We start from the raw sequence: 72,089 nt of genomic DNA, 5'->3' as shown, positions 1-72,089 counted from the left end.
CAAGGTGACTCACTCTCATGCCTGGGAAACGGGTACCAGCTGTTTATGGGAGCCTCAGTTCCTCTCCACATAGGCCTCTCCACAAGGCTGCTTGAGTGTCCTCCTGACATGGCGGCTGGCTTCTCAGCGTGAATGATCCAAAAGGCCAAGGAGGAAGCTGCCGTGCCTTTTATGTCCTAGTCTTGGATGTCACACATTGTCACTTCTGCAGTGTTTTATTCCTCACTCAGACCAGCTGATTCAATTGAGAAGAGACTACAGAAGAGCTTGGCTATCAAGAGGTTAGGGTCTTTAGGGACTGTCTTGGAGCCTGGCTACCAGAATCAGTATAAAACGCAGACTCCCACTGAGAGTCATGGAAATGAGTGTTACCTCTAATGCACTCAGGTGATACCAGAATTTGGTTAACTGGGCCATGGTGTTGGTTATTTCCTGGTACTGTAAAGGTCGTGGGTTTTTTTTTTTTTTTTTGATATGTGGGCCTCTTACTGTTGTGGGCTCTCCCATTGCAGAGCACAGGCTCCGGACACGCAGGCTCAGCGGCCATGGCTCACGGGCCTAGCCGCTCCGCGGCATGTGGGATCTTCCTGGACCGGGGCACGAATCCGTGTCCCCTGCATTGGCGGGCGGACTCTCAACCACTGCGCCACCAGGGAAGCCCAAGGTCGTGTTTTAAATTTATAAATCAGGACTTTGTACCACCTTAGCCAGACTTTCTTTTGCTTCTCTGTGTTCATTCTGTAAAACAGTAAATCTCTCTCACCCTGGTTTTGTCTATGTTGAATGCTTTGTTGCCTGCAGGGGTTGCTTTGACAACTAGAGTATTTTGCTGGGGATCAGTCGAGGCACATCATCTGTTTAAGCTTCTCACTCTTCATCCAGTCCCAGGCTGTTGTCACCTCATTATAGTCTGAATGTCCTATTGCCTGTCAGTGAATTATAAAAAAAAGGCATTTCTCAGGAAGAAGAACATCATCTTTGGCTAGTCAACTTCTTAGTTGCAACAGTGGAAAGCCATTTTGCTCATTTAAACCAAAAAATAGGCTTATGAGCTTAGAATATAGGCCAGAACAGAGAAGATTAGCAGTGCTCAGGTTCACAGCCAAACTGCAGCCCAGAACCAGGCTGGGGAAGATGCTAGTGTCACATCTGAAGGGAAACACAAAGCTTCACCTGGCGTCCCTTTTACCCCACCACCATCACCACCCCAGGATGCTGAGCGCTCGAGCACTCATTACTGTTGGCTTTGCTTCTCCTGCTGCCCTCCCCCTCCCCCAACAGTGGCTATCATGACCACAGATTGTGCCATCACTGGAATGCTCTTTCTGTTGACCCTACTCTTTCATCTGGCTCATCTCTGGGGCAGTTGAATCTGATTGGCTGAGTCCAAACCATGTGCTCCTGTCCTTGCTACAAGGGAGGCTGGAAAAACACAAATCTAACCCTCTTGGCTCCACAGTGGGAGAGGGCTCTGCTTCTTATCATGACTCATAAGGTGGTAAATTCACAAGCATGGGGGAAGTGTTCCAGATGCTGGGTGTCGAAACAATGGCAATTACCAAACAAATATCTTCTATAATTAGTTCCTGCCTGGAGAATGATATTTTTAAAGAAAAATATCTGGGGCTTCCCTGGTGGCACAGTGGTTGAGAGTTTGCCTGCCGATGCAGGGGACATGGGTTCGTGCCCCGGTCCGGGAAGATCCCACATGCCATGGAGCAGCTAGGCCTGTGAGCCATGGCCGCTGAGCCTGCGTGTCCGGAGCCTGTGCTCCGCAACGGGAGAGGCCACAACAGTTAGAGGCCTGCGTACCACAAACAAACGAACAAACAAACAAAATATCTGGAAAGCATGTGAAAAGTTGACCTGGGATGACTGATTTGTCAAAAGATCAAAGGAATGTCTACAAAAAAATTGAGTGGAAAATAACAACATCAAAGCAAGAAGAAATATAACTCAATAATAAAAAGAAAATCCAAATCAAAAGTAGGCAAAGGACTTGAATAGACTTTTCCCCAAAAAAGATATACAAATGGCCAATAAGCACATGAGAAGATGGTCAATGTAATTAACCATTGGGAAAATGAAAATCTAAACCACAATGAGTTTGAGCCCACTAGGATGGCTGTAATCAAGAAGACAGATAATAACAAGCGTTGGGGAGAATGTGGAGAAATTGGAACTCTCATACATTACTGGTGGGAATGTAACATTGTGCAGTCACTTTGGAAAACAGTCTGACATTTCCTCAAGTGGTTAAGCATAGAGTTACCATATAACCAAGCAATTCTATTCCTAGGTGTATACCCAAGAGAAATGAAAACATATGTCCATGCGAAAACTTGTATATGCATGGTTATAGTATCATTATTCGTAATAGCCAAAAAGGTAGAAACAACCCAGATGTCTTTTAATTGATGAGTGGATAAGCAAAATAAGATGCATCTATACAATGGAATATTATTCAGCCATAAAAAGAAATGAAGTGCTGATTCATGCTACAACATGGTTGTACCTTAAAAACATTATGCTAAATGAAAGAAGCCAGTCACAAAAGGCCACACACTATCTGATTCTAGAATAGGCAGTCCAGAGCAAGCAGATCTATAGAGAGGTAGTAGATTTGTGGCTGCTTAGGACTGAAAGTGGGGATTGGCGAGCGACAGCTTAAGTGTATGACATTCTTTTTTTGGTATGATGAAAATGTGCTAAAATTGACTGTGGTGTTGGCTGCACATATCTGTGAATATACTAAAAACCATTGCGTTGTACACTTTTAGTGAGTGAATTGTCTGGTATGTGAGTTATATCTCAAAAAAGCTGTTATTAGAGAAAAAATTTGCTCATTATAGAAAAGTAGAAAGAAATGGAAAAATGGTACTTACCCTGTGTTAACATTTTGTGATATTTCTTTTCACTCCTTTTCTGGGCAAAGTTTAAAAAAGTTTTATTTTATATATTTTTGAGGCTAATACATATTTAATTTTATCTTGATTTTTTTGTTTAATGTAAAAATTTCCCATTATTTTATTACTTTAATGGTTGTATCATATATTTCACCAAGTGGATGTTTTGTGGGCTCCTAAACATTCCCCTACTGTGGGACATTTAAATTAGCTCCATTTTTTTTATGATCATAAGTATGGTTTGATGAACATCTTTGTTCATGAAGTTTAGTCAAGATTTTATTTTTTATTATCATTATTTTTTATTGAAGTATAGCTGCTGTACAATATTATATAAGTTACAGGTGTACAATATAGTGATTCACAAGTTTTAAAAGTTATACTCCATTTATAGTTATTATAAAAATATTGGCTCTATTGCCCGTGTGGTACAATATATCCTCGTAGCTTATTTTATACCTAATAGTTTGTACCTCTTAAGATTTTAAATTGTTCATTAGGATAGATTCACATGGAGGGTTTATTGGGTTAAAGAGTTTGAATACTTCCAAGACTTGTGATACTTAGCACTAATTTGCTACACAAAGCAGACAGACTAACCTACCTCTAAAAAAGATGTTTTAAGAGAAAGAAATCCCATGCCCCACTCCGCTATGCCCTAAATTTGGTGCTCTTCTCCTCTGATCCCCTGCTTTTTTCTTGGAAATGGATTTGCACTGTAACGTATGCAGTCAATACTAGGTTTTTTTTTTTTTTCCATCTGGGCTCTTGAGTTGATTGCTATCTGGTAACATTCGAAACGACATATTGGATTTTTTAAAGCACAAATAGCACAGGAGAGGAGGCACTAGCAACAAAATTTGGAAGCTGAGAAGCAGCTAGACAAGTGGTAACTGACTTGATGTATCTAAGTCAGGAACAGGGCACCTGGTCTGTAAGTGAGAGCAAAGTAGCATCAGAAGAGGAGGACAGGTTGCAAGTCGACTTAAAAAGCAGATAGATCCCAAGACCATCTCCCCCCACTCCACGCAGAGGCACATTCTGTGCCCCTCCTGAGGACTGCTGTTTTATCTCCAGAAAGGGTAACACAGAGGGTGCTGGACTGGGGCACCCCAGGCCCTGCTGACCGCAAGGGGGCTGAATTGAAAACAGGAGCATGTGAAAGTTTAAACGGTGACTGTTGAGACATGTAGCTCCCAGAACATGGGCAGCCAGGTGAATACACTCCAGGCTGGAGGTTGATGAATCTTCTCTAGGGCCCGGCCAACAGAAAATCCCTAAATATAACATTATCAGGAACTTTCCGTGAAATGGCCTAGCCAGATTAGCTTACAGTGACGCCCTCAGCCGATAAGCCACACATACACTCAGCACTTTGTGTCAGCATCTTTCTGCTTCACCCTTAGATATGATCAAAAGTCAAGGACTATTTGATCTTCCCATTGAGAAGCATGGTATGTCTCACTGTGTATCAAGTCATTTCGGCTTTTTGTGAGGTTTTATGTTTTACTGATGGCTTGCACATTCATTATTAAGTTAATTTCTACATATTTCTCTTATGTTTATTGTCATATGTGAAAGGAACTTTCCTCCAAGTAGTTCCTAACTGATTGTTGGCTGTGTATGTATGAAAGTTATTATTTTTCGTGTTTCCTTTGTATCCCACTACTTTGAGCTTTCTTATTAATGTTAAAGATTTTCAGCTGAATCTTGGATTTTCTGGGTCGACAATTACACCGTCTGCAAATGGTCCTAACTGTGTCTCCTCTTCATTTTCCCATAGCTACACTTATTATTTCTGGTTCATATGCCTTGGCCCCCAATTTTAAAAGTGTTAATTAATAGTGGCTATAGTTGACATTCTTGTCTGGCCTTGATTTAATAAGATTGCGTCTAAGGGTCTTGTCATAGGTATTATGCTTGAAGTTGGTTTAAAAAAGATATTGTTTAGCATAAAAGGGAATATATTTTTCTTTTTCAGGAGTTGATGTGAATTTTATCTTATGTCTTAACAGTACTCATTGATATGTGCATGTAATTTTTCCTTCGACTTACTGATATGTTCTGCTGAAAAATCAAACTAATGTCATTCCTTGAGTAACCATCTTCTGAGTTGATCAGACATAGCAGCAGAAGCATGAGAGGACACAGGCCTGCGGGGCATCCATCCTTAGCAGGCAGCGCCCCTGCAGGCCCTCCCTTTCTGGCTACTTCTGCTTCCTCCAGTACATCCCCAAAGACTCCCACAGGATGAGGCAGTCATTTTCATCTCTTGCCATTCAAAGTGTGGCCCATGGACCAGCAGCTTCAGCAACACCAGGGAGCTTATCCAAAACGCAGAATCTCAGAGCCCCCTGCTCCAGACCTATGGAATCAGAATCTGACATTTATTTAACAAGACCGCCCAGGAGTGTGTATGTGACCATGAAAGTCTTAGGAGCACGGCTCCAACACAGTGGTGCAATGGCTTTTCCTAGTTTCACTTCTGCCAACAGGGAAGCCCTCTCGTCCCACCTAAGAGTGGTTGAGAGAAGTTCTGGGGTATTCCTCTGTGTGTATATGAGAGAGAGACAAACAGAGACAGAGGTAGACAGAGAGCGGGCCTGGGATGAGCACACATGCGCACGATCCTTTTCAGCATCACTGAGAAATTATCACAAGCGATCTGGCCCTCCTCTGTGAGCCAAGCTCTCAGGTACATGGGTTGGGGAAGGGCGTGCCCCCTGAGGTAGTGCAGGGAGGAGAGGAGAGCAGGGGGCGTGTGGAGAGAGCTTTTTCTAGGAAGCGCCGCGTGATGGTTTGCTTTAAACAGCTGCATATGGTGATTCCTAAAGTGACTGAATCTTTGGGGAGGGGATGCTGGCTGGTTAATTACCTCCAGACTTGATGGCTAGCAGCAACTAGAGGAAACTAGGATTTCCTCTAGTTTTCTTGGGACACTGAATCTGGTTAAGAAGACGTAGGATCAAGACTGTGCGTGTGTGTGTGTGTGTGTGTGTGTGTGTGTGTGTGTGTGTGTGTGTGTGTGTGTGTGTGTGCGTTCGTTCTTTGGAAAGTGTCCCACCCTCTCTGCATTTGTTTCCTCATTTGTGGAGCAGAGACAGACATCTCTGCCTCTAACCTAGGCTTTGGGTGGTGATGGTGGGAGTTGGGTAGAGAGGACAAATTAGAAAGTCCTGTGGAGCATTTTGAGCTCCATAAAGTTGGTGGTGAATCAAAGGTGGCCTCAACATGAATCACAGCCACAGGATGGTGTCTTCGTCTCCTGACACAGAAGAGATTTCCCATGCTTCTCCAGAAAACTCCAAATGGAACCAGGGAAAATGGAACTAGCAGAGCAGAGAGCACAGCTCTTTTTTCAACTGACACTCCAGGTTCATATAAGAAAGAGTCACAATGCAGAACATCTTTTTAACTTGGGAATATAGATTGGGTCGACTTCAAAGAAGCTTGCATATCAAAAGCATTTTGCGTTAAATTTTACAAGGGAGACCAGAAGCCATCATTTAAGACAGTGCTAGAAAGAGTGACTTGATGGTTCAGCTCTGAGAGTACGAGAGAAGGGAAGGATCAAAGAGTGTGATTAATCAGATGCTTTACAGACAGGAGAGAAATGGAGGCACAGGAGAAACGTTCCTACCGAGGAACCTCAAACCTGGGAAGGAATATTCAAAGAAGTAGATGAGGAAGGGAAGGACATTTACTGAGCCTCTGCCAACAGCCAGGCACTGTGCTAAGTGCTCTACAGCCACATCGGTCTCCCTTTAATGTACTCATGAATTAGTTAAGTGACGGAGCTGTACTGCAAGTTCAGATCTGTTAGATTCTGGAAGTCACACCCAAACACACCACTCTGCCTTATGATCTCCCATAAAGTAGTGCTCCTCGAACTTTAATTATCAATCACTGCCGATCTTGTTTCAATGCAGATTCTGATTCAGAACACCTGGGGTGAGTCCCATGCTTCTGCAGTTCTAACAAGTTCCCAGGTGTTGCTGATACTGCTGGTTCATGGACCACAGTTACAAAAGTAAGACCTTAGAAATAGTCTATTCTAATTATTCACAACCTTACATGCACGCCAGCTTTACCTGGGGGTTCCCAGGCGTGGGTAGGTTTTAGAAGTTCTCTAGTTCATTCTAATGTTCCACTAGGATTGAGAATTGCTGATCTGGTCCACCAGTTCTCAGTCAAAGTGGGGGGATGGAAAGGGCATGTAGGTGGGGGTAGGATGTGACTTGTAACAGAACCACCTATGGAGTTTTTTAAACTGTGGGGTATGTTTATCTCTTTGTGAATATGTATAGTTTCCAAACTATACATGCCCCTCTGTTCTGAGATTCAAATGTGTTTCCTGAATGCACATCCTTCTGCCTACCTCCTCTTGACGTTTGAGGGATGCTAAAGTCATAAATAAGCACCAGCTAGCCTGGAAGAATCAGACATAATTCAATGAACCACTAATTTTTTTTTCTAAAAATTGTAATGGCATTCGGAAAGATCAAGAGGATATTGCATCCATAAAACTGAAGTAGACTTGTTTCTCAGATGTGAAAAGTCACCTGAGAACAAGAACAAAGACAGTGTAGAAATTCAAAGCATGACTGATGAAATTAAAAATTCAATGGGGGACTTCCCTGGTGGTGCAATGATTAAGAATCCGCCTGCCGATGCAGGGGACACGGGTTTGAGCCCTTGTCCAGGAAGATCCCAAGTGCCGCAGAGCAACAAAGTCCATGTGCCACAACTACTGAGCCTGCACTCCAGAGCCCGAGAGCCACAACTACTGAAGCCCGCGCGCCTAGAGCCCGTGCTCTGCAACAAGAGAAGCCAACGCAATGAGAAGCCTGCGCACCACAACGAAGAGTATCCCCCGCTCCCTGCAACTGGAGAAAGCCCGTGCACAGCAACAAAGACCAAACGCAGCCAAAAATAAACAAACAAATAAATAAATAAATATTCAATGGGATAAGCTGAATAATGTAATGGACAAGACTGAAAACCAAATTCGTAATTTGGAAAGGAAATCTCTAGAATATAGAGCAAAAGTACAAAGAGAGAAAATAGAGAAAAGCCAAGGGACATGGAAGATACATCAGAAGGTTCATAATCTGCCCAGTAGGAGTTTTAATAGAAAATAAACATCTAAAAAATAGAAGAAACATTTCATGCACTGAAGAAATCAGGAGTCTTCAGATTGAAACAGTTCACATAGTGTCAAGAAGGATTTATATATCAAAGACCAACATCAAGACGCATTCTGAAGGAATGACAGAACTCAAAGGATAAAAACAAAATGTATAAAAGCTTACAGAGCAAGGAAAAATTGGTACCCTGAAAAGTAAGATTCAGACTGACGTGAGATTTCTTCTCATTAGCTCTACTGAATGCTAGGAGCCTATGGTTCAAAGCCCATGGTTCAAAGTTCTGAGGAAAAATCATTTTTAGTATAGAATATAGAATTTTATGCCTAGCCAAACTGTCAACAAGAGAGTGTCACCCCAAACAGTCATTTTTATGTATAGAAATTATAATGTTGTATTAGTTTCCCATGGCTGCTGTAACAAAGAATTACAAGTCTAGTGGCCTAAAAAAGAAAGAAACTTATTTTCTTACCATTCTGGAGGACAGAAATCTGAAATCAGTATCGCTGAGCTGAAATCAAGACATTGACAGGGCTGCACTCCCTCTGGTTGTAGGAGAAAACCCTTCCTTGCCTCTTCCAGCTTCTGATGGTAGCTGACACACCTTGGTTTGTGGCTGCATCACTCTAGCCTTTAAGACTAGCATCTTCAAATCTCTCTGTGTTTCATCTTCATATCTCCTTCTACTCTATGTCTGTGTGAGAAATCTCCATCTGCCTCTCTCTTATAAGGACACCTATGATTTGCATTTAGGGCTCATTTGGATAATTTCAAAATCTTTAACTTAATTACATCTGCAGAGACCCCTATTTTGCCATGTAAGGACGTTTATAAGCTCCAAGAATTAGGATATGGATATCTTTTAAGAGGCCATCTCTCAGCCTACCACTGGTTGCCAATCATACACCCTAAATGAAAACAAATTTCGAGGAAATACTCTAGTAAAACTGAAAAAGAATTTTAAAAGAAGATAACATGAGAGCTAAGAAAAAGTACAGCTGAAACTGATCCAGAAGAAGCTAAGAAAAGCTGAAAGGGAGTGATGCATCTCCACTCGACTCTTTGCTTTATAGAAAAGCCTCCTTAGAGTGTCCAAGGTATCATGACAGTGAATACACTTTCTTCTCTGTAGATCCAGGCTTCGGTGAGTAGTGTTCATAGAAGCACAATGCTGTTTATTGGTTTTCAACCTTTGGAATTATCTTATGGACAAAATGTGGAACACTTACTTATAGCTAAAGCAGAGAGTACAAATGTTATAAACCTTGAAATTGTTAATATATATAGTAAATATATATATAATAAAATTGAAAATTAGACGTAGAAAAAAGAGGCTCACCGCTCTCCTCAACTTTCATAGTGGAAAATTAATGAATGTTGCATAAAGTGGATAAATCAATGCAGGTTTTTAAGTAGATTAGTGATAGTAATAAGAATAACCACTGGAAGAACTAAAAAGAGTTATATTACTAACCAAATTAGGAGGTAAAGTGGTGTGGAGATGGGAAGTGTTGTAAATGTGCTGAATTCCTCATCCTGCACAAAGGGCGATCAACAGATGCCATCTAGAGATAAGCCAGAGATCAAGGTACAGTTGTGTTTTTAAAAATTATAATAGAAATTATCACAAGAAATAAAAATAGAAAATTTTAAAAGAGGCTTCCTCTGGGGAGTGGCACTGGGCTTGGAAGAGAATGGGGGGAGAACTTTACTTTTTGCCTTAGATTCTCTTTTGCTATTTTGAACATTTTAAACAATGTCCATGGATTACATTTATAGTTTTTAAAAATCAAGTTTCATAATATGGATAAATGTAACACTTTAAAACATGAAACAAGTTCCTTGAGAGGTCGCCAAGTCTCCTGCTACAGGACATGTTCCAGGACCCTTTCTGAAGGACACAGGACAGTGATGTCCAGAGGCAAGAGATGAGGGCAGTGGGGAGGGGTGAGGATTTATGTCCTCTGGGGAATGGGAGGCATGTCAGCCTAGAGAAGAGGAGCCCTGTGGGGACTGAGAGCCTTCATCGAACATTTGGAGGCCGCCATGAGGCCAGAGGGCACAGATTTGTTTCTTGAGGCCCCAAGGGTTAGAATTAGGACTAGGCAGGGGGACCTTTAGAAAAACTTCAGCTCATGGTAAGGAGCAGAAAGATGGAATGGGCGTCCTCGGGATGCAGTGAGATCCCCTTCACTGGAGATGTTCTAGATCAATATTGGGGGGAACTGCATAGAGAGAGAGCACAAAAGGAGAGAAAGAACACGAAATTTGGAATCCGATAGCTACGGAGTCTAATACTTGTCAGTGCTTTTTAGTGACAGTGTGACATTGAGCAAGGCAAATACCTTAACCTCTCTGAGTCCCAGTTTCCCTCATCTGAAAACAGGATTAATAATTGCTAGCTTATCATGCTGTTACAAGTGAAACTCCATGGAAAAATCAGCCAGTACAGAAAAAAAACTGCCCCAGAACCAGTTGTGGGGGGCAGGCGGGCAGGGGAAGGAGAGTTGGGGGAAGTATCTGATTCTAGCACTGGGGCCGAAAACCAAGGGATTTGGCTACTTTGACCCATGGTGCCTCCCCAGCCCCACTGACAGCTCTGCTATCTCCTTATTTTAGGCTCTCACATTTTCTCCCCTGGATTGAAAGCCCCCTCCTGACCGGTCTCACCCCTCCGGCTCACTTTCCACTATCCACACCGATCTGAGCTGATCGCTCCCAGGCCTCCAGGCCTCCGATGTGCCCCATCTCCTTCAAGGAGACTCAGGACACGTTGACTGAATGAATGGATGAACTAGCTACTGAATAAGGAGGGAGTGCCATGCCCACTGAAACACACAATGTGTGCTTTGGGGGACTGTGACCTCAGGCCTTAGGGAGCCAGGAGATCCCGTAAGGCAGGGAAGGACACGTTCAAAGCTGTCTGAAGGCAGGGGTTGGAGAGAGTCTGGAGACCTGGGTTCTGACCCCTCTCCCTGTGATGAGGGTCCGAGGCCTGCCTCTGCTCACTTCCCCGTCTGGCATGGCGTAGCTCAGGTTCCTTCCTGTGCGGCTCTCTGGGCTGCCCTGAGAATCAGGGGAGACGGTTGTGAATGTTGTGAGAATCCAAGCCAAACAATCTGAGAGAGAGAAAGCGAGAGGCTAAAGAAAACCCACAACCACTGCAGGCTGCACACACCCACACAGGGGCACCGCAAACCCACCCTCGTGGGGCTTCTCTTCTGGTGCAGAGCAGAAAGGCTGTTCTCATGCACCTGAGCTCAGATGAGCTGGGGTTGCTCATAACGGGGTCAAGAGAGGGAGGAGCTGCTTCCTCCTTGTGGACAGATGCTCCAGGGAAACTTCTGAGAGCCCTCCTCTGTGCAGGCGCCGGCCTGGGGCTCTGCAACTAGACTTGCTCGAGCCCAGGTCAGGCCATTTTGTCAGGAGACATCAAGTAAGATCAGGACGAGGGGAGAGACTAGGCATCTCATCCATCAGGGATTTTTCTGGTCCCCCCCTAAATCTTCCTGGATTGAGGCCTGCTAGACTAATGAGGTTTATTCTAGCATCTCCAGAGGACAGGACCCAGTGACAGCCCGCTGGACCAAGACAGGGGGGAAAGGCTTTTCATCCAGCCTCTCCTTATATTTGCGGGGTACTTATTTCCATAGCATCATCATATTATATAAGCATGAGGGTTTGTTCTTCAAGATGTCTAAGGGCTAACAAACGTAGAGCAAATTAAAATCTCATAATCCAAAGTGCATTGGTTAATTATATATACAGTTTATATAAAATCAACAAGCATTACATATTGAAGTTAGGCAATGATCTAGAATAATAATTAGGCTAAGAATGCAAAATTGCATCACACACATACTAAATGTTTGTTAAATAAAATAACTCACAAATTTTTTTTTAACATCTCTATTGGAGTATAATTGCTTTACAATGGTGTGTTAGTTTCTGCTGTATCACAAAGTGAATCAGCTATACATATACATATATCCCCATATCCCCTCCCTCTTGCGTCTCCCTCCCACCCTTCTAGGTGGACACAAAGCACCCAGCTGATCTCCCTGTGCTATGTGGCTGCTTCCCACTAGCTATCTGTTTTACACTTGGTAGTGTATATATGTCCATGCCTCTGTCTTTGTCCCAGCTTACCCCTCCCCCTCCCCTTGTCCTCAAGTCCATTCACTACATCTGCGTCTTTATTCCTGTCCTGCCCCTAGGTTCTTCAGAACCACTTTTTTTTTTTTTTTTACATTCCATATATATGTGTTACCATACGGTGTTTGTTTTTCTCTTTCTGACTTCACTCTGTAGGACAGTCTCTAGGTCCATCCACTTCACGACAAATAACTCAATTTCGTTTCTAATATTCCACTGTATATATGTGCCACATCTTCTTTATCCATTCATCTGTCAGTGGACACTTAGATTGCTTCCATGTCCTGGCTATTGTAAATAGAGCTGCAATGAACATTGTGGTACATGACTCTTTTTGAGTTATGGTTTTCTGGGGGTATATGCCCAGTAGTGGCATTCCTGGGTTGTATGGTAGTTCTATTTTTAGTTTTTTGAGGAACCTCCATACTGTTCTCCATAGTGGCTGTATCAATTTACATTCCCACCAGCAGTGCAAGAGGGTTCCCTTTTCTCCACACCCTCTCCAGCATTTATTATTTCTAGATTTTTTGATGATGGCCATTCTGACCAGTGTGAGATGATACCTCACTGTAGTTTTGATTTGCATTTCTCTAATGATTAGTGATGTTGCGCATCCTTTCATGTGTTTGTTGGCAATCTGTACATCTTCTTTGGAGAAATGTCTATGTAGGTCTTCTGCCCATTTTTGGATTCGGTTGTTTGTTTTTTTGATATTGAGCTGCTTGAGCTGCTTGTAAATTTTGGAGATTAATCCTTTGTCTGTTGCTTCATTTGCAAATATTTTCTCCCATTCTGAGGGTTGTCTTTTCATCTTGTTTAGGTTTCCTTTGCTGTGCAAAAGCTTTGAAGTTTCATTAGGTCCCATTTGTTTATTTTTGTTTTTATTTTCATTTCTCTAGGAGGTGGGTCAAAAAGGATCTTGCTGTGATTTATGTCTTAGAGTGTTCTGCCTATGTTTTCCTCTAAGAGTTTGATAGTGTCTGGCCTTACGTTTAGGCCGTTAATCCATTTTGAGTTTATTTTTGTGTTTGGTGTTAGGGAGTGTTCTAATTTCATTCTTTTACATGTACCCGTCCAGTTTTCCCAGCACCACTTATTGAAGAGGCTGTCTTTTCTCCGTTGTATAGTCTTGCCTCCTTTGTCAAAGATAAGGTGACCATATGTGTGTGGGTTTATCTCTGAGCTTTCTATCCTGTTCCATTGATCTATGTTTCTGTTTTTGTGCCAGTACCATACTGTCTTGATTACTGTAGCTTTGTAGTATAGTCTGAAGTCCAGGAGCCTGATTCCTCCAGCTCTGTTTTTCTTTCTCAAGATTGCTTTGTCTATTCGGGTCTTTTATGTTTCCATACAAATTGTGAAATTTTTTGTTCTAGTTCTGTGAAAAATGCCAGTGGTAGTTTGTTAGGGATTGCATTGAATCTGTAGATTGCTTTGGGTAGTATAGTCAATTTCACAATGTTGATTCTTCCAATCCAAGAACATGGTATATCTCTCCATTTGTTTGTGTCATCTTTAATGTCTTTCATCAGTGTCTTATAGTTTTCTGCATACAGGTCTTTTGTCTCCTTAGGTAGGTTTATTCCTAGGTATTTTATCCTTTTTATTGCAATGATAAATGGGAGTTTTTCCTTAATTTCTCTTTCAGATTTTTCATCATTAGTGTATAGGAATGCAAGAGATTTTTGTGCATTAATTTTGTATCCTGCTACTTTACCAAATTCATTGATTAGCTCTCATAGTTTTCTGGTAGCATCTTGAGGATTCTCTATGTATAGTATCATGTCATCTGCAAACAGTGACAGTTTTACTTCTTTTCCGATTTGGATTCCTTTTATTTCTTTTTCTTCTCTGATTGCTGTGGCTAAAACTTCCAAAACTATGTTGAATAATAGTGGTGAGAGTGGGCAACCTTGTCTTTTTCCTGATCTTAGTGGAAATGGTTTCAGTTTTTCACCATTGAGAACCATGTTGGCTGTGAGTTTGTCATATATGACCTTTATTATGTTGAGGTAAGTTCCCTCTATGCCTACTTTCTGCAGGGTGTTTATCATAAATGGCTGGTGTTTTAAAATAAATTTATTTATTTATTTGATTTTGGCTGTGTTGGGTCTTCGTTGCTGCACACGGGCTTTCTCTAGTTGTGGCAAGCAGGGGCTACTCTTTGTTGCGGTGCACAGGCTTCTCATTATGGTGGCTTCTCTTGTTGCAGAGCACGGGCTCTAGATGCGTGAGCTTCACTAGTTGTGACTCGCAGACTCTAGAGTGCAGGCTCAGTAGTTGTGGCGCATTGGCTTAGTTGCTCCGCGGCGTGGGATCTTCCCGGGCCAGGGCTCGAACACATGTCCACTGCATTGCCAGGCGGATTCTCAACCACTGTGCCACCAGGGAAGCCCACACATGGGTGTTGAATTTTTTCAAAAGCTTTTTCTGCATCTATTGAGATGATCATATGGTTTTTCTCCTTCAATTTGTTAATATGGTTTATCACATTGATTGATTTGCATATATTGAAGAATCCTTGCATTCCTGGGATAAACCCACTTGATCATGGTGTATGAACCTTTTAATGTGCTGTTGGATTCTGATCGCTAGAATTTTGTTGAGGATTTTTGCATCTATGTTCATCAGTGATATTGGCCTTTAGTTTTCTTTTTTCTCACAAATGTTTTCAATGGGCAGAAAGGAAAGCTTCCCCTGCTCCCTCTGGGCATCAATGGGTGTACATGGTAAGTACTTCTATTAGTGTTCTTTTCTATTAATGTACTATTCTGTTGTTTCCTGCTGTGGTCCCAGCATCTGTCACAATCCCAGACACACAGTGTGTGCTCACTAAAATATATGTTTAAATGAACGTCTATCGAAATGTTTCTGTACAGTTGTCATTCTGCTTTGTTAGGCCATCTCCTCCTCGAGGACAAGGCCTATATGGTCATCTTCTTTGTGTCACCTGTTCCTAGCTAAGTGTCTGACACTTAATCATAACTCGAAAAAATTGTTTTAGTGAGTACATAGTGTGACTAATGGAAGAATGGAGGGAAAGCTCTTCCTAGACCTGAGGCCTGTCCAGAATGTTTATGTAGGAAAGACTCGGGGTGGAAAACCAGGGTCAATGTCCAGTGATTTGTCTCGAGCTGATATTTGCCAAATGGGTGTCCTTTTTACTTAGTGTATATTTATATATTTGAGGTAAACAATGGAGACTGTTAGAGCGTAAAGCCTGCTCAAGTCTCCTTGGGTTGTGCCATCTCCCAAGCTGAAGGGATTACCCTGGGTGCTGCAGGTTGGAAGCTTGTGGGAGTGGGAGTATGGGGGGAAGGAGGAGAGAGCAACCTCTCCACACCCATTTCCTGAGCACCTACAGGCCTGACAGCAGGGGCTGTGAGGAGACTGGGCTCCAGAGGCTGCGGGCCTGTTCCTTAGAATGCTTGCAAGAAAACTGAGGAAACAAGAAAAATTCATGCCGAAAAATTAACACCATTGGGGTGGTGAAATGAGGCGATACAAATAGTTAGCATATGGTCCCTGTTATAGGTCACCTCAGAGGCCAAGAAGAAACTCGGCAGAAGGCCTCTGCTCTGAATTGAGGACATTTGTTATCTGTTCAGTTTTCAGCACCATAGACCCATAAATAGAGATGGATGTCAAGAGAGAAAAGGGGATAAATAAAAGTTCTAGATGGAGTTGAAATACATAGAAGAGGTGATTGATGAGAGAGAGATTAGAAAATCAAAAGGCATGTGAGAAAACAGATGAATGAGAAATTATGGAACGTGAGGGAGGGAGGTGAGAAGAGGACAGAGTGAAAGAGACTTTTCGGCCGAAGCTCAGGCTGGGTCCCCTCCATCCTTTCAGACCAGCGCTGTTCCTCATATATCTTCTCCAGAAGATACATGTTGGGGTTCCAGAGGGTGAAAGCATGGACTCTGTGCCAGTCCTCTGGCCTCCTCCTCACAGCCCAGGCCTCCTGTCAGGGCTCAGGCCTCCTGAGAACCTGGCAGCGGCCGGCTTGCTGGTGTGAGAGCCTGGAATTGTGGAGCTGCTCTGATGCCCACCCTTCTCTGTTCTGCTTGACTCTTCCTCTTCCACCCCCCTTCCTCTAGCTCTTCTCCTACCCCCACCTGCAATCCCGAAATGCCCACTGGGGAATCAAGGAGCCAGGTCGTTCTCGCCCCTTCTGTAAATGGTGAAAATGGCACGTCCAAGATTGAAAGCAGGACCTGATGGGCCCAGGTCTTCTTCCAGGGGGGAAAGTTACATGGTGGGATGATGGGGAAAGTGTACAGGAAAGTGAGAAGGCTCTATAAATGTAAAGACAAAACAAGACATTAGTGGGGTCAGAATTTTCTTCCCCAGTTGCTCTCAGAACAGTAACATACTCAAATGAGAAGCATGACAGTAAATAGGTATTTATTTCTTCAGATGGAAACTAGCACAAAGTCCTAAAATAAATTGACCAGAGACCTTGAGTACTGTGGAAACTTAAATTCAGTGAGGGTTTGATAAGTGTCTTTTCTGGTAGAACGGGGAGAGGCCTGGAATGGAGTCAGGAGACCCTATTCTCTGGACTTGGAATAACCCAACAGCCCAAACCCCTCGCTAGCTACAATTATTCTGCCTTTCAAAGGAAGGGATTGATCAACAAATCATCTCCAGAGTCCTCCCTGTTTTACTGTTCTAGCACAGTACAAAGTAAGGGGGTAACAAAGTGATTCCAGCCCAAATCTACAAGGATGTTTGGCCTCAAGTGGGAATCAAATTGACAGTTTATACCAATGTTGCCCATTTAGTAGCAGAATGTTGATAACCCATTAGTGCAGTTCTGGTTGTCCCCAAACCCAAACTGGGGGAAAGAGAGTGCTGGGCAAATAGAAGTGAGGTGGAGAGATGGAAATACAGGTAGACCGGAGGAAAAGTGTAGTCAGGCAGAAAAAAGTCAATTTTCCCCTAAACTCTTTCCTCTGGACAGGACCACAGGCACATGGGTGGCATGTCCTAGTGCTAGGGTCTTCCACCATCTCCAGTTTGAGGAACTCCCCCTTGTGATTGTAGTTCTATTTTTAGTATCAATTTATTAAAATATACATATTTATAACAAAGCTACACAAAGCTCCAGCACTTTCAAATGAACTTGTATTACAACAGCATTTACATTAATTTGAAAAAATGGTAGTGCCTTTATATCTAAGAAATATTTATTTAGATATCAGGTGGAGTGACTGTCACTCAACATAAAATGTTGAAGGAAATGGACCTCCCAGCCTAGCTGGGAGACACACGTTAATAAAATAACCACAGAGAGAACTAAGATTTAGACAGTGTCTAGTGCCGCCAAGGAGCAGAACGTGGGCAATGCGAGTACAGGACTGGGGGATTTGCCTGAGTCATGGAAGGCAAGGAAAACTTCCCCAAGGAAATCCCAAAGAGTTGAAAGCTGAAGGAAGAGCAGGAAGAGATAATTAGGTGAAGAGGTGAGGGAATTCCAGAGAGAGGGGACAGCATGTGCAAAAGCCTCAGTCATCATCTTCTATGCCCCTGTCTTCCCTGAACTGTTATCTGTGACCTTGTGGGTACAAGATCTGCTTGTGGTTAACTCTAAGCTCAGCCCAGGATCCAGTTCTTGCAGGCGCTCAATAAATCCTGAAATCGAATTGAATTGAATTAAACTGAATTATCACACCCCAGTTAGACACACCCACCCATTCAGGACACTGCTGATCCCAGAGCAGCCTGGCCCACGCTCCTGAGCTTGGGCACTGGGAGCTCTCAATGACTGCACTGTCACGAGCCACATTTCAAGTGGTTCGCGCAGCCTCAGCCCTTCTGGCCTGTAGTGGATACTGCCTGTGGGCTGGCATCAGTATTTACCAGACGTGCTGCCGGCAGAGCTGGAGCAGTGACCAGAGTGGCCAGCACTATGCAGATACTGCTCTTGCAAATGGTGACCAAATGATGCCATCTGGGAAAAGGCTTTGTTTAATTAATCCTGGAGCATCTTCTGCTGTGAGCAGATCCTCTGACCCCAGACAGGCGCATGCCTCCCCCAGGGTCAGAGACAGAGCGCCAGGGTCCCAGAGGTGCCGGGGAGCGACATGAGTTGGTCTGGTCCTGCTGCAAATGAGAACCCGCCTGTTGCTAAGCATTTGCATCCCCTGGCTGAGGACACAAGGCCGCTGTCTGCCACAGAGACCTGCACAAGCCAGTCAGTTCAGTGGGGCCGTATGAAAAAATACAGCTTACATTTCCCTTGACTTTGGAAGGAAGGGAGTAGGTTGGAGCTGGTTCTTCCTGCTCTGGGCCCTCTAGGGATGCCACCAGGTTCAGCTGTCCCTAACCATGTGGAGCCTGGCCAGGCATGATTTAGGCAGGGCCTCCCTCACCCTAGAGGGGTGGGGAAGGTATCATGATGGGATGGGGGAAGGAGTACATACCCTAGGGCTCCGCGAGAATTCCAGGGTCCTGCAGGCCCTGTTGTCACAGTGTGTTCGGCCCATGTCACCTGAGAGCACCCAGTAACCCAGGACTGTGATCAAGACAAGGGGACAGTACTTGAATTCACCAGGATCCAACAGATGGCCTGCACTCCTCCAATCCAGGGCAGCCCAACCTTCCAGCCTCTCCCTATGAGCTACTGTAGAGCTCCATGCTTTAGCCTGGTATTCAGCCTCTGCAGTTGATTGAACACCATCTCTTCCAACTTCCTTCAGGTATTACACCCCAGCCAGGCTAGACCATGCCCTCCTTCATGGCATATTTCTGCCTCTTGGCTTCTGCAACCTGGGAACCATTCCACTGCATCCCAGCACGGGCCAGTTCTACCAGCCCAAATTCCACTTTCTCCACAAGACTTTCTGGGATCTCTAGGGTTAGAAGGGATGTATCCCCTTTCTCAGCTCTTAAGTGGTACTTCTTACTCCTTGGCCTGTCTTATGGTTACCTGTGCACTTGTCTGTTCAGCCCCTCTGGGTTGATCTCTGAGAACAGGAAGCCTGTGTCATCACCCATCTCTCCTCTCCCCTCCACCTCCCCTGCACCCGGTACCAGCACAGTGTCTGGGCCATGCCGACCACCAGCTGTCATTGGGGTGAGCACTGGGGCTCAGCACTGGGGACCCAGCTGGCCCAGAGAGCCCGCTGGCTTTCAGGAAGTTTGCTTAGGCTGGTTACAGAAATGCTGCCCTGCACACTTGAAGTTCTGCTCATCTCCTGGAGAAGACAGAGACCTTCTGGCCTGCAGGAGAGCAGAGCCGGGGGTGATGCACAGCTCTGGACGAGCTGTCAGTCCTCCGCAGAGCTCATTATTAATCCCTGCAAAGGCTGTGCTCGGGTCATTTTTCAGGGAAAATGTATCACCCAGACCAAGGCTGGCTATTGGCAGAGGCAGCAGCTACAGAAGCCAAGGGCATTAGTCAGGAGGGGAGGCATCACAGGAAGTCTTTTTACTGCCACTTCTCCAGGGGACTAGCAGCTCTAAGCTCCCACCTTCAGCTTCCGTTGCTTTACTTTTTGCCTTGAAACATCCCCATTGTGGGCACAGATGCCGGACCTCAAACCACCTTCTTGAGGTCTGATAGGGGAGCAGGGAGCAGCCGGCCTAGAGCATGAGGCAGGAAGCTCGGGGAGCAGGGCGGGAAGAGCTCTTCATCCTTCCCACTTGTAAAGTCACTCTTTTCCCTGCCAGTTCCCAGGGCATCTGAGTGATGTGGGCATTAAGATACTAATAGCCTTCCATGCCCAGCCAGTGTTCTAAGCTCTGTACACCATCAACTCATTTTAATCTTCCCAACAATACTGTGAATTAGTTTCTCTTTTCATCCCCATTTAATAATCAGGAAATCAGAGACACAGAGAGGCTAAGTAATTTGTCTAAGATCACACAATTAATAAGTAGGATTTGAACCCAGTACCATCAGTTGCAAAGTCAGTATTTATTCTGCTGTTTCTGCCTAGGATTCAAAACTCCACCAACATCGGCTGGAAAAATGCATGTGCAACCCTGAACAAGTCACCTCATCCTCCTGGGATTGCTCCTTCATCAGTAGAAAGGAGGTGATACTAGGAAGTAATTGCAGTGAGAATTCATTAAGGAAATTTAGCAAAGTGCTTGCAGGAGGAGAGGGAGACAAAACATTTGTATAAAGGCATTGTGGGCAGGGGCAGGTACCAGACCCCACAGGTGCTGAGATTTTCCCAGGGGCCACAGCGATAAAGTGAGATTTGATGGCAGGGCCATTGCCAGAGTCAGGGGCCTTGGTGCTGCCACGCTGGTAGATGAGGCCTTGCCTTGTTTGACTGATGATGTCAGTGGATCTTCCTCCTTGTCTCCCAGGACTTGGTGTTCAATTACTTATAAGAAACCAAAGTAGGCAATAAAATAAGGATGTCCAAATTTCATTAGCATTTCTGAGGAGAGAGAATCACTCTTGTGGATGAAGCTCCCAGCCCCCTATAGCTTTCACCCAGCATCTCACTGCTTTACTTAGCTTCTCACTATCAAACCCAGCTGCCAGCTCTTTTTTCCAATGTCCCCGTCCCAGGCTTGGAATTCCATTTTGGATCCCTGGGTGAGGCAGCTGGGTGCACCAGCAACAGACAGTGGTTCGTTCTGAAAAGCACCTGATCTGGTCCGGCACGATCTTCCTGCCTGTGAGGCTCAGATTTGGTTTTGGTTGGTAGAAATGTTTCCTTAGCCTGAGTGGACAAGTAGACACAGGCTGACGGACTTGCGGCTTTTCTAGGTGACCACTTGGTTCTAATGGCAAAGACTGATGCCTGGAGGGTTTAGAGCATGTGACTGCCTGCTTTTTTTTTTTTTAGAATATGGTGAGTCAGAGGTGAGTGAAGTTTCACAGAGTTTGACTCCTGTTCCCTTTTCTATCCTCTTCCCAGCAAGTGGTTGTCAAGCTTCTCCTTGGATGCCTTCACTGATGGAAAACTCACTACATCTCCAGGCCAGCTCTTCAGTGTTTTCACAGCCAGACCCTAAGGGCTCCAGCAGAAACCCCCTACCATGGAAATCAGAACTCGGGAACTAGGATCACCTGCTCAGCAAATCCCGAGCCAGGGGCTCAGCAATAAGGCCATACATGTCAGCTCGGAGGGGCCCTTGGAGAAGAGCTGCTCTGACTGCCTTATTTTTTTTATTTTTATTTTGTTTTGCGGTACGCGGGCCTCTCACTGTTGTGCCCTCTCCCGTTGCGGAGCACAGGCTCCGGACGCGCAGGCTCAGCGGCCATGGCTCACAGGCCCAGCCGCTCCGCAGCATGTGGGATCTTCCCGGACCAGGGCACGAACCCGTGTCCCCTGCATCGGCAGGCAGACTCTCAACCACTGCGCCACCAGAGAAGCCCTGACTGCCTTATTTTATAGAGATGGAAGCAACTCCATTATGAGGAATCATCGGTGGCAGGTCCTCTCTCCTTACAATAACAGCTGACAGTGGTTGAGGTCTTATTGCTTTCCAGGAACGTTGATGAATGCTTGCAGCTGCATGATTTCATTTAGCTGCTATTAGGCACTTGTAAGATGGGAATTATTCATTTAACAGATGAAGTGACTAAAATTCAAAAGGGTGAAATACTTTGTCCAAAATCACAGCAGCTGATTAATGGCTGAGCTGGGACTTGAACTCAGACTCGTCTGAATTCAAAGCCTGTGTTCTCAGCTACCTCTGCTAGTCTTTCAATGGTATAAAACACCAGCTTCATGGAAGTTAAGAATATTGGATTTTCTGTGGAAGAAATTGATTGGCACTTATTATTAGGGGTTTAAAAATTCACTGTAGGCTCTGAGTTCATGTAAAATGCTGAGACTGGATCCATGCAAATAACAAAATTAGGGGAAAATATATCATCAAATGATAGAAATCTGGTTTAATCAATAATCTGCTGCCTGTCTACACATCTAGCCAGTTCCTCCCTAAATGCTTTGCATGTGTAGTTACAGTCTGAAGACCCGGAGGGTACCTGTTATGCTCATCAGGAGAGTAATTTGTTTTATTTCCTGAATCGTATCTCCAAGTGAGGTCATAAGCAGTTGGAGATGCCTAATATTTCATTTATAAGCACAGAGCTCCCAAAACGTTTTTAAAAAATTGGAGCAAGAAATTACTGTTTAGCTGGAAGTTAACATGATCTTATTTAAAACAATGGAAAGAACTTTTTAGCCATTATTTAAAATTAATTTTCCCTAAGGTTAACCCTTCTGTTAAATCAAAGCTAAAACTTGAGATTTAGCTGTGAGAATTGCTCTGTTGTGGAGAGAAAGCCTTTGGGTACTTGAGTGTTTCAGTGCTGAGTTTTAGAGCATCCCAAGGCTCTTGTCAAATCTCTCCTGTCCCCTCCCAGAAAAGGCAGAGGGGAAGCTGGCAAAGCTTCTGCATTTCCATTTGCTTTCTCAAACACCATCTGCCAAGTTGGAAGGTGGGATGACTTATTAGCCTGGAAGCCATTTGGCTAAACAATTCTTCACGTTGCCCGGAAGCCAGATTGCGCTTTGCCGTAGACTTCTCTACGGCGCTCTGATGGGGCTGCCTTTCCGGAGAGAGGAGCTCTAGAACGCAGGAAGCAGATTTTTCCCTTTTGTCTCCTCTGCCGTCTTGGAGAGAGCCTTTCACCAAAGCTCGCACATGGGGCTGGGTGCTGCTGGGCTGCAGGCAGTGTAGCTCTGCCCAAGTGCTCGGCCTCCTTTAATGCCATTCTGGCAATTTGGAAACAGATTCAACAGGTTGGTGCACACCACATTTTATGCTGTTCTTGAGCTAAAGAGATCCCCCCACCACCCTCCCGCCTCCATCCTGGGGGGCAGAAGACCTCTAATACTTTGGACCCAGCATGGTTTCCTGCCCCTCCTCAGAGGTAGGGTTTTCATCTTGTACCGTCCCTCCACTTACAATGGGTTCCCTGGGGTGACAAGATTTGCCTTTCTCTGCCGTTGGCTTAATGCCACAGGGCAGAAGGTTCTGGACAGGGCTTTATGTTTTTTCCTATAGCATCAGCTCCCCTACCTCCATGACTGCACCACTGAGGGGGCTCTCTCCTATTATGCCACCTGCCCCATCTTTCTTGAGAGCACCAGGTGCAGGTTCTTGGAGAAGAGTCTAGATGCGAACTCCTCTTGTGTCTGCAGTTTCTTTGGGGTCCGCAATACCCAGGCTAGCCCACACTCAATCTCCAGAGAGTTATTTGAAATTTTAGCTGAACTCTTACACCTGGTATGTCTTCCTCCCATCTCTTCCCTGAAAGCTCCGTCTTTTCTTAGATTTCAGGCTACATGGTTGCTCTGAAACCTCAGCTCTTTGATGGGTTCAAGCAAAGTTATAATCTTGGAGTTAGGCTGGATTTTTGTTGTCCTTAGGGTAGGAGTAATATTCTCTCCAGCTTCTCAGTGCAACTCAGCAGTCTCAGCCCCTCTAGAACTTTATGCTCTGCCCCGTCTCATTTGCATGTTCCTTGGGGCAGGGACCATGTCTAGTTATTGATGTACCCTCAGTGCTTGGCATAAAGTGGGCATCACTAAGTGTTTGTGGAAGGAAATGGGCTCTGCAGCTGGCAGCTGGGTGACCAGTGAGGCACCTGGAGTTGTTGGCAAAGGGAGGGTGCCCCAGGAAGGACCAAGACCATTGCAAAATTGTACTTGGAAAGTTTTGTGCCTCAGATTTCTGTATGTCTGCCCATTTACACTCACCCTCCCTCATCATGCCCTTCTCCAGAGTTAGGGTGTAATTTGAGGTCTTATCCCTCAGAAGGGAATGCATGCCTCTTACTCAGAGCCTCTTCCACAGTGTTGAGAACCCAGGGAATTTTGATTTATTCATCTACCAAGTGTTTATCGAGATCCTTCTTTGTGCCAGGCACTTTCAGATACTTCTTGATCCTGAGTCCATCCTTGGGGCGCTAAGTGATTCCAACTGGGTCTCTATGTGTGTTGGGATAATATAACTACTGTGACAAGCAACCTTGACATTTCAGTGCCTTAACACATAGACATTCATAGTCCAATACAGGCATTCATGGGCAGGCTTCCACGATCCCAGCTTTTTCTATCTTGAACTCTTCTCTGTACTAGAGCCTCTTCACTCAGCCGGCAGATGATTAAAGAGACCATGGAGAAGACACACCTACTTCTTAAACATAACAACACAGAAGTCAAATATATTGGTTCTGTTATTACCTTATTGATGACAGATAGTCACATCACCCCTCCTAGATGCAAGAAATGTAGTCTCTAACAGAGAAACTGCTTTGTAGCAGCCATTCCACACTCTAGGAGGGGAACTTCAATTTGGGGTGATGTTTGCTGTCTCTGCCAGAGTCTCAGAGAGATTGGATGGACAACTGGCCAATTGATTCCAGCAAGGATTAAGTCTCGAAAAGACTCTGCGGAAATACTTCTCCACCCTCCTAAGCTAGAAGATATTTGGAGTGTGGCCTTGGGAGATTTAGAGTGTGAGATGCAGAGACTTGGAGTGTGAACAGGAAGACACCTGAGGTGTAAGCTGGGGAGATTGGGGAGTAGCAGCTGACCACTTCCTAGGTTTTGGCTGTGACATGTTCTAGTTTGCCGTACGAAGTGCAAACTCTTCTATCTGGAACTTAAGATCCTTCATAATCTTGCCCCAACATACTTACTTAGGATTCTTCCACTACTCCTCTTCTTGTCCCCTATGCCTGGGTTACATCATACCCTGCCATCTTCCTTACAATATTCATTCATTCATCCCTTATTAAACATTCTCTACTCTCTAGAAAGGAGCATAAGAACGAATAAGTTAGTCTTTCAGGAAGTTACACTGCTTATGTGCTCTGACCTTTTCAAAATGAACCTTTGCTGGGAACTTGAAATGCTGATACCAGATAACTTCATTCCTTGGGGAAATGTCCTTCTATTGCCCTGCCTTTGTCTGAGTCAATACTCTCTGTAGACTCTCTGGTCTGGTTCTGGCATCTACACAAGGCAAGAGCCCCTTCCATAGCTTTCCCACAATAGCCATCTAGCGTTGGTGAGAGATATGCTGAGGTCAGGGGCTTCACTACCTCTTGAGACACCTGGTATTAAGAACAAAACCTTGTCTCCCTTTGACCCTACCTTGATCCGTGGGGGTCACACAGTACAAATTTCCCCTTTGTCCACAGGGGAGATCTTCAAAGATTGATTGGCTTGTCCCTTCAGAAAGATCTCTCACCAGTCAACACCTTCTTGCTCTGAGACCTCACCCATGTCTAGTTTTGTCAAGTACACCACGAAGGTCCTCCAGCTCCCCGGCCCCCCAGATCACTTGCCCGCTGCTGTCCCCACATGAGTCTCTTCACAGACCCCTGAGCACATGCCAGGTGGTGACAAAGCACTGCATTAAAACACAGCCTGACTTGATCAGGTGAATCCAACCCTGGGTAGGAGAAGACTGTGAAAGATGCCTTGCAGAGACTTTGTCCTCTATCTCTCGATAACTTTCAGAAAGATCTTGCAGACATTTGTTTATATGCAGAGATGGGCTTGCAAAAGGTTAAATTAAGTGTTCTAGAAGTTTTAAATTTGCTTTCTTCCCCTTGCTTTATCATTTTGAGTATTCTCCAAATGATATTCTTTTGGGGGAAAAATAGTCTGAAATTTCATGAAATATACATTTAAGTTGTAGCAGGCAATAAAAATACGGCATTTGTTTAATTGATTATAATTTCCATGAGAAGATGTGTGTGAGCAGCATTCTAGAAGCCTTTTGCTTTGCCTTTGGTTTCTCTTTGTGTCCCGCTTGAGTAATTTCCTCTCACATCCTTCTGTCCCTGGGCCTAGAAACCTGGTAAATAAGCAAGCCCCAGAGAGATCCAGAGAGCCAGCAACATCCTGGAAATCTGAGGCCATGAGGTTAAGCACAAAAACGCTCTCTTTCCAGGAAGGAATGACTGAATCAGAGCAATGACCTTGGCTTCCAATGAATCCTCGTCCAACTTTTCCCACTCTTTTCCTCTCTGCCCTCCACCCCTCATGCCCCAAGCTGTGCGTGGGGGGCGGCTGGGACTGCCCCCAACCAGCTCTCTTGCACAAGCCCACCTTGCCCTTGGCATGTGCCTCAGGACTTTCTGTGTCCACAAAGCTGGGCTGAGTCAAGTTTCCTCTCCAGCTCTGAGAAGAATGCCCATCAGGAAGCTCAATTATTTTGAGAATGTGAAATACAGTATTTTAATGGAGCCGTTTTCCAGTCCCTCTAGAAGAAGGATGTAGAGTTTGTTCTTAGTCTATCTGCAGATGAGTCTTGTTCACACCGGAGCGCTTTCCTGATTTCAACACAGCAAACTCTGGGTACTTTTCTCTGCCACAAAGAGATTTTGGCTGTGGTTCTCTCTCTGCAGGTGCAGTCCAGTGAGACAGGCTGTTGAAATGTAGGCGGCGTTCTTAGGAAAGGGGCCTGCCCTTGGAATTAATCCCGCAATTACGGTGCCAAGCCAAGCTACGGCAAAACATCAAGCAGGGTGTTGACGTTTATTTCTAGATACCATGACTGGTCCTAAAACGAAACCATGATGCTAGCAGCAGGGCGGGAGAAACTAGTGCCTCTTGTGCTATTTGGCTGCAAAACAAGTGGATAAACTTTCGACATTTTACTTTTGGTTAACATTCTTCCCATGATAAACACCAAACCAGTCAGTAGCAACAGAGAGTTCTTGGCAATAGAGCCTGCTGCCATGAGTCAAATTCCTCAGTTTTCTTTGTCTAGGATGGACTGTTGGATCCTCTTCTTTGATGGGATAGATTTATATTTATCACAATAAAAAGATAAATAAAATAAACAATTAAAATAGCAAAGTTGAGAGCATAATTCATATCCCCGGGCTACTGAGCTCCAAACACCTTACTACTTTGGATTAAAAAAAAAAAATCTTTGTGTAAAAGTCATTGGCTTTTCCAGATGAAACTGGGCTACACAAACATACTTTGAGTATGTGTGATTTCACTTAAAACACGTGTCCTGGCTCAGAGACATATTGCAAAACCCAATCAATTCAGGGAAATGAATAATCCTTACTCTTGGATCACTTTGTGAAAGAGAGTTCAGCCTTCTGTGAAGCCAGAAAAGGAATGTTTTTTAGAACCAAAGCTTCCTGTGCAGTACTGAGCCCTAGTGTTATTCCACCGAGGGGAAGTAAAGGCAGGGGAAGGGAATATCGTGGAGAGAAGCCACGTCACTGGACCAAGGTTTAGGATTCTCTGAGACGTGCCTTCCTGTATCTTGCCCTGGTTCACCGTCAGCACTTCCTGCCCGCCCCTCCACCTGGGGGTCGGGAAGGGGAGTCAGGGGGAACCGGGTGGACAGGGAGAAGGGGACGGGAGTCCCTGAGTCAGGCACGTTTGGGTGCAGGTTTTGCAGATGAGGAAGAGGTTGTTAACATTTCTGTGGCTTTGAAAATGCCTTTGACCCCTGCTGCACAAAAACTTGCTTTACTAGCTTGGAAGACAAATAGGACTACATCTGTTTGTAATGTTCCAACTAATCACTTTAGCTACCTCCACGGCCAAGTTCACAGGAAGTCCCATCCCTCTCAGGACTTCCCACCTGGTAACGACTAGGAATTCTCAGCCTGAAGGGCCCTGGTATGGGCTGAAGAGCGGAAAGGACAAACCAACAGGGTTCTGCCTGACAAGACCCTGCTGCTCCTCCCCAGTGTTATGCTCCAACCACCAACCAAAAAGTGAGGGGAGGGTGATGGGGACTCCAAACTTGTGGGGGACCCTAAGCGTCCTTTGTTTTCCTGACTCCACACCCAATTTTCCCTGCCAGGAGGAGTTTGCGGGGAGGGGAATGGATCTACACAGAGTTCTTTCCTGCCAGCTAGTCCCAGACCCAATCACCTGAAGCCAAGCTTCTAATCATGTGGACCCTCAAAAGGATGCAGTCAGGGTTGCTTTGGGACTTGTCTTCCCAGGAGCTTCCTTGACCTCTGCAGGTTTACCAGCCCCTTCCCACAGGAGGGCAGTGAGGTGGCAGAGGGCCAGGCTTGCCCCTGGTTTGGAAAATCTCCAAGTATGTGAATAATTCTAGGTTTAACCCCTCCCCGCCCCCAAGTAAAATTCTATGACCATAGTAGGAAGGTCTCACAAGACAGCAGGAGACCGGGTCACTTACCAGAGAGTTTGAGGCTTGTGGCAAGTGCTAGTAAGTCTCAAATTTTATTCCTAAGGAATCTTCTTCCACCTGGGAAATCCGCCACAAGTCGAGGACACACCTGGTAGCAGTAATATTAGTTTTAGGGTCTGCCCACTTAGGCACGTGCAACTAACTCAGAGTATATATAACCTAATTTTTATTTATTTTATTTTATTTTTTTAATAAATGTATTTATTTTTGGCTGCGTTGGGTCTTTGCTGCTGCACATGGGCTTTCTCTAGTTGCGGTGAGCAGGGGCTACTCTTCATTTTGGAGCGCGGCTTCAGTAATTGTGGCATGTGGGCTCAGTAGTTGTGGCTCACGGGCTCTAGAGCGCAGGCTCAGTAGTTGTGCCGCACGGGCTTAGTTGCTCTGCGGCATGTGGGATCTTCCTGGGCCAGGGCTCTAACCCGTGTCCCCTGCATTGGCAGGCGGATTCTTAACCACTGCACCACCAGGGAAGCCCCTACTTTTTAAATGGTATATATAACTACTCTTTTTTAGTGTAGATAACCTACTCTGACTGCTACTTTTTCCCCCAAAAATCTTTTTTTAATATTTTCAATTCCTACAGAAAAGTTTCAAGAACAGTACAATGCCATACACTTATGATCTGTGTACTTTTCTGTAATACTTCAATAAAAGATAATTCAGACCAGCGCAATGAACTCCCACATATCCGTCAGCTAGATCCACCAGCTTTAATGTTGTGCCATATTAGCTTTATCTCTGTTTCTCTGCACACACACATCCATTTGTATATTAAGATATGTACATACGTGCGTATATATATTCCTTTAAGGTAGTTTAACCATGTGAGCGTATGTTGCAGACACCCTGATTCTTCACTCTTTAATACCATGTGTCTATAAATAGGGCATTCTCCTACATAACCACAATCATGAGGAAACTTAACAAGACTACAAAACGACGATCAGATACACAGTCCCTATTCAAGTTTTCCCAATGGCCATGATAACTGGATTTTAAAATATCTAGGATACAATCAAGAATCATACATTGCATTTAGTTGCCATGTCTCTTTAGCCTCTCTTCAATGACAATAGTCCCCACAACATTAAAAAAAATCTTTTATGACACTGACATTTTTGAGGAGTCTAGGTAAGCTGTTTTGCAGACTTGAAGGCTTTGAATGTTTCTGATTGTTTCCACATGATTTATGTTAAACATTTTCGACAGAACAGTACATAGATGATGTTGTTTACTTCCACTGCACCTCAAGAGGGGGCAGCACAAGGTGCCTGTCCCATTATGAGGAATGTTAAAGTTTGATTGTTCAAAGATCATGTCAGCCAGATTTCTCCTCTGTGTCTACTATATATTTCAGTTGGAAAGAGTATGTTGAGAGAACATTCTGAATAATAATAACGAAAACAATACTTTTAGCTACTGGCTAATATAACGGTCCACTTTATCTCTTCTGTTCCCTTTAGTTTCCTGACAGGATTTCACAGTCATCCAAAGCACCACTCTGGCAGAAATGCACCAGTGCATTTATACAGCTGTCCACCCGTGATAACCGGCTGGTTGCTTGTCCACAGTGACTCTCGTTGAATGAAAGGTCTTCATTCCCCTCATTGGTTCAAAGATGTTCTCTGATTAAGCTGGGCCAGTCTGCCAGCCTAGAAGGAGCCTCTGCTGACTTTTCCTGTCTCTCTCTGGGCAGGAACTGCTAGAGAGAATCTCTTTTTAAGGGTCATGCACATATTTGTTTTCCCCTCTTAGACAATACAAATGATTGGATCAAAATACAGCTCATCTTCCCAACTAATCTCATAAACTTGACACAACATTCAACATAACTAACAACACACTAACAAGACAGAGGAGTTTCAAAGTGAGGAAGATTATAATGTATAAAAAGACTGGACTGGGAGTTAGGGGAGAGCTACATTCAAGTCCCAGCTCTTTGATTTACAAGCTGTGTGATTTTAGGCAACTCCTTCACCTCTCTGAATTTCAGGATTATTAGCTCCAGAAATCAAATCATATTTATATCTGTCTCTTAATATATCAAATAAAAGAAAGCAGATGAAATTTTCACAGAATTTGGATGGCTCTTTAAGGTACATAAGAACATTTGCTCTGGGTGGCCCTGAGGTGTATCAGTCAGGATAGTCTCAGTTATGCTTTGGTAATAAGTTAGTCTCCAATCTCAGAGACTTAGCACAACCAAAATTTCTTTCTTTCTTATGTTATTGATATATGTCCATCACCCACTTGTTATAGCTCCAGGTTAGTAGCAGCAGTGAAGCCCTGATTTGATGACAGTTAAATGTCCTGTAAACAACCCCAGGGAGGGGGGGCACCAAGTCTGTTATTCAGGGACTGCAATACCTGCCCCATGAATTTCACAGGCTTCTTGTGGGGATTGAGCACGATGTCACGTGCGACAAGACTTTGGGTTAGAAAAACGTGAGATTTGATTGTGTCACTGCCACTAGACTTGGAGCTCCTTAGGAGTAAGGAGTAAGGAATAGAGTTTATTCATCTTTGAATTCCCAGTGCTTAGCCCATGGTAGCATATAGTAGAATCTGAATAAATACTGTTGGAATGAATGATGGAATGAGGACACATACAAGGAAATTTAGTTAGGGTAAGAAAAAAAGGTCCAAATCTATGTTTGAAAATTATGGATAAACTCTTACAAACCAATACCTCATATAAAAATGAATGTAATGGCCCCAAAGAAGGAGCTCGTCTTACAGTAATGGAGTAGCATGTGTTAAACCAACCCTCCTGAAGGCAACAATTATAAACTCTGAAGAAAATATAAAAAACAACTAGCTGAAGGCACTTAAGAGCAGACAGAAACTGGAGGGGAATTGACATTTAGAAAAAAAGGATGTCACAGGGTGAGCTGCCTTTTTAAAAATGGTTTTTCACTACATAAAGGAAGAGTATCGGAGAAGAAGTATATAAAGGTAAAATAAAATGCTTAATTCTTCTTACTCTTAATTGCTATAAAAGATAACTATTTGCTTACGTAGTAATAGTAACAGCGTACTGGGTGAACATAGCTTACTGATAAGTAAAATGAATGACAGCAATGTCATAAGGATGGGAGAGAAGAATTGGGAATGTTGTTTATTTAAAAATACACTTGGACTAGTTTTAACATGTATGTTGCAAATTCTAGGGCAACCATTAAAAAATTTTAAAAGAATATTTGTTATGCTAAGAGAGGAGATAAAATGAAATCATATTAAATGTTCATTTACAACCAGAAAAGGCAAAAGAGGGGAGGGAAAAATAAAACAAAGAATAAATGTAATGAACAGAAAAGTGTTACAATTATGGTAAGTATTAATCCAGCTATATCAATAATTGCTTTAAATGCGAATGGTCTAAAAATACCAATTAAAAGACATATTGTCCGACTGAAAAAAAGAACAAGACTCAACTATATGCTACTACAAGAAACCCACTTTAAATATAAAGACTTGGATACATGAGGGGATGGAGGAAGTATGAGGGGGCTGGAGGAAGATAGACCATGCTAAGACAAATCAAGACAAAACTGGAATGACTATATTAATTTCAAACAAAGCTCACTTCAGAATACAGAAAATTATCAAAGATAAAGAAGGGCATTACAGAATGATAAAGGGACCAATTTTCCAAGAAGGCATAATAATTCTAAATGGATATGTGTCTAACACCAAAACATGAAATATGTGAGTCAAAACCGGATATAACTCAAGGACAGGGAGACAAAATTTACTAGTATAGTTGGAGACTTCAACACACCTCTTTCAGGGATTGATAAATCAAGCAGACAGAAAATCAGTGAGAATATAGTTGAACTGAATGGCATTATCAATCAACTTGATCTTATTGGCATTTCTAAAATACTCCATCGAAAAACAGCAGAATACATATTCTTCTCAAGCTTACAGGAAAATTCATGAAGATAGATCATATCCTAGGCCATAAAGCACACCTTAATAAATTTAAGGGAATATAAATCATAAAAAGTGTATTCTCAGACCGCAATGTAATTAAACTAAAAATCAATAATAGAAAGATAGCTGGAAAATCTCCAAATATTTGGAGATTAAACAAAACACTTCTGAATAACATATGCATCAAAAAAGAACTTGAGAGAAATATTTTTAACTAAATGAAAATAAAAATAAAATTGATCAAAATGTGTGGGATGCAGTGAAAGCAGTGTTTACAGGAAAATTTATAGCATTGATTGCATATATTAGAAAAGAAGAAAGACTTAAAATCAATAATCTACACTTCTACTTTAGGAAACTAGAGGAAGAAGAATAATTTAAACCTAAAGCAAGAATAGGAAAAGAATAAAAATTAGAACAGAAATCAATAAAATTGAAGACAGGAAAAAAATAGAGAAAAATCAATAAAATCAAAAGCTGTTTTTTTGAAAAGATCAATAAAACTGATAAAACTCTAGGCAGACTAATCAGGAAAAGAGAGAAAAGACATAAATTACGAATATCAGAAATAAAAGAAGGCTCATCTACTGATTCTATGGACATTAAAGGATAATAAAGGAATACTATGAACAGCTCTGTGACCACCAATTTAATAAATTAGATGAAATGAACTGATTCCTTGAAAGACACAGACTACTAAAACTCATACAAGGAGACATAGATAGTCTGAATAGGCCTATATCTATTAAGGAAATTGAATCAAAAACTAATAACCTTCCAAAAAAGAAAGCACCAGGGCCATAAGATTTTACTAGTGAATTCAACCAAGCATTTAAGGAAGAAATTATACCAATTCTCCACCATCTCTTCCAGAAAATATGAATTCATTAATTTAACAAGTATACAATACTATGGAAGATGTCAATAATAAGAGAAACTGAGTGTGGGGTATATGAGAACTCTCTGTACTATCTTTGCAATATTTCTGTAAATAAAAAAGCTATTCTAAAAAAACTGTTCTAAAATTAAAGAAAAATAAAATGCTGAAAGGAAAAATTGTCAACCCAGAATTCTATATCCAGTAAAAAATATCCTTCAAGAATAAGGAAGCAATAAAGTCATTTTCAGATAAAGGAAAACTAGGATAATTCATTACCAGCAAACATGCACTCCAAGCAATACTAAAGAAAAGACTAAAGGAATATAGTACCAGATGGAAGATCAGACCTTCAGGAAGGTATAAAGATTATCAGAAATGGTAACTTTGGGGAATTCCCTGGCGATCCAGCGGTGAGGACTCGGTGCTTTCATTTCAGTGTCCTGGGTTCAGTCCCTGATTGGGGAACTAACATCCCTCAAACTGCGTGGTAAGGTCAAAAATTAAAAAAAATAAAGAAATGATAATTTTGTGGGCATATATATTTTAAACTATCTTTTTAAAAAAATTTCTTTAAAATACATCTTACAGTTTAGAAAAAAAGTTATAGCACTGCATTGTGGGGTTTATAGAGTATGTAAATGTAATACTTATCAGAACTGTAGCATAAAAGATGGAGGTTAAAATGAGTATAGAGTTAAAAGGTTCTTACATTTTTTAAGTGAAATGGCATAATATTAACTCTAAGGAGACTGTGAAAACTAAGGATTATCACTGAAATATCTAGAGTACCACTTAAAAGCAATGCAAAGAGGTGTAACTAAAAATCCAATAGAAAAATTAAAATGCAATTCTAGAGAATATTCAATTAGCCCAGAAGGAGGCAGAAAGGGAAGAACAGAAGAACAAAGACCACATGATACAAACAAGAAATAAAGAGCAGAATGGTGACCTAAATTCAAACATATCAATAATGACATTGATAACTGATATCATTCTGTCACTGATAATGCCAGAAATGAACTGAAATCCCAATTAAGAGGCAGAGATTATCGGAATGGATTTTTTAAAAAGACCCAATTACATAATCTCTAAAAGAGATGTGCTTTAAATATAATAACACAGATAGATTGAATAAAAAAGGATAGAAAAATCATGCAAATAGAAAGTATAAAATGTTGTAGTGGCTATATTAATATCAGAAAAAATAAACTTTAAGATAAAGAGTATAAGGAACCCATAAAGAAACACTTCATTATGATAAAAGGGACAGTTCCACAGGAAGATATAACCATCATAAATGTGCATGCATCCAATAACAAAGCTTCAAAATGTATGAAGCAAAAATGGACAGAACTAGAGGGAGAAATAGAAAATTCTAATGAAAGATGTTAGTAATAAGGGAAACTGGGAAATTTTGATAGTACCCTCCCAAAACATAAATCACTTAGGAGTTTATTTAACCATATATGTCCAACACCTCTACAAGGAATATTAAAAATTGATGAGAGAAATTAAAGACTAAATAAATGGAGAGATGAGAGGTATACCATGTTCAAAAATTAGAAGACTCAATGTTGTTAAGATGACTGTTCTCCCTAAAATGACCTACAGATTTATCACAATCTCAATCTAAATTCAAGTGAACTTTCTAAAAACACAAATTGGCAAGCTAATTCTAGAATTTATTTGGAAATACAAAGGACCTAGAAAAACCAAAGCAATTTTTTTTAAGTTATAGGGCTGTTGACACCATCCAATTTAATAACACACCTTAAATCATTGTAATGAAGACTGTGTCAAACTGGTGAAAAGTTATACATGGAAATCAATGGAAAAAAATAGAGAATTCATAAATAGAACCACATGTCTATGGCCACTTGATAGTCTACAAAGGAGTCAAGGCAGTTTAATGGGGGAAAGAAAAGTCTTTTCAACAAATAGTGTTCGATCAAATGGATAGCTCTATGGAAAAAAGTGGACATTAGCCCTTTTAGCACACAATGTGGAATAATTAACAAGACATGGATCAAAGACGTAAATATAAAACTTAAAAATGTAAGAGTTTTCGAATAAAATATAGAATAAAATACTTGCAACCTTGGGAGTAGGCAAAAATTTCTTAGAACCAAGGAAGCATATTTCATAAGAGAAAAAATAAAAAGATTTAGAAGAATTAGATTTCTTCAAAACTGCAAACTTTTTGCTCTTTGAAAGACACATTAAGAAAATAATAAGGTAAGACACAGACTGGATGAACTTCCTTTGTGCAAGTACTCTCTATATCCTTAGGAAGATCTGGAGGGCTGGAGAAGATCTAAGAAGGTAGGGTAGACTAAAAACCCAGGAACGTGGCAAAAAGACTCTAAAACATATAGAGACAAAAAGTATTGGGTTGGCCAAAAAACATATAGAGACAAAAAGTATTGGGTTGGCCAAAAAATTCGTTTGGAGTTTTCGTAACAGCTTACGGAAAAATCTGAATGAACTTTTTGGCCAACCCAGTATATGAAAAGCACAAATGCAGGTGTGTTGACCAAATCCCAGAAGAGCAGAATGAGGAATGTCTGTTAATGAAGACAGCTGAGGACAAATAAAATGAACTATTGCTTTACCTAGGGAGGAGGAAATTTTTGAGTTTGTTTCTCTGAGAGGTCAAGAAGCAGTTTTATGTCTACAACACGTTAAGGAAATCTGTGACTGCTTGGAGCATGCCCCTCACCATTCTAAGATTGTGTCTGGTCATCCATGTGCTGCCACTTCCTCCAATCTCAGCCGCTCACCCCTCCCACACTCTGCCCAGGGGTCTAAGCTCTGCTTGGCGGAGATGCTGGAGATAGAGTATTTTGCTGGCAGAGTCCCAGTTTGATCTCTGTGTCCATTCTTCTTCCATGTGACTAGCTCCAAAGCACGTTCTTTTTGCCAGTGATTGGCCAGTGGGTGGGCATGGGATCCTGTCCTGACCGTTGAGTCCTGGGGGAAGGTTCCTGGATATAATCTCACATTTCTTCCTGTGGGGAATGGCCTTGCTATCACTTCCTTGAAGTTGAGGCTTCAAACTAACTCCAATTCTGACCTTGGCTTGAAAGGTCCAGCTAACAGCCATGGTCCATCCTCGAGTTACTGCCACCAGATGAGAGAAGCAGCAGAGTGTTAATGATGATTTTGGTGGGACAGCCCAGAAATCTGTGTGCAGCCTTCCAAACACGTCAAAAGGTAACAAGTCAAACTCTGGACATTTCAATGAATCCCGTCTCAAGTGACATTTATCTCCCCTGACTATTTTACATGTCTTTAATTAAATAAGCAGAATTCTATTACTATCTTGTTTTGTACACAATTGGAGGAGGTCCTACTAACCTAAGTTTTCAATCACAGTTATTTCATTCCCCACCACCTTCAATTATTCTGCCCTTGTTTCATGATTGTTTCTTTTATTCTGGTATCCGAGCCTGCAACAATCCTGTAACAATCCTGCAACAATCCTGATAATTAAATGGAGAGCAGTGGGAAGAGCTGTTAGGGATACAGCTGTATGGATTTTTCCCTTGAGTAGATAGGGTCATTGCAACTCACCGAGCGGTATACAGAAAGGACAGTGGGACAGCCTGAGGGTGACCACCTCCACAGTCTCTCTAGAATCTGTGTGTCGTGTGGGAAGAAACACTTTCCCTGGATCCTGTCTCAAAAAACTGCTCTGTTCCCCTGACCCAGGAGATGAAGGAGGTGGTAGTGAGTGTCTTTAGGGATGAGGGATTGAGTTAGAATAAGACCAAAGACCAGGGGAACTTCCCCTGAAATAATGAGTATTCGGCTCTGAATGGAAATGGTCTCAGCGGGCACAGCTGACAGCGCTAACTCACACTTGAACAGAGATAACAGTCTCCTTTGGTTTAGGGAGTCAATATAATGTGTTTGGTTTGGGGATTTGTCAACCTTTTTTTTTTTTTTACCTCTTTATTGGAGTATAATTGCTTTACAATGGTGTGTTAGTTTCTGCTTTACAACAAAATGAATCAGTTATATATATACATATGTTCCCATATCTCTTCCCTCTTGCGTCTCCCTCCCTCCCCCCATCCCTATCCCACCCCTCCAGGCGGTCACAAAGCACCGAGCTGATCTCCCTGTGCTATGTGGCTGCTTCCCACTAGCTATCTACCTTACGTTTGGTAGTGTATGTATGTCCATGCCTCTGATGCTAAATAGCCAATAAATACGGAAGTGTCACTCCTACTCCCCCTTCCCTCCCCCAACCCAACAAGCATCGGTGCAATTCTCTGGCAGCTCTGGGAGAGTGTGATGGGGGCTTCAGCGAGCCCTCCAGTCCTCTTCTGACCCCAGGGAAGCAGCTGGGCTCCCCACAGCCTACGGTGAAAGGACCTCTGTGGCTTCCAGGCAGGAGGGGGGACTGCTCCTTTGCGTTGCCAGTTCAGGCACAGGTGGAGAAGGGAAGCACAAGAGTGTAAAGTTCACCCGCTGCAATTACATCCAAGCAGCAAATGAGGCAGCTGGGCAGCTGTTCTAGGAGCAAAAGTCCCAGTGGTTCCCGTTTGGAGAGAGAAAAAGAAATTGTCATCCTTTCTCATGCGGTCAGCGTTTCTTAGGTCTCAAATTCCTGTGGCCTGCGGGACCTCACCTGACCCTCACATCTGGACAGAGCACTGATCTGGAGGTCGGCAGATGTTACCCTACCAAGAGCAGGCTGTGGGACCTAAACTGGGTTCCTATCTGTAGAGACTGGATCACGAGAGCTGCTTCATAATGGTTATGAAATAACAGGTGACCGTCCAGCCAGCAAACACTTCTGCAAGGTCCGCCAGTTTCCACCAGGGCCTATGAAGAAGACCAGGACAGGATTCCTGCTCCCCAGGAATGCCAGCCTCACGGTGAATCCCCCTCCCTACTCTTAGCCATCAACACCTTTCCTCTCTCCACTCTCCCCTTTAGGTATCTGCTTTGAGAGTTGCTGTCTCTAGGAAGTCTTCCCTAGCCCCGCCCCCCCCATAAGCTGGATTAGATCCTCTGTTAAAGACCTCTGTTGCACCCTCTATTTCTTCATCATGATAACTAGCAGACCTGTTATTACCCATTCAATGTATTCCCCACTGGACCATAAACATCAAGAAGGCAAGGAGTGTCTCAAGCACTGCTGTGTCCTTTTCACTAAATAGTACCTGCACGGAAGAGGCACTTGGTCTGTTGAACCGAATTAATTAATTCAAAAGTAAAATGGTATAATCCTTACCTTTACAGACCAAGAACTATGTGCCCAAAGAAGAGACGAGGCTTACCGAGGGCCACATGGAATCCTGATCAACAAGGGAGGGACCAGGACACAGCATCCCACCCTCGTCCAATGCTCTTGTAGGAACGGGAGCTACTGCTGTGTGTCTCCCTCAGTCTCTGATCAGGCAAACCTGACTTGGAGGGCCAGGAGAAGCAAGAGAAGTGTGCTTGGTTCGTCCAACTCCTCTAATGGTCTCCACGGTGCTCTCTGCCACCATCTTATTAGGCTGTCCTTCCCTGATGCTAGCAGTCTCTTAGCAAAAACCAGAAGCATTCAGTGGTTTCCACTGTCCCATGCCACAACACCAGGCCCCAGCCAAAGAATCATCCTGGTGTCTGTGAGGCCTGGGTGTTTGCCAAAGGGCTACAGGAACCATACACAGTTCAAGGTCTTGGGCGAAAGCATGAAACTCAGTGCATATCTGTAGCACACTTGGTAATGACTCCTGGTTTTATGTACAATGAATATATATTACAGAGTTATCATGGGGTAGATTTATTGGAGGTGGGAAGTAACCAATTTCTATGAAAAATAATTACCACCATCAAGTTGATATAATTACTAGTACTGGTTTGCCAGGGTTGCTATCCAATTTTATTTACAGGCAATTTTTCTGATATGGTTTAAACTACACCCTGAGAATAATTGGTCTATTTTAATTTATTTCCAGACTGCTCCTTTGCTGGCCCAGCTGGCATGGGGAGGATGAGCTGAGTGCATGTGTGGTATGGTCGCTGCTGTGGCCTCTCTTGATGCTGGGCCAGGCTCTCCTGGAAGGGAAGGCCGGCCAGAGAGCCCCTTGCCCTTCTGCGTGGGGAAGGGAGTAGATATGGATGGTTCCTGTCAGAATCATGCCCTGGCTGTCCTCCTCTTGAATGAATGACTCTATTCTTTGGGATGTAGGGTCTAAGGGAGAAATTGACTATAAAGATTGCAAAGGAAAATAAGGACAACAGAAGAGAAAGAAAATAGGTCTTAGAATTATGTAGGACTCTGTTCTAATTCTGGTTCTATCGCTCATATCCAGGTGACCTTTACTAACAGGGTCTCAGTTTCTGTCTCTGTAGAGAGAGGTTTCTAACTTGGGGACTTGTTGAGAGAGTTGCGTGAGGTGATGTGAACCAGACCACACCGAGCCTGGCACCAGCAGGTACACAATTAAGTGTTACCAGGAGGTGGAGGATGGGGCTGGGGGAGGTTGACCTCCTTAAGTGGCAGAGCCAGAGGGAACTCTGGGGAACAGGTGCCTCCCATCTCACAGACGCTGTGAGGGAGCAACCTTAGCTCAGGGGGGCCACATTCTGTCATAGCCAAGAGGGTTAGGGTGGGCACCTGGCCTGAGGGCAGCAGATCGGTAGGCTGAGCAGTTGTTCCATGAGGTAGCTTAGCCCAAAAGGTTAGTCCAAACAAGGTAGATGGGTGATTAGCTGAGCCAAATGGATTTTCTTGGAATGGTCCATGAGGGGCAGAAGCAAGCGGGCATCCCGAAAGCAGAGAGAGGGAGGGAGGGAGAAAGAGAGAGAGAGAAAGCCAGAAAAGGTAAGGGTGGAACACAGAGGTGGTGGTGGACAGTTAACCCACAAAGGGCTTCCTGCACTCTGAATGTGCCTCTCTTAGGTGCAGAGCTACGTGCCAGGCTCCACAGGGTCCGGCTGTATGGCTAAGCCTGCATTCCTCTGTGATTCTTGCCTTCCTCGTTGTTACTGCCCACCCATGACTACCCTCATCAATGGGCATAACCTGTGTGGGTCTCTGTTCCTTGCAACAAAAAGCCAACGTAGCACCAGAGACAAGTGAAAAATGCCCTGCCCCCATTCCCCACTCACCAGCACAAAATATACCTGGGACACTGGACCCCAGAGAACCCAGCGTCACTCAGTGAACTAATGGCCCAGCTGAGGCTCGAAACTGGGTTCACTGAGAAGAAGGGGCCACATTTGGGTTCCTCCAGAAGCTGGTAGGCATGGCTTTTAGGGGAGTGGCAAAATGCAGGGTGAGGAGAAGAGTCACAAAAGCAGTCATTTCTGACACTAGATCCAGTTGCTCCAAAACGCCCTCTTTGCCAGAGGGCAACCCACCCCTGCTCATACACTGTTTGCCGTGACTTCTATCCTGGTGTTCTTGACAACGCTGGCCTCCCGCTCTGTGACAGCTTGCACCACGGGTAACGGGATAGTGCCTAGCAGTCTGGTAGTTCTGAGTGTGTGTCTGAGAGTGTGCATGTGTATGTGGGTGTGTGTGCACTTGTGGACACTTCTGTGTCTACAGAGAAAATCTATGGGGTCCTGGAGCACTGGGAGCCTGCCATGTGCTTCCTTTCTTTTTTTCTTTTTTCTTTGTGGCCTCTCCCGTTGCGGAGCACAGGCTCTGGACGCGCAGGCCCAGCGGCCATGGCTCATGGGCCCAGCCGCTCTGCGGCATGTGGGATCTTCTCGGACCAGGGCACGAACCCGTGTCCCCTGCATCGGCAGGCGGACTCTCAACCACTGTGCCACCAGGGAAGCCCAACGTGCTTCCTTTCTTTACTGAATGCTTCGGGCTTCAGCTGAGAGCTCAGAGGCATCCATGAAACGCTTGCTAGGTATCCCCAGGGCAATGCTCATCCCCTTCAAGGGCAATTTAAACCTTTACAAATCTCTTAAGAACCCTCTGCTCCACTTCCTGCCTCACTCTCAACTAAGGACCTCTACCTTTACTTCATTGGAGAACAGAGAACATTCCATGGAGACATCAAAACTTCCTAACCACAGATACAGATTTCTTTTTTCAGAAGAGAAATGAAACAGTTTTATTATTGAATAAGCATTTTTCAGCTTTATTGAGGTATAATTGACTAAAAAATTTTAAGGCATTTAAAGTGTACATCGTGATGATCTGATACACGTACACATTGTAAAACGATTCCCTCCATCTAGTTAATTATCACATTTGTCACTTCACATATTTATCTTTTTGTGTGTATGTGAGAGAGAACACTTACATTCTATTGTTTTCACAAATTTCAATTATACAACGCAGAGTTATCAACGATAATCCCCATGCTGGACATTAGAACTTATTCATCTTATAGCTGGAAGTCCGTACCCTTTGACCAATCTCTTCCTATTTCCCCTACCCCACAGCCCGTGGCAACCACTTTTCTAAGCTCTGTTTCTATGAATTTGACTTTTCTTTAGATTCCACATATAAGTGATACTACAAAGTATTTGTCTTTCTATGTCTGGCTTATTCCACAGTTAAATATTTATTTGCCTTTGTAACCAGTTCTTTCCATGAGAGAAATATCCCAGCGTTCTGGATCCTAAACATCACTTTCTTTTTTTGTTTCTTTCAACAAACATTCTTAAAGTCCTCAGATACCAGTACTATTGCTATTTCCAAATTCCTGAAAGGCATTAATCTTTGGGAATTGGGAAAGAAAAAATTGGAATTTCTGGGACTCCTCAGGAATTACTAAAATCATAAGTTATTGTAAAAACACTTTGCAACATTCTTCATACTCTTTACTCATTATTCTGGATATCTAAAATTTTTTACTTAATGAATAGGAGATATTAAGTTTGGTGCCCTTTGTAAAATACTTGTACTTGATAATATGTATGAAGCCTTTATACTTTGGTAATATTTATAGCAAATATTCAAACACTGAAAAACACCAGTGAATATCACTGGGTAGTATTTGAATAATGCTGGATCTCCTAGCAAGGATAATGGAACCTTACAGAATCTATGTGGAAATTGCCAATTTAAGGACTTAGTTTGCTTTCAAAACTCATTCCTCCTTGGAATACCATTCACAGAGTTTGTATTAATGCTTACTATACATAGATACATTAATATTTATTGTGTTTGGAGCAGTGACTCACCACTAGCATCAGAAAAGTCCAGAAACACACATTAATAATAAGGCAATAGCCACAAACAAGACTAAACAGTGGGACTGTGATCATGTGTCTCCTGCAGGCTCCTGTCCCAGTCCCCAGAGATGCCAACCTTAGCCTTCAGCTCCACGGGTCGGTGTTTCCTGCTCTTGCCTTTGACTTGATGTCAGTGGAGACCTTTGACTAGTAATGTCTCTGTGTTAATTGTTAATCTTTAATTCTCACTGAAGAATTATAATCCCTTTCCCCAGTTTCCTGACTGATTTTTCTTGGTATTCAGGATTTGGAAACATAAGTTTCCTAGAAATTCAGGGAAGGAATTCCTGCATGGAAACACTGATATTGGGCATGTGGTAGGTGCCACAGTCATGATTAAGGGCTCAGGATGTAACAGACCCTGAGTATGAAGTCTGGTTGTACTACTTACTAGCTGTGTGACCTGGGGAAAATTACTTAACATCTCTGAGCCTCTGTTTCCTAATTAGTAAACGTAACTCATAGAGTTGTTTTGAGTTTATGTGTTTGTAAAGCCTTTAGCAATCTCTGGCATACAATATGTGGTACTATATACTACAGCTATTAAGACACAAATTCTGATGAAGGAATGCATGATCTAGATCAGTGTTTTCCAAGAGAAAGAGAACATGAAACACAGATGTGAGTTTAAATTCTGGTAGAGAGGGTGTGGTGAAAAGGGAACCCTCCAGCACTGTTGGTGGGAATGTAAATTGATATAGCCACTATGGAGAACAGTATGGAGATTCCTTAAAAAACTAAAAATAGAACTACCATATGACCCAGCAATCCCACTACTGGGCATATACCCTGAGAAAACCATAATTCAAAAAGAGACATGTACCACAATGTTCATTGCAGCACTATTTACCATAGCCAGGACATTGAAGCAACCTAAATGTCCATCGACAGATTAATGGATAAAGAAGATGTGGCACATATATACAATGGAATATTACTCAGCCATAAAAAGAAACAAAATTGAGTTATTTGTAGTGAGGTGGATGGACCTAGAGTCTGTCATACAGAGTGAAGTAAGTCAGAAAGAGAAAAACAAATACCATATGCTAATGCATATATATGGAATCTAAAAAAAAATGGTACTGATGAACCTAGTGGCAGGGCAGGAATAAAGACACAGACATCGAGAGTGGACTTGAGGACGCAGGGTGGGGAGGGGAAGCTGGGACGAAGTGAGAGAGTGGCATGGATATATATACACTACCAAATGTAAAATAGATAGCTAGTGGGAAGCAGCAGCATAGCACAGGGAGATCAGCTCGGTGCTTTGCGATGACCTAGAGGGGTGGGATAGGGAGGATGGGAGGGAGGCTCATGAGGCAGGGGATATGGGGATATATGTACGCATATGGCTGATTCACTATGTTGTACAACAGAAATTATCACAGCATTTTGAAGCAGTTATACTCCAATAAAGATGTATAAAAAAATAAATTCTGGTAGACACATTAAGGAAAGCTAAAAAAAAGATGAAATTAATTTTAATAATATATTTAACCCAATATATCCAAAATATTATCATTTCAGCATGTACTCAATATAAATAATTATTAATGAGATATTTTACATACTTTTTTTAAAAACCAGTTCATCAAAATTCAGTGTGTTTTTTACAGTACCTCTTAATTTGGGCACTAAATTCTCACTGGAAATATTTGCTCTGTAATTAGATTTCATAAATTTACAGTTGAAGAAGTAAATTCACAGGCTCAAGTCGCTCCAAACATACTTAAAAGTTTTCCGGTAACTGAATAGAGTATCAAAAAATAATTTTTCTTTAATATTTATATCCGCATCACCAAAACTGCTTCATCTTTTTCAGACGAATCAATTTAACTTTGAAGCAAAAAGCATATTAGTTTTAATACAATTTCTGTTCAATCAGTAAACTGACTAACTTCACCAACTGACTAATTTCACCAACTAAGTATCATTAGCATAGAGTTCAAAGATATTGCATAAACTGAAAAGCAATTCTATACTTGCTGATATCAACAAAGGATTCTTCAAATTTTCTCGTATTTTTGCAGCAAATTTAAAAGATGCTATTACAATGAAAATCTTCTGCATATTAATTCATGTTAGAAAATGTACAAAAGCATTATGGTTGATTTTTATTATAAATAATTTCAATTTCAGCATAAATTCACATGCCTAACAAGCTAGGTCACAGAAAAAGCTTCTTTCATGTGAACTTCAAATTTTGCTCATTCATATGCAATATGATATGACCATATTTTGTCTATGATTATTTAGTATTTGGCAAGTATTATTCTTATTTCAAGAAAATCTTGAATTGGAGCAAATCTTTGTTAAAAGAAAAAGTCTACCATTGAACCCACAAGCATGGGCAAAGAACCCAAGATCATTAAATTTATTGCCTTGTTTTCAATATTTCCATCAACTGGAAATAACTTATACATTTGTATGTGTACACTGAAAGATTAAAACAATTATATCCATGACACTTTGCATAATTCTTCAAAAACTGAGAAAAAAATACTTTCATAGAGTAAAACATCAGTCTCTCGTTTTAGAATTCCAATACAATCTGGATTTTTAATTCTAATGTAGTTGAAGCACTATCCAGCATGATAGAAACTAAGTTTTCATATCTAGTGGAAATTCTTATTTGACAGATATAAATGATTCAAAAATGTCTAAGCCATGAGTTTGGTTTTGTTGGCCATAAAAGGACATATTTCTTCATAAATGTGGACATCTTTTGAGACAAAATATACACCAATATTAATTGGGTAGAATATTTTATGTTGCATGACTCATCTAAAGCTGAGGAAAAGTACTTGCAATTTTAAAATGTTTGCAAAAAAATCCAAACCATTTTATAGTTGACCAAAGTTACTAGCTCTAGATACTGTTAAAAATAGTTTAAATTTTTTGTTGGATATTTAATTCAGGTGACTAATTTCATCTATTTTTTTTTGATTGCTGACAGGAAACTTCTTATCAAATTCAGTATGTGTTTGCTGAAAATGTCTCTTAGTCATGTCTACTTTGTTATCTTTAAAGACGTTTACACAACAGCTTTTTTGTTTTGCCCTGCTGCAGTGAATGGCCATTGCTCTTCTGTTTCTATCCACATCTCTTATTTCTGCTTCTCTTTGGATGTTGATTTCCTCCTTTCAAACAACATTACTCCACTTCTGTGGGAACCTGGCCACCCAAAACAAACTTTAAGGGAAATAAAGGACTATCCTCACCAGTTCCAGTTAGAAAAATTCCAGGGAAGGTTTCTGATTGACTTGCTTGGGGGAAGATGGGATGCTTTGATTGGTCCCATATGTATCATTTGCCTATTCTCAAGGCCAAACAGGTGGGGTCTGTCACCAGAAGAAGGGGTGGAAGCCCAGAGACGTGGCCCTTAGTCCACCCAGCGTGGAAGGATAGTCAGTGAAGGATTCCTGGAGGAGAGGTTCCTTAGCTGAGTCTTAAGTAATGAATTAGAGGTAACCAGTCCAAGTGGAGAAAAGGGGAAGGGAATGGAAGAAAGGCATTCCAGGGAGGGGGAAATAGGAGGAAAAGCCCAGGGGTAAAAAAGAGCATGATGTATAAGCCTCTGTACTAGACTTCAAGGTGCTAGACTGTAAGCATTTTGAAGGCAGCGATTGTGTCTTATTCATCCTTGTCTCCATCCATCCTCTTGACCTGTATGAAGTGCTCCCTACATGTCTGCTGACTAAATGAATGGATGATAAATGGTCAGCAACATCATAATTTGACAGTACCAAGCAAGGGTTGAAGTGACTCCTCCCCAGCCTCTGAGAGCACAATCTAGGGCCCCATGTGAGCTCAACTGAATATCAGAAAATAACTTGCTTTTCATCTTTTCTAGAGAAATAAAAACAATTATAAAAACTCCCACAGGAGGCTTAGCTACCAAGGCTCTTGTTTGCTGTCATCAAGTCTTGCTATTCAATTGCACTGCAGGGGATCACCTCAGACTTTCACTATGAGAATAAATCACCCTTCATGACTCTCCAAAATGCAAAGTCACTTTCACAAGTGTGACCATTTCAATAAATTCCAGTTACAAAACATCTGAATTAAAATACATAGTGGAGGTATATTTTTAACATTTACATTTTTTTATCAAAGTTGCACAAATACACACTTGGAAGAGTCTAATAGTTCTGCTTGCCATGAAAAAGAGTGGTTCCCCACCCGACCCCATTTCTCACTACCCTGAGGCAACCATATTCAACTCTTTCAACTGATTCTTTTGTCATTTCCTTCCATAGATGCTCATATTTTTACTCATGGATTTTGCAGTTTGGGCATCATCTTTTGACTTCCAACTGTGGAAGATGAGGCTCTGACACTTTTCTCTACCCTTTTACCACCACTACCTAGACACACATCCATACAGGTACACTTCCTGCTCTCCCACGCCCCTCATATGGTTATACCGTCCTTTAGCTTAGATCCATATGTGTTGTTTACCTTCTTCTGACTCTGTAAATGCTATTTATAGCTGAACCATGTTCTGTACTACGGTTCTTTTTCCTTTCTTGTCCAACTTTTTGCTTACCCTCGAGTTAATAATCACCTTTGTTTTTCACTCGCTGAGTTTTCTATGTACTCAACACCAATTTAATCTCTTTCCTGAATGTGTACATTTTCTCTCAACAAGTACAATAAGTTTAAGCACAATAAGTATTCTGTCAATTTTATTTTCTTGACAAAGCTGCTTGTGCACCTGATCCAGTCTGGGATCTTCCTTCACCATCACCCCCACGAAGTTCCTTCACCTCTCTCTAGAATTAGATTCTCTCTGTTTTAAATCCTGTATTTTCTTCTTAGTTTACTCAATCGTTTTGATGGAGGGTGTCCTCTAGTTTTCCAAGAAAGAGTACATAGAAATAATTTCTTGTTTTTGTCTTTGTACATTTGAACAGATTTCTAGTTTATTCTCATACATAATTGATGTAGAATTTTAGGTGGGAAAATATTTTTGCCCAATTTTGAAGGTACTGTTTCATTGTCATGTCATTTCCAGTTTAGCTGTCGTGAAAGTCATGCATTTTGATTCTGATTATTGTTTCTTTGAAGGAAATCAATTCCTCCCTACCTCCCAAAGCTTGCAGGTTCTTCTGGAATTTCACAATGATGTGCCTGCCATGAGTCTAGTTTTATCCATTTTATTGGGCATCTAGTGGGCATTTTTCACTTAGAAATTTATGTCTTTCAATTCTAGGAAAATTTCTTAAACTGTTTATTTAATGATTCCTTTTCCTCCATTTTCTTTCTGGAACTCCTATTATTTAGATATTGGATCTCCACAATTTGTCCTCTATTTTTTTTTTTTTTTTTTTTTTTTTTTGCAGTACACGGGCCTCTCACTGTTATGGCCTCTCCCGTTGAGGAGCACAGACTCCGGATGCGCAGGCTCAGCGGCCATGGCTCACGGGCCTAGCCGCTCCGCAGCACGTGGGATCTTCCCAGACCGGGGCACGAACCCGTGTCCCCTACATTGGCAGGCAGACTCTCAACCACTGCGCCACCAGGGAAGCCCCCTCTATTTTTTTGTTTAAGATTTTCTTCCTTATTTTCCATGCTTTGCTTTTTTGCTCTACTTTCTGGGATATTTCTTCACCTTAATTTTCTAATCTTTCTATTGAGTTTTTCATTTCTGCTTTCATATTTTTAATTTGCAATGGCTTTTATCCTGTTCTCACAATATCCTGTTTCTGTTTCACAGAATGCAATATCTTCTCTGCAAGGCTATTACGATAGATTTTTTAAAAGTTTTATTCTCTTTGCATAGTTTCTTCCATCCAAGTTTCTTTTTTTCTTTCTATTTCTTTCTGTTTGTTCTGGCCTGTTTTATATTAGAGACTGCACCAGTGTCTGGTGAACACTATGTTTTTATGTATACCTAAAAGTGGGGCCTTGGGCTTCCCTGGTGGCGCAGTGGTTGAGAGTCCGCCTGCCGATGCAGGGGACACGGGTTCGTGCCCCGGTCCGGGAAGATCCCACATGCCGCGGAGCGGCTGGGCCCGTGAGCCATGGCCGCCGAGCCTGCGCGTCCGGAGCCTGTGGTCCGCAACGGGAGAGGCCACAACAGTGAGAGGCCCGGGTACCGCAAAAAAAAAAAAAAAAAAAAAAAATGGGGCCTTAACAACAGATTGGAAGCTTCAGCGGGCAGGGGCCTTGTCCACTTTGTTTTCAGTGCACAGTGATCTGGATAAGGACCCCTAATGTCAATACCTTCTTATCTTTTCTCCTGAGCTGTCCAGCTGTCCCAGAGAATAATACTCTTCCATCTTCTGCCTGAACCATAGAATCTGATATTGGTGTTCAGGGTGCTAGATAAGAGAAGAAAGTTGGTGATCTCCATGGGTAGCATATCCATTTAATGGCTCCGTTTTCTGTATGATACCTCTGCCCTCAGTATGGTCCTTTAATGCAGACCCTCTCTTTTATCGTTTATTGAGAATCAGCCTCCAGTATTCTGCAGAGGGAAGTCCCTACTATGTGAAGTAGAGGAAGGAAACCAGAAATCTAACCATCTCTTACAGCGTTTTAAACCAATCCTCGCATTTTAGCCCTCTGTTACCCCCACTTCCATAGGTACTTGGAGCCACCAACTCTTGAACTTTTTGAGAGTTCTTCATTATACGATCAGAATATTTCTTGGCTTTCCATGGGCTGCCTTAGAATTCAGCTTCCTCTGGTCTGCTACGTCCGATATCACTCATCCATCTGCTTCCTAGCCTCTGAAATATTGTTGCTAATGACTCCTTTCCCACTCTGTTTATCCTTATGAGATTATTCCTTTCGTTTAACTTCTGATTTTTCAAGTGATGTTTAGAGATGGAGGGGAAATCAATCTGTTCATTCAACCCATCATTTATCCTGGAGTTCTGGTCCTTTTTCATTAAAAAAAAAAATTCACCAAATAGTTCTAAATAGCAACCTGCTCTGTTGCATTTAAAATAACATTAGGTTAGCAAATCCATATTCCAGAGTTTTCAGAAAGCTTTATTTTTCTGGAAGGCACGGCTACTCCCTGGGTGAGAGAGAAAATTCATCATCAGTCAGGAGAAAATGCAAACCCCCTTTTATGAAATTCAGGTTTCTATCATTTTAAAGATTTTTATTTCCATAGGCTAGTAAAAGTCTGATATCTGGATGAAGAAATGGCATTTGTTTCAGAAAAGGAGCTTGGAAAATGACTGGTGTCTCTTCATGGTGATTGGGGTGGTGACTTCCCAGCAGGACTGGCCTAAGCCAGCCGTTGCTTTAGGAATAGACGTGTGACTAAAATGAAGCAAAGACATTGGCTGGAAGTCTGCCGGGAGTCTGCTGGGAGAGGTTTTCTTCCTTCTGAAGAAAGAGGCACGAGGAAGGGACAGCTTCTGTCGTTCCTCTGGATGTCGTTGTTTCTGGGTGTTACACCGGGGACTGCCTCAACCATCTAGCAAGGCAGTCTCGGATCCGACTGAAATTGAGGACTGCAGAGTGGAGGAATGAAACAAATGGAATCTTTGCTGCTTTGTTGAGCTGCTGATCGATCCAAGCTTGGGCTTCCCCTTCCTCTGAACTTCCAGTTACAGAAAATGATAACTATCCTTATTCCTTAAGCCAGTTGGAGCTGGAGTCTTCTGTGTTTTGCAGCTGAAAACATCCTAACTCCATATACTGCCAATATACAGGTCACATTCTTTGGCAGGAAAGCATTTATTTTTCAAAAATTATGTAGAAATGCTGATTTATAGTCTCTGTTTAGATGATGAAAATAGATTTAGGAAGAATGAGTTTAATATCTGTACAAATAGGAATGAACATATTACTTAGCATTCAGGTGCCTGAAGGTTACTTTTTGAACAGTGTTTTTTTTTTTTCACTGCTCTGAGTGTCTGTTTCTATCAAAAAAATTTTGGATTTTTTTCCCATTTACTTGGGTCCTAGTAAATATAAAATAAAGCAGAAAATGAAATGCAGTGAAATGAACCTTCCAAAGTCAGTGGAATATATGATTCCTTTATTTTTAATTGCTTTTATCAGTCCTTTTGAGCTTCTCCTTTGAAGAGGATTTTTTCTGAAGATTACTCTGAAAGTTATTTGAGTCTCAATGCTATGAATTAGCCCCTAAGAGAGGAATTTTATTGTTTCTTATAACAAGCAGATTTAGCAGAGAATATCTTGAGAGGGGGTGGTGTAGGGGGAGGCCAAAACTGGGTGAGTAAATGTTTTACTATTAATACCATGCCCTATTGCATAATGGCTTAGAGAATAGGCTTTGAGGGTCAAGGAAGTGGGTTCAAATCCTGGCTTTACCGTTCGCTAGATGTGTGGCTGTAGATAAGTTACTCAGCCTCTCTGTGCCTCCAATTCATCACCTGTAAAATGAGGATAATAATAGTACCTACCTCAAAGGGTTGATGAGAAAAGATTAAAGGAAGAAATACATGTTTTAAAAAAAGACCTAGAACAGTGCCTGACACATAGGAAGTACTCAGTAAAAATTAGCTATTATTATTATCATTACCGTCATTATTCAGGATTATTCTATTCAACATTTATTGAGCACCCAGGTGAGCTCTCCCCTCAGTGTTGGAGTCATGGCACCCAGCTGGTTAGGTCAAGGAGAGAGATACAGAGAGCTAGTTTCAGAGCCCTGCCTTACACTGACCACTCCACCCTCCCCTACACCTCAAGGCTTCCTCATCCCTCTCTTTTTCATCTTCCCCGCACACAGACATGGTCATCTCCTCCTGACCCCTCGGCCTTATCCTGGGCCCTGAGACAGGTGTTTCACTTGCTTCACTTGGGATCCGTTTCGTCCCTCCTCTGCCAGAGGGCACAGCTCCCATCCTGACTCCTTCCCACTCTGAGACCCTCCCTGCTCTTTCTGAGGCATGCGTCTCTGCTCCATTTCTATTCAAAGCTCTTTTGTTACCAAAAGTCAGTCAAACAACCCTGGACAAAGGGGTAGGGTTCTTGGCTGTCCTTGGAGGGTCAGGAAATCCTTAACACCCTGTGCCAGGGGCTGCCTTAGGTCCTGGGCACTGGAGGGCACACAGAGGTAAGACACACACACCAATGACCATCGCCTGACCTGGAAATAAGGGCCTTATGAGAGTGGAGGTGAGGTCTATGGAAGGACAGAGGAAAAAGAGAATGTCTGAGTTGTTGAAACAAGAAGGGCTTCCTGCCAGAGGATGTGGCATTTGAGCCACATCAAAGGTTGGAGGGCTTGGACATGCAGCAGTAGAGAGGGGGGAGGGGAGAGCATGAGCAGTGCCACAGTGTCCTCTCCTTTCCAGAAGATGGCACAGCCAGTGACTACTGTGGCCAGACCAGGTTATGGTCATTCATTCATTCATTCATTCACTTCTGGATTCTCTTTCCATGGCATAGAGACATTTACCTTCTTAATTCAACCTGGATTGCTGTCATTCAAGCCTCTTCCTTTCACTTTGGGTGAATGTCCCTCCTGTACAGCTAGCTACCCACAGTCTGTAGGTTAATCATTAAAAATGTAAGGCTTGACTCTGAAATTCTGGAATCTGTGAACATCCCTTCCCCTAGGGTTGGTCCCTGTCTCTTTACTGCCTATTTGGAGTGAGGAGGGGATTTGGTCATCTTTAAGGTCCAACTCAAAGACCACCTCCTGAGACTCCTGCTCTTTTCCCAGGAGTCCCAGTTCCTGTCTTGAGTGTCTGATCATGAAAAATGAATAGCAAATAAAAGAAGTTAAGCTGGGGCTTCCCTGCTGGTCCAGTGGTTAAGAATCTGCCTTCCAATGCAGGGGACGCGGGTTCGATCCCTGGTCAGGGAATTAAGATCCCACGTGCCGTGGGGCAACTAAGCCCGAGCGCCACAACTAGAGAGCCCATGTGCCGGAACTACTGAGTCCACGGGCTCTGGAGCCTCTGCAGCACAACTAGAGAGAAGCCTGCACACTGCAATGAAGATCCTGCGTGCCGCAAGTAAGAACTGACACAGCCATGAATAAGTATTTTTTTTTTTTAAAGGACCACCTCCTATAAGAGGAAAAAAAGTAAATGGCTTTTACTGAATCAGTTCTCCCTGCAGGTACCTGCTGGGCCTTCCCCCCCCACTTCCTTATTTAGTCCTTACCATTGTCATAAGGGGACTTCACTCAGGCGGTGGTGCTCTATTGACTGAGCACTCTGTGATGCCAGCACCAAAAGTGGGTCTCTTGCAGACGTCCAGCCCCTTGCTCCTGATGGGAGCGGCCACAAGAGCCTCCAGTTCACAGCCCAGATTCACTAGGTCCCAAGTCCACTGCAGGATCTGACCATTTCGGGAGTCCAGCCAGCTTCTTCCTGAGGATGTGCTCTGGTGACTCATGACCAGACCCATGGGAGAATAATCCATAATCTACTGGCCAAAATTTAACAATAGCAGCGTTTTAATCATCTCCTAGGAGTGACAGACGTCACTGCCTCCAGGGGAAGAGCGGGGTTGTTCCACCCAGCTGCATCCTACACGAGGCCTCCCTTCCTCTCAGGTGGGTGACAGGGTTGGCAGGATGGGGTGGAGGTGTGGGTAAAAGGTGGTGTCACTTTTTCACAATCAGAGAACTTGAAAGGATGCTGTAGTTTAGGGGATCCTCTAAGCCATGGGCCCTGGTGTATAAAATAAGGTGTTGGACTATATGATCCCTAAGTCTCCTTGCAGTTTACAGGTTCCAGGGCTCTGAACATTCTAGAGCTCCTGTGCTACGTTTGCGGTTTTCTGCTTGAGATAAACCTGGAAATTAAGGCTACAGAGCCCTAAAAAGGGGAGCGATTCTTCCAGCTTATTTCCCATCAGCTGTTGTCAAAGCCACCCTTATGTCTTGGTCCCAGCCACCTTAACTTCTTTTTTATTTTTATTTTTTATTTTTTGCAGTACACGGGCCTCTCACTGCTGTGGCCTCTCCCGTTGCGGAGCACAGGCTCCGGACGCGCAGGCTCAGCGGCCATAGCTCACGGGCCCAGCCGCTCCGTGGCATGTGGGATCTTCCCGGACCAGGGCACAAACCCGTGTCCCCTGCATCGGCAGGCGGACTCTCAACCACTGCGCCACCAGGGAAGCCCCAGCTTAACTTCTTTTATTTGCTATTCATTTTTCATGATCAGACACTCAAGACAGGAACTAGGACTCCTGGGAAAAGAGCACCCAGCCAAACCTTCACCTCCTGTAGGGCCCTTGCCTTCATGTCCTGGGCTTCTCGGAAGAGCTCAGTTACTAAAGGTGTGGAATGCAAGGATGGCTGGAGAAGCTGCAGTGATCCAGGGCAAGATGCTATACCAGTAGCCTGTCACCTCTTTGAAGACAGCTCCCAGATCAGCACGTCCAATGTTAACCTCATTCCACAGCTCCACCTGGATACCTGTGGGCATCTCGCATGCAGTATACTCACTGAACTCATTGTCCTGCCCTGCAAACCTGCTGTCCCTCCTGCTCTCTCCACTTGGATGCCACCAGAGGGATCATTTGTGCCCTCATTCTCTCTCTGCTTTCCTATCATCTGATCCCTTATCTTGTTTGGAAGAAATTCCAATAAGTATGAGTCTGAAAGGGGCTAGACATTCCCACACTTGCCCCCTAGTGACTGGGGCATGCTCACGTGACTTAGACATGGTCATTCACACCAACCAAAGGGATTTTGGTTCCTGAGAGTGAGACAAGCCTAGAGATTACTCACAGCAGGAGTGAGGAGGGCAGTGCTGCAAGCGGCCAATCACAGGGATGCTTTGGCTTTGACCTGACCACGCTGCTCTTGTGGTGTGACTCAGGTCCCAGCCTCCTTTGGTCCCACCTATTTTCTAAGATTGGTTTTCCAGCCTTTCCGTTGATTCAGTGAGCTCTAACAAATATATATTTAATAAACTTCATTTCTTCTTAGAGAATCAGTTTCTGTTGTTTGCAGTCCTGGCTGGTACCGTCTCCATCCCCCCCAGCCTCCAAATCAGGAAGCTGGAAATCCTTCCTGACTGCCCCTTTATGGTTCACACACCACTGGTCACAGGTCCATGCCTCCTGCCCAGCGATGTCACCCCTATGGCCCCACTGCCACCCCAAACCAGGCTCTCATTAGATCTGCCTATTTCTGCTGTTCCTGGGTTGATAGCTCCTCTGGCCTCTGGGCTCTTCTTAACCACAAGCACCTACTTTTGATCACACCTCAGAATCCAGGATCAGGCTGCATCGTCCATCAGGTTTTTGGCAAAGGAGGAAAAAGAGAAAACTGGAGAAAGAAAAGATGTTCAGCAACTCTGAGTGGAGAGGGAAGAGAGAAGGCAGGCACCATAAAACAAGTGTAACTCAGTGTCCCTGTAATAACTCAGTCTGCCTGAGGTCCTGAGATTGGATGGGCTTTGCCTCTTCATTGGTACTTTTCCCTGTTTTCTAAACTCACATCAATGAGAAGTATTAATTACCCTTTAAATGGAAATAAATTAACTTAAGAAGATGCAGTTTTATCTTGCTTTTCTAGTAGCTGAGTTCCTTGAGGATGCACTAATTGATTTTAAATCCAAATCAGCCTAATGCACTTGGATAGTTTGCTGGGTAATGGAAATTAGTGATGACTTCCATAAAGGAAGGGCTTGATTCCAATTCCTTTTTTCCACATATTTATCACTGTGGATGAGGTAAGCCTAATCATGGGTGGAGAAGGCCCAGCAGCACCAAACTCTTTATTCATTCATTAAATATTTATTGAGCACCTACTTCTTGCCAAGGACTGTGCAAAGTGCTGGGCATCCAATGGTGAACGAGACAGACTTGGTCCCTGAATGAAGTTTACAGCTGAACACATTAAAAAGCCTTTGAGAGGCTTCCTGAAGTTTCTATTCACAGTTCCCCCCCCCCCCCCCCCGCCTGGGTCTCACTGAAGCTGGCAGTTGCAGGAAGCCAGGCCCAGGGAGGACGGACCTGGGGGTAGAACATCAGAGAGCCTCATCTGGAAATACCAGGAGACTTGGAAGTTGTGAACAACCAAAAAAGGAGTAATACACAGTCATGACCTTAAGGAACCCAGAGATTAGCAAGGGAAGGGGAGTAAGCTATTCGTATAACTGTGATACAAGGTGGAAAATGAAAAATGACTTGGGTGCCAAGGGAAGGCAGGGAGGAAGAGATCACATTTACTTTGGAGGATGGGAGTCTTGAGGGCATCATGGAGGAGGTGGCATTTACAACAAATTAGACCAATGACAAATCCACCAAATCACTTCACAGCTTGGATGTGGTCATTCCAAAACTGGTATCCCAGATAAAGTCTTCTTACCATCCTTGACCTAGAAGTGTGCCGAAAGCTGCCAAGAGGGACCTTCTGGAAAGGGCAGGCCAGGTGGAGTAATCAGTATAGACCCAAGTCATGAGAAAGGACCTGTGTGTTTGGAGAACTCTGAGAAGTCTCATGTCACCAGAGTCTAGGACTCTGTGTGGGGTGTGTAGCTGGAGAGTCTCTCCCCAGGGTATGTCAAGGACAGGGGGATGAAAGGTCTAAGATTGCAAGGAGCGGGCACTTGCGGCGGAAAGCTGGGGTTGGGACAGAGCACCTGCTCGCCCTGGAGGAGGGTCTCCCCAACCAAGGGCCTGCATGGGCACCATTCCTATTTCCAACACCCAGTGGACACTGGTTGTGCCGAAGAAGGGAATGTCCATCACACTCTTGGTAAATATTTAGACACCTGAAGTTTTGAACAGATAACACTTCAGAGCTTGCTTTATGCTTGTATAGCATCTAATACGGGAGCAGAAAGGCTTCTCATTCATTGCTTCCCGGTTAATATGAGGGAGCTTTCTCCAGCCAGGCAAACATTTACAGCCGCAGGGGCTAAGCCCAGCCCTGATAATGGCCCGAAGGTGGCCAGAGAGGAAAGCCAAATGCTCCGACTGCCTGTTTGCGGAGGAAGCAGCAAAGAAAATATCCCACAGGGGCTGTGGGCCCTCAGCATTGGAGGGATTCTGTGGTCTGTGATAGTTTCACAGGGATTACTATACACACACAACACATTGTATACAGACCATCGCAGTGCTAAGGTCTCAGGAGACAGAAGAGCTGATGGCTGGTTAATGAATTCTCCCCCAGCAAGTCAATCAGACAGGCGCCAGCTGCCCCCAGCTGGCCTATTAAGTGGGCTGGGCTCCCTGGGCAGGGCTCAGCACGGGTCTGCCAGGGAGTGTTTGAGAAATTAAAGTGACATTGCTAAGTGGGTGCACATAACTACCTCCCACCTCTCCTTCTGCCCGAGAGTCCCTGCACTGCAGGAATAATGCATGAGCGCGTGTTCGTGTTCCTCCAGAAACTTACTTCAAGCTGCCTGCCACATGGAGTCAGCCTGCGCCCAGGTTCAAGGGCAGCGGGGCAGGCTCCTGGGCCCCTCCTGTGTCCACTGCCCTGGCGGACCCCTGCAGCTCAGACTCCTCTGGACCCTGGAAGGAAAGAAGATGGTACCCTGCTGGGGGCGCTGAGGCCAGAGTTGCAGCGCCCCATCCCTGCCCCTCCGGCTTGTGTCCATTTCCTCCTGACGGGGTCATCCAGACTTCACTTGCCCCTTTGTGAGCCTGCTCACATCCTGACCTTCGTGTGTGTTTTCACTTGCCCCAGACCTCCATCTCTAGGTTTTGGAGGCCCTGTTTTCACCCAGCATGGGGGAGACCCTGCTGGAAAGGCCCAGGCCTGGCTTACCCTGGATGGGGCCCAACACCGGCATCCTCCCCTCTCTTTTCCCCTTCCCATCCCTCCTCCCTCTTAATCCCTCCCCCTCCTCCTCCCCCCACCAGGCAGCTGCGCTGGAAACCACAGGAAGGGGCTGGGTTGGCTTTGGCAGCAGAGGCTGAAAGCTGGAGGTGGGGAAATCAGGAAACCCAGGCTTGATTCCAACGTGAATTGGAAATATCCCCAACAGCCAGGGCATTAGATAAATAAGGCTCCAAAAACCTGTGACTGGCAAAGTATTTTTTTAATTTCCATTAAATTTTAAAACGTTGGTTTTGAAGCACAGTCCTACCAATGAGCAGCAATATGTCTTTTTCTTAATTCTTATAAATATAGTACGTGGTCATGGGGAGGAATCAAAATAATATAAAACAGTATAAAATGAAGCGAATTGTTAGCAGTTTCCTAGGGCAATTAGGTTTCCGAGAAACAAAATTCAGGATTGAAATTGCAGAACTCGAGTAGAATCTGGGGGGTGTGTTTGGAATGCAGAGGAGGAGTGTGTGTGCGTATGTGCGTGTATGGGTGTGAGCACAGGCTGCGAGTCACTAACACAGGCTCTGCTGTCAACGGCTTGGGTTCAGATTCCAGCTCCTCTGTTCCTAACTACGCGGCAAGTTGGGCGACTTGCTTCACTTTTTGGTGCCTGGTTTTATCATTTGTAACTTGCGAATAATTACAATTGTAATTATTCTCCTACACAGTTGTGGAGATTCGCCTATTTTTCAGCTCACGAAACATCTGTGAACCTGCAACAGGTTCTGTGAATCCTGCTTACCTGTGCCTCAGTCCCACCCCCTTCCAGAACCAACGGTAACTCCAGTAACTCCTCGTGTGCATGTACTGCCATTTGGTTTATAACCCACGGCACAGACGTCCCAGGAAGCAGACACGTGACCCCCAAATAGGTGAAGAAACCTGGGAGCAACCACTTGTCTAAGATCCTAGAACTATACGTGCCAGAGCCGGACCCAGACCCCAAATGGTGTGATTTTTCCGGTGCTCCCGTGGGGACACCTGTGGCTGTCTGAGAGGTGAGCACGTGACGCTGAGCAGAGGAAGGGCCCCTGCAGCTCCCCTTGTTGCCCCCCACCCCCATCCGCACCCCAGGAGTCTGGCCTTGTGATTTTGACGTGACCCCTGGGACAGCAATCAGGCCTCTTGCCTTGGGCTCAAGCCACAGGTCTCAGGGGCAGAAGCATCTTGGTCAAGTGTCTCAAGTTTCCTCCCCTTCTCCTCATTGAACTTTTATAGTTTTCATCAATCTAATCACTTGTCATTTTGTATTTTAAAAATGTATTGCTTTCCCTTTTTACAAAAGTGATACCTAGTATAAACAAGCAAACAGAAAGTGAAGATAAATATCACAGTAGAATTGTTTTCTACTTTCCCAGAGTGTCCCTTCCGTCCCCCAACTTGACCAGCAGTGCCACCGATATCACAGAATCTTCAGCCAAGTATGACTGTCAGCCCATCCCAGCTTCAGCAGCAAGCTGATATCATGTGAAGCTTTTTTTGTGGTACACGGGCCTCTCACTGCTGTGGTCTCTCCCGTTGCGGAGCACAGGCTCCGGACGCGCAGGCTCAGCGGCCATGGCTCACGGGCCCAGCCGCTCCGCGGCATGTGGGATCCTCCCGGACCGGGGCACGAACCCGTGTCCCCTGCATCGGCAGGCGGACTCTCAACCACTGCGCCACCAGGGAAGCTCCTCACAGGATTATTGATTACAATGATGTTGAGCTGCAGATGACTAACAGGACAACAGCATGACATTGTTTTTAAAGCTGCTGCTCCTTCATTTAAAAATGAAGAACTCCACCCCCCATGTGGAATTTGACAAAAATTCTCGGAAAAGTCGATTTGGCCTGTGGATCTGGAAGTGCCTCACAGCATCAGCTCTAAGTTTCTTTGATACGCTATCAAGAACGTAAACCTGTAGAGTTTAACAAACTGTTACCGCGCGTCAGAGAACGCAAAGATCAGTAGGGAGAGAGAGGCACATAACATGGGGTTACAGAGGGGAACATTGAGTGTCATGATAAAGATGTTTACCAAGGGCTGTGGGAGCACCAGGACGGGACACTGCACTTCCCGAGGAGGAAAGAAGATCTGGTGAAGCTTTACTGAGGAGCTGGATATTGAGAGGGAACGTGAAGGAACTTTAGGAGTTGGTTGGGCAGAGAAAGGATGGCAGGAAAAGGGGTGTGGCAGGTATGGCCAGGGCATAAAGGGTGGGGAAGGTGGAACGGGTGGGGTGTGAGACAGAGTGGGGAGGGGTCCGCAGGATCAAGAGATGAGGCTGAAGGAGGGATTGGGATTCTGTTATGAAGTACCTCGTGTGCCATGCTGGAGATTCGGGTCTTCAGTGGGTCCAGGTCCCAGGACCCCGACCCTCGTCTGTTTGCGAATTCCTGGATCTGTTGCAGGTAGGATGGAGATAGAAGCGCTCAGCCTCACAGCCCCCCAGGGGAAGTGTGCTGGCCAGGTTGGCTTGGGCAGGAGAGGGAGGCTGGGTCCTCCTCACTTGCACTTTTACCAATCCCACTCAGAGTTTCTTCTGGAAAGTTCTTGTGTTCCTGTTACCAAGTGTCTATCTTCAGCCAAGTTGCTTATGAATATTGAAACACACACACACAGAGCAAAGGGAAGCAGTTAGTTCACTGTTTCCAAGAGTTTTAATATGAGAACTTGGGACTGTAGGAAAATACTACTTAGGAGACAAGGAAAAATAGATGGTGAGCAGGTAGTAAATAGGCACGAGCAAGGAAGTAAACCCGAATCACCTCAGAGGCGTGTGTTAACTTTTGGCCCTTTTAGAAGATTTTCTGCTCCTCTCTGACTTGGGGCTGCTGGAAGCAGAGAGGAGAAAGCTGGCTCTGTCCCTACACTAGATACTTGCATTTCTCTTGGATGAATTTTGGCCATCTGGGTTCTGTCAAGGTGAGAAATGTTTCAGCAGTTGTAAAAGCCCTGAGCCAGTAGGTAAGCAGAAGGGAGAGCAGAGCTAGGCCTCCTTCTACTCAGCCCCTTTCCCTGCCTGGCGCCCCTCACCCTCTGACCACTCACAACCCAGCCAGTCGGGAAGGAGCCACAGGTCACGGAAACAGCTGGGCCTGCTCAGCTGCAGTGACCCCAGACCAGCTGATCCTCGCCCTCTGAGCTGTTGCACCTGTCTGGGCTGCGGGGGACGGAGGTGAGCTGGAGAAGGCTTTACACCGGGACAGGGCTTGCTGGGTACAGGAGGAGTCAGGGTCCTGGCCACGCCAGCTCCCTGGCCCTGGGCTCTAGTATCTGTGGCTGCAAACAGGACTCTGCAGGTGACTCCCCCCCCCCACCCTCACTCCTGGCTTCCCTGGGGCATGGTGTGTGGTGATGGGCTGTGGGAGGAGGACAACGGAATGGCATCAGGATGCCACCTGTCTGGCCAGCGGGGGTAAGAAGCCAATGACCAGGACTCGCTTCTGGTTACTGCCGAGTTTTCCTCTGAAATCAACTTTATTCCTAGAATGTTTAGAAGGAGATACAAATAAGAGGAAGAAAACAGGTCCTGACTGGTGTGACCAGATGCCCCCCATGTCCCAGGCCCTGGGAATGCAAAGACGAGTAGGACCCGTCTCTCTAAGGGTGCTGTGTGCTTTATGAGCACTTGATCCCTCCTTCTCCCCAGGACCCCTGGAAGCCAAGGGGAGGTACCTCTCTCACCCAGCACCAGAGGCTGAGTCTGCTCAAATCCCAGCATCCTGACATTCGGCATATCTACCTGTGCTCCTCCCTGGACAACCAGAGCCTGAGGATTTTCCATTTCACTAGAGCCCAGAAATAAGATTGAAGTGGGAGGTCCCATCTCTGCGATGTGCCCTCGTTTATCCATGCCTGAGGAACCAAAGAGCACATCCTAAACTACAGGTCTACATACATAGGTATTTTACAATGTGGAATATGGTTCTCAAGAGATAACAAACTGGTTGCAGAGTTTTCGAAGTCTAAATTTGCTTCTTAACCCTATGATTTTCAATTACCCTGGCCACCGTCCAAAAAATAACCTTCCTGATTCTCCTCTACTCCTCCTGCTTCTCCCTCCCTCCCCACTAGCAGATGACATCACTTCAAGGTCCCCTCATTTTGTCACCCTCCAATGATCCAATGTTTGGCATAAGTTAGTCTTATGCATAGGCAAGAACATATCATAAAAAGTATCTTGGGGCCACCACTTATTATTGGATGACCTTGGACAAGGTAATTAATGTCATCAGTTTCATCATCTGTAAACTAGAGGTAATAATAGTCCCTGCCTCTTAGGTGAGTAAGGAGTAAATGTGACAGTATAAGTAGAGAGATAGTGCCCGGCACATAGTAAATGCTCAATAAAACATTGCCTGAGCTGAGGCTGCCGAGATTTCTCTGACCTCAGTTGCACGTGGCTGCTGTTTCCCTTCTTCTGGGAGGGTGAGTGTCTACCTTCTCGTCTCTCCCAGCTTCCCCTTCTCTCCACCCACAGGGCTCCACCAGAAAAGGTAGGGAAATCTGACACTTAGAGCCCATGTCGAGGGTTTGCAGGGACAAGATCTGGGGGCAAGACATTCCTGGTTACTTTTTCTTCCACTGCCCGAGTCACCAACAACGACAGCCAGGCCCAGGACAGGCCAGCACCTTGACTTGGGAAAGTGGACCCCCCACTCTGAAGTCCCCATCCTCTCATATTTGCCCCGTCTTTTCCCTCTTCCTGAAACATCTGCTCACACTGTTTGGCCTTGTTCTTGGCCTCCCGGTTCGTCATATATCCTCTATCCCCGTGCTCTCCCTGCTGGTTTTTGTCAAGCTCAGAATGGTGATACAGATCCCTAAGCAATGGCCTGCATAGCAAGAGGCCTGTGCTATGCCCTGATGCTCACCCCTCCCTGCCTCTCTCATCCTACTCACCTCATGGATACCCACTCTCTGCCAGGCACCTTGGTGGATGCCAGGGACAAAACGGTGTCATGGACAGACATGTTTCCGGCTCCCACATAGTTCAATCACCCCGTATGAGCTGTGGGAGAGTCCACAGCTCTTGAGCTGTTTCCTTCCTTTCATGCCTTGCCCTGACATCCAGGTGTTCTCCATCCTGTGATTTCTTGTGGCTGAGCTGCCGTCCGAGGCCTGAACGCCACAGAGGCGAGACTGTGCAATTTTAGTTGCAGCCCCAGAATGATCAGACTCAGTACCCATCCCTCCTGTAACTATAAAATACCACTCCCCCAAGACTAATTGATTCATGTTCTCTGTTTAAATCATAACCAAAAGGAAGCCCCAATTGGCCAAATCCCAAACCTCCTCCCTCTATGGAAACCAGCCCTGCAGTGGAGTCTAACCGATCCCTGCCCCACCCAAGGCAGGGTCTCCCCCAGGGCAGTGTCCTCAGCAGGACCCCTCGCTTAGGCTCATCTTGGAGCAGTGAGGCTGTTTTCTGAAGTCCGTGTTCCCCCACAGGCAGCCTTCCTCAGCAGAAAGAATCAGCACCTGCCTTCCACAGTGTGTCTCCTGTGTGTCAGGACAGCCCACTGGTCTTCCCAGGAGGTCATCAGGAGTGGCTTAAGCCCTGGAAGGGGGTCTTCCGGGCTTATCTTGAACCAGTATTTGCATAGTAAGCGTTCTGCCTTTATTTAGATTCTATGTTATAAATCATTAAAAATAGCAACACGCTATAACGATGTATGTACCCACACTTAACGAGAATGAGGATACAAGTTGTCAATATGAAAAACTATCACCGTCACATTTTGATGGGTGACTCTGGGGGCTGGAGGCTGTGGAGGATTGGCTGGTGATTCTCAAGACCACCGTCCACATTAAGCCTCCCTGGAAGGGGCACTGGGGAAGAGCCCAGATGTGGTGGACACAAACCAACAGCTAGAAAGGCCTGAGGAGTGAGTGCTGTTTTGGGCAAGTCCGTCACCCCTCTGGGCTTCTATGACCTCATCTGTAAGCTGAGATCCAAGTTCCCGCCCACTCACGACTCTTGAGAATCAAATCAAATCGAACCAAGTAACAAGATGTAAAAGCCTTTTGTGAGGAGGCAAGTTCTGTGTAAATGGAGGCTAGTGTTGTTGTTGTTTTAACTGCAGCCCGGTTACCCACACGAAACGCGGCTGAACCCCCGGAGACACCATGGAGCAGGTTCTCCCCAGATTCCCACCCAAAGCTCCTCCCCTTGCGCTCCCAGCCCCGCCCACCTGGCAGCTCCCGCAATCGGACTCACAGCGCACTTCGGCTTAGGTCACGACAGCAGATGTCCCTTGGAATCCACCGTGCCAAACCCAGTTTGTTCCGACTCCTCTTTTCAGCGTGAATGTGAGTGCGCATGTGTCCAGGCATTAGGTGGCAAAGGCGGTGGGCAGGACTGGGTTTGCTTGTTGTAATCCTTATAGCTGTGACCCAGCCAGAGTTCAAGCCTCACTAAAGCCTAAGTTTGCAACCAGATCCCCAAGCCCTCCACAGCCAGCAGCCTGGGAACCCATCACTTCAGAAATCTTCACCAATGGCTTGGTGTCCCGAGGGCATCTGCAGGGACAGCCACAGACACCCCGCTCACCTGAGACAACGGCCCTCAGTCCTGTTCTTGCTGTTCTTCAGAGGGTTCCGGGGCTGGAGGGCGTTTCAGGATGCCGCCGCGCTCCCTTTGATTTTACAGATGAGAATCAGACACTGCCCGGGAGAGAGGTGACTGGACCCGGGGCAGAGATAAGTTCGTGGTTGTGAGAATCGGACCCGCCAGACTATGCTGGGTTGAATAGCACCCTGACTCCCCCCCCCCACCAAAAATAATTCATGTCCACACAGTACCTGTGAACGTGACCTTATTTGAAAATTGGCTCTTTGCAGATATCCTTAATTAAGGTGAGGTCATACTGAATTAGACTGGGGCCTAAATCCCATGATGTCCTTATAAGAAGGCCACAGGCATGCAGGGAAGACGGCCAGTGATGGTGGAGCAGTGGGGAGATGCAGCTGCAAGACGAGTATGCCGGAGAGGGACGCCACCACCTAAGCTGGATGAGGCAGGAAGGAGTCTTCCCTAGAGCCTTCAGCGGGAGAACAGCCCTGCTGACACCTCGATTTCAGACTGCTGGCCTCCAGAACTGGGGGAGAATATATTCTTGTCGTTTGAAGCAACCCAGTTTGCGATGCTTTGTCACGGTGGTCCTGGGGACCAAACACAGAAGCCGAGGCTCTTTCTGTTGTTTCCCGTGGAAGCAGAATCAGTCCTCAAGGCGCCCAGGGCTGAGGGCTGAGCTGAGCAGTTCCCATGCATTGTCTCATTCAATCCTCATCCCAAGCACATCAGGAATGTATTACTAATCTCACAGCAGCTCTGTGAAGTAGGGTACTTTTCATTGTTTTTCATTGTAGTTTTGAGTAGTAATATAGTCACATAACACAAAAACATAAAAGCGACTAAAACGTATAATCCACAGTGAAAAGTCTCCTTCTAGCTCACCTCATGCCAGTTCTCTGCTCTGGGGGTAGCCATTGTTACCAGGTTCTTCCAGAGCTATTCTACAGGTAAACCTGCAGATCAGCTAAAACCTTCTCTCTCCCACACACATCTTTCTAAAAAACAAAGTATAATAAACTATACAGAGTGTTATGTGTCTCGCTCTTCACTTATCAATGCATCTGGGTGCTTCCATCCTCATCTCGGCAACACTGGATCCCACCTTCTTGAAACGTCCCCTTTCTGTGACCCCTTTCTCTCCTGGTCTTCCTTTCGCCTTATTGGTCATCCTTGGCAGGGTCCTTTGCTGACCCCTCTTGTTTTCCCTACTCTAAATGTTGGTGACCTTCTAGCCACTGCTAAAGACCACTCCCCTCCCTCTCTCCCTAAGCCACCTCTCTACTAAAGCACTATATGCATAAATGTTATAGATTGAATGTTTGTGACTACCTCTCCCCCAATTCATATATTGAAATCCTAACCCACAATGTGATAGGGCCTTTGAGGGGTGCTTAGATCATGAGAGTGGAGCCTTCATGAATGGAATTAGTGCCTTTGTGAAAGGGACCCCAGAGAGCCTTCCTGCCCCTTCCACCATGTGAGGACACAGTGAGAAGACAGCCATCTATGATCCAGGAAGTGGGTCCTCACTAGTTACCGAACCTGCTGGTGCCTTGGTCTTGGACATCTCAGGCTCCAGAAGGGTGAAAAATAAGTGTTTGCTGTTTAAGCCACCCAGTCTAAGGTATTCTTAGTATAGCATCCCAATGGTCTAAGATGGTAAGTAAGCTTATACTTACTTATAAGTTGCTGGCTCCCACGTTTGATCTCCAGATCGGACCTCTGCGGAGCTCAATCTGCCACAGTCATTACATCCTCATTTGGCTGTCTTACCAATATCTCAAAATATACACACTCAGTTAGAAATCTTGATCCCCCCAATTGTTCTCTCCATCAGTCCTCCCCCATATCAGTAAGTGGTACCCACTTTCACTCACTGGCTCAGGCAACCAGTGAGTGACCCTACCAACACACACACCTATACACACACCCCACCCCCACTGCACCCACAAGTCCTGGGGATTCCACCCCCCGAGGATACTCAACTCTGTCTACTTCTCCCCATCTCCACTGCCATCACCGCATCTCCTGGGACTCCTGCAGCAGCCTCCTGCCTGGTCTCTTCACTTCCATTCTTAAGCACCACACGACCCCCACTCCATCTCCACAGTGGCCAGCGCGATCATCTTGACACTTCAGTGAGTGTCCTCAGACTTAGAATACAATCCAAATTCCTTCCTGACTACCAAGCCCTGCAGGATAGGACTCCTGCTATCCGTCTAGCCTCACCGGATGCCATCCTCCCCTCGCCCAGCCCCAGTGGTCTTCTTCGAGTTTCTTGGTAGCACTGAGCTCTTTCTGGCCACCGAGGCTTTGCGTGTATGCTCTTTACCTGGCAAGCCCTGCTTGCTCTTGTTGACTCCTCTTCCTCTGAGGTCCAGTTTAAGTGTCGCCTCTTGGTGAGACCCTCCTTGAATCCCCTGTTATTCTCCATCTCAGCTCATGGTTTCTTTCCTTCCTAACACTTATGGGTGTCATGGTGATTATGTTGATATGAATTTGATTTTTTATTCTACCTCCCTGACATGTAAACTCCATGATGGCAGGGGCCATGTCTATCTCATTTACCATTGTATCCCTAGAGCCTAGCACCCTGCCTGACACATAGTAGGTCTATCAATGAAGGTCCATTAAACAAATCCCTACCTTTTTTTTTTAACAGATGGAGAAACTGAGGGTTAGAGTGGCTGAATTACTTGCCCAAGGCCACACGGCAAGTATGTAATAGAGCCAGGACTTGACACCAAAGCAGCCTGAGTCGAGAGATGGAATTTATATGCGAGAAGCTGTGTCGCTGTGGACATTCAGATGTTACCTACTTTCAGAGAAGGAATAGAATCCCACACACTTTATCTTCTCTTGGGGGCAACGCGAAAAGCTCTAGTTTTTAGTACTGGGTGAGGGTAAGGGCAGGGGGTGGGGGAGATGGTGAGGCTTACGGACCATAGGTTTTGTCAGGCCGGCAGATGGGGCAGGGGAGACAGCTGTCCTCAAACTTCCCACAATCTCATTGCAGTGGGAACCAGACCTCACCAAAGGCTATGTCTCTCCATCACTGTGTCAGTTACACCGATCAGGAAGATCAGGGAACTGGGGATGTCACCCTGATGGTAATTTATTGCTTGCTTTTAGAGCCTGCTGCCTCTGCTAGGAAAAAGAGAGACTATTTCAGAACTGTGGGTTAATAGAGAAAAAGGTTTCATCACTCTCGCAGAAATCTTGAGCCATTTAAATATTCAGCTCCTTATCACCAGAGATCTCTGCAAAGAATATGGGCTAGGTACGGTGAGGGAAGCTCAGCGGGGCCTAGACATCAGAGTCCATTCTGGGTACCATTGTCTCTGCAGTGCCCCCCACAAACATTTGTTTACTAAATATTTACTTTTCCATCTCTACACAAATTGCCTTCCTCCCCTTTGAGGTCCTAAGCCACTACCCCCAACAGCTGTTTTTTTTAATTGGCATATAGTTGCTGTACAGTGTTGTATAACTGCAGGTATACAATGTGGTAATTCACATTTTTAAAAGGTTACACTCCATTTATGGTTATTATAGAATGTTGACTATATTCCCTCTATTGTACAATGTATCCTTGTAGGTTATTTTGTACCTAGTGGTTTGTACCTCTAGGTACAAACCCCCTGCCCCTATATCGCCCCTCCCCCCTTCCCTCTCCCCACTAGTGGCCACTGGTTTCTTCTCTGTGTCTGAGAGTCTGCTTCTTTGTTGTTATACTCTCTAGTTTCCCAATATCCTCTTTTATCTTTAGCTGAAGACGATATTTAAGGTGAGAGATTCAGCCATTTGGTGAGCTACTCAGTTCTCCTGGGTCTCTCCCATGTATACATGTTATTAAACTTTTGTTTGATTTTCTCCTGTTAAAAATAATAAATAAATAAATATTCACCTCTTTCCTTCTGGTTGGAAAAGGTCTGCCTTTGTTAAGCAATTTGACTATAAGAGGGGCCATTGCAGGCGAGGAGCAGGGAATGGGGAAGCTGGGTGGTCCTTGAGAGCCATCCCTTGAGCTGCATCCACAGGAAGGATTGAACTGGCTGGGGGGGCTGCCCATGGAGACGTTTTCCTCTGGGTCAGCAGACAGGAAGTGCATTGTGTGCTAGGGAAGTGCATGTCCTTCCTTTCTTTCTTCCCTGTGCTCATATGGAGAATTTTCATAAGCACATCCCTTCCCCATTAAGGGCCTAGAGGAGTGAGGGGTGAGGACAGAGGAGCATAGCTGTTCCTACATCTTTTTTCATTTCCGTAAAAGAATTTTGTTTGGGAAATATGAAATTCCCACAGAAAACTGCACCTATGATAAACCTCCTGAATGAGATTGTTATTCACTAAATATTCACTCCTCACCTTGACTTTCATGAGACGAGCCAATTTCCCCACTGCCGTTGGGTTTGGCCACGTGACATGCTTTGGCCAATGAAACGTGGGCAGCAAAGGACAGCTAGTTCCCAGCCTAGACCTTAAGAGACCCGTGTATTTTCTTTCACCCCCCTTCATCCTGGCTTTCACCTTAAAAGAACATACCTCGGAGAGCTGCCAGTTAATGGAGGAAGAGAGACATGTGGAGCAGCCCTGCCCTCATCCTGCAGCTTAGAGCCAAGGCCAGCCCAGCCCAACCCAGAGCTCTACCCACAACAAGCCAGTAGGAAATAAATACGTACTGCCTGCCACTGGGTATGGGGGTGGTTTGTTATGGCAATAGCCAGCTGATACCTTAAGTGCACAGCCCAGTAAATTTTCACCAAGTGAATACACCTTTGCAGCCAGCACATAGATCAATAGAATATCACCACACCTGAGAACTGAGAAGTCCAGCCCCCTTGGTACCCAATCCAGTTCCTACACCCTTCTCCAGGTAACCACTAACCTGACTTATAGCATAGAAGAATTTTGTCTGTTTTCTTACTTTTAATAACGGAAACATTGTAAATCAACTCCACTCCAATAAAAATTTTAAAAATAAAAAAATAAAAATAAAGGAGACAGGCAGAATATACTGTTTGTCTGGCTGCTGTCATTCAAAACCACATTTGTAGGATTGATCCCTATACTGTTGCCTGTGGCAGTAGTTCATATATTCCCATCGTTATGTTGCGAATATACCATCACTTATTCCCCCATTCTATTGTTATGGGCATTTGGGTGGTTTTCGGTTTTCACCTGCTATGAATAGCATTGCTATGAATACTCTTGTGCATGCCTTTTGGTGAACATGTATACACATTTCTGTTAGATCTATAGTAGGAGTGAAGTTATATATAAAATATGTATATATTCAGCTATAGTAGATACTACCAAACTGTTTTCCAAAGTTCTTGTGCCAATTGAATTTACTGGCAGCTTATGAGAGTTCTGGTTGCTCCACATCCTTGCCAATATTAGGTATTTCCCATCTTTTAAAATTTGGTCATTCTGATGGGTGTGTTCTCAGATTTCATGTTAATTTTAATCTGCATTTTCCTGATGACTAATAACTTAAGTCATTCTTTTCATAAGCTTACTGGCCATTTGGCTATTCTCTTTTGTGAAGTGTCTATTCAAGTCTTTTGCCTATTTTCTTCTGGGCTTTCTGTCTTTTTCTTATTGAGTTACAGAAGTTCTTTATATATTTTGGACACTAGTTCTACATGTATTACAAATATCTTCTTCCACTCTGTGGGTTGCATTTTTACTTTCTCAGTAGTGTCTTTTCATGAGCAGAGTTTCTTAATTTTAATATGCAATTGACCCTAGAACAGCTCGGGTTTGAACTACGTGGGTCCACTTATATGCAGATGTTTTTTCAATACATATACAGGTAGTACTATGTTTACAATCCATGGATGACTGAATCCTGGGAAGCAGAATCCAAGGATGTGGAGGGCTGCCTGTGGGACTTCAGCATATGCAGATTTTGGCATCTATGGTGAGTTCGGGAGCCAGTCCCCCATGGATACTGAGGGACCACAGTAATCCAATTTATCAATTTTACTATTTATGATTAGTGATTTTTTTGCCCTGTGTAAGGGATTGTTACCTACTCCAAGGGCATGAAGATATCCTCCTGTGTTTTCTTCTAAAGTTTTATTGATCTATAACTCAATTGGGATTGATTTCTGTGTGTGGTGAGAGGTAGGGGTTAAAATACTTCTTTTTCCTAAATGAATATCCAGTTGACCCAGAAACATTTAATTGTAAAGGCCATCCTTTCCCTTCTGTACTGCAGTGTTGCTGGGTTTTTTTTTCTGTTTTTTGTTTGTTTCTTTGTTTTAATTTGGGAATTGAAAAAAGTCATAGTTTAGAGAACATGCTTTCAAGCTAATAAACTAGATTCACATGCTAACTTTCATGCCCTCACTATGGATTTGGGGTGAGTTACTTCCTACCTCTGAGTCTCAGTTTCCTCACCTATATTTGAGAGTTATGAAGCTTTTCGTCTCAGAGTCTCAGACATCAAATGGGAAATGGCACGAAAAGCACTTAGTACAGCTCCTGGGAGTGAAGGCTCAATAAATATCTGCTGTTACTGTTACCACGACAAGTACCATATTCCTGATGTTTCTTAGCACAGCTAAGTCAAATGGGATTTTTCAGATCTGGGAAACAAATTTGTTGTCTGTGCTCAGTTGTTTCCGCACCTCCGTGAGACCCGTTAAAGACCAGTCTCCACTCCGGGCTGACTTTGTGTTCCTCTGTCTCCCTAACCAGAGTCAGGCGCTCACCCCCTCTAGGACCCTTACTATTTCCAGCCTTTACTTTCCTGGGCCTTCTATGAAATCGACAACCTCCCCGCATTATTTACTACCACTGCAATTCACTGCTGCTCTGCCTTTGAAGCTGTAGACCCAGCTTCCCCAGTGAGCTGGCATCCCTGAACATACTTCTCTGGTTTGTTTGTGACACCCAGCCAGCTGCTGGCCTGTCCAGCAGAGAAGCAAAAGACGCTTTTTTAGGACAACATCCTGTCTTTGTGAAATTGCTTTGTAGAGAAACAGCTGTGAAAGAAGGCTGCTTGGCCCAGGTCTCTGGCAGCAAAGTTTTAACTCAATGCAAATCACGGATAAAATAAACATCAGACATTTCACACATTAACCCGGTTCGAGTTATGTGATCCTGCTGATTAAAAATGTCTTCTTGGCACTTCCCGTCAGCAAGTGGAATTAATGCTCTTGCTGAAGCTAGAGAGACTAAATTGGAAATAAGTTCCCTGTGGTTTGGCTTCTGTCTACGGAAATGTCAATGGTTTATTTGAGCTTTAGGAAGCTGCAAATGTCACCATTTTTGATTTTCGAGATCAGGTTAAATGTTTGTCAGGATAGATGTAACTAAAATGTTCTGATCTTCCACAATCTGCACGGAAGACATTGCTCAAGCTGGGGTGTGTGCCTTCCTGGAGTATCATTCATGTATTTGGTTCATCCACAGATAGGAAGTTGCATCGCACCAGGTCCTCTGCTAGGGGCAGGTGGTCAAAAGATAAATGTTCTACCTTTCAAAATCCTTTCACTTAGACTGTAACACTTAATTCACAATATTTTGTACGATAGACATTTCTAGGACAAAAGTTGTGTTGTCTTTAAACATTTTAATGCCTGTGTTTGTACTCTGACTTACCAAGACATTTGCCTTGGTCTGCTGCCTTGGGGCAACTCTCCCTGGGTGACAACTGCATAGCACATCCTTGCTGAGAAGGACTTCTTAGTTGGCTTGATCATTGATGTTTTCTACTTTGCTTCCCACCAGGGAGCATCTATTTAGTCCCGATATTTAAAAGCTAAATCAAGTATACATAAGTTGGTGTCCAAAATCTGCTTGGTCTAGTTACCTGAAATCTTAAGCAAGATGAAAATGCCTTTTACATTAACCTTGGAGATATTTAGAAATCATATCACTTTCAATGGAGTGAGCATTTATTGGGAACTATTCATCAGATGTCAAAGCCAGTCCCTTTTGCTTTCTTCATTTATATATATTTATATATATATATATATATATATATATATACACACACACACACACATGCTCATATATATGTGCGTGTGTATGTATTTCTTTTTTTAATTTAATTTATTTATTTTTTATACAGCAGGTTCTTATTAGTTATCCATTTTATACATATAAGTGTATATATGTCAATCCCAATCTCCCAATTCATCACACCACCACCACACCCCCCACCCCAGCCACTTTCCCCTGTATTTCTAATTGTAAAGATTCTCATGCCATGGTTACAAGTCTGTGGCATTCAATCATCAGTTAATTCATGAAACAGAGTTTTATGTTTTCAAAAATATTTTTTGCCAAATCTAGTTCTTTGTGTCACAAATTATCTTTTTGCAACATCTCTTGAGACTAGCAGTTTCCCCAAGCTTTTTTTGAAAGAGCATCTATCAGTAAAAAAAGTTTGAGTATCCCTTCCCATCACGTTTTGTT

Source organism: Lagenorhynchus albirostris, chromosome 5 (assembly GCF_949774975.1).
Source record: "Lagenorhynchus albirostris chromosome 5, mLagAlb1.1, whole genome shotgun sequence".
Lineage (NCBI taxonomy): Eukaryota > Metazoa > Chordata > Mammalia > Artiodactyla > Delphinidae > Lagenorhynchus > Lagenorhynchus albirostris.
This window is presented reverse-complemented; position numbering follows the sequence as displayed.